The 69,189-nt window shown below is 52.3% G+C and overlaps 1 protein-coding gene across 1 annotated transcript; it reads right to left on the bottom strand.

The window, feature by feature from the left end:
• Positions 1-8,516: 8,516 nt before the first annotated feature.
• On the bottom strand, positions 8,517-41,035 carry tex261 (testis expressed 261). Its single transcript, XM_041198379.1, has 6 exons — positions 40,875-41,035; positions 31,426-31,505; positions 18,047-18,200; positions 11,597-11,664; positions 10,007-10,109; positions 8,517-9,032 (listed from the first exon to the last, which is right to left on the bottom strand). The coding sequence occupies exons 1-6, from the start codon at positions 40,942-40,944 to the stop codon at positions 8,917-8,919; spliced, it is 591 nt and encodes a 196-aa protein (XP_041054313.1). The 5' UTR covers positions 40,945-41,035; the 3' UTR covers positions 8,517-8,916.
• Positions 41,036-69,189: the final 28,154 nt, after the last annotated feature.

Below are 69,189 nucleotides of genomic sequence, written 5' to 3'. Positions count from 1 at the left end.
TTCCCACGTTAAATTCCATCAGCCAAATTTTTGCCCACTCACTTAATCCTGTCAATGTCCCTTTGCAGACTCTTTATATCCTCCTCACAACTCGCTTTGCTACCTACCTTTGTACCATCAGCAAACTTAGCTACAAAACAGTTGGTTCCTTCCTCTAAGTCATTGTGGATAGTAAATAGTTGACCTCCCAGCACCGATCCCTGTGGTACCACTGGGTACAGTTCGCCAACCCGTTCAAAGAGGAGATTCAAGGGGTACAGAGTAAACATGTTCCCACAAAGAAAACGGGTGGGATGGTCTAATCTAGAACCTTCTGGATGCCAGGGAGCTTACAGGGTAAGATAAGGCAGAGAAGGAATGCTTATGTCAGACACTGAGAACACAATACCACAGACAGCCAAGAGGAGTAAAGAGGGAGGAGAGGTGAAATCAAAAACTAAATCAGGAAAGCCAAAGGGCAGGCATGAAGCCAAGCGAAATCCAGGAGAACCCAAAGATGTTTTATCAATGAATTAAGGCCAGGATGTCACAGTCTCTCCCGCCGGCGGGATATTACGGTCCTGCCGAACTGAATGGAGATTTAAATGGCTCGCTGCATCCACCAGGGGGAGACACACACTGCAGCGGGACCATAAAATCCTGGCCTAAGAGTAAGAGGAAAACTAAGGAAAGAATAGGGCCCATAAAGATAAAAAGGTCACGTATGTGTGGAAGCGGAGGATGCGGGTATGGTTCTTAATGAATACTTTGCATCTGCCTTCACAAAAGATGGGGACAATGCAGGCGTTGGAGGAGGAGTGTGAAGTATTGGATGTGATAAGTACAGGGAGAGAGGAAGTATTAATGGGATTAGCTTCCTTGAAGTTGGATAAATCACCCTGGCTGGGCCCAGCATTTATTGCCCATCCCTAGTTGCCCTTGAGAAGGTGGTGGTGAGCTGCCTTCTTGAGCCGCTTCATTCCATGTGGTGTAGGTACACCCACCATGCTGTTAGGGAGGGAGTTCCAGGATTTTGACTCAGCGACAGTGAAGGAATGGTGATATATTTCCAAGTCAGGATGGTGAGTGGCTTGGAGGGGAACTTCCAGGTGGTGGTGTTCCCATCTATCTGCTGCCCTTGTCCTTCCAGATGGTAGTGGTTGTGGATTTGGAAGGTGCTGTCTAAGGAGTCTTGGTGAATTCCTGCAGTGCATCTTGTAGATGGTACACACACTGCTGTTACTGTGTGTCGGTGGTGGAGGGAGTGAATGTTTGTGGATGTGATGCCAATCAAACAGGCTGCCTTGTCCTGGATGGTCTCAAGCTTCTTCAATGTTATGGGAACTACACTGATCCGGCAAGTGGGGAGTATTCCATCACACTCCTGACTTGTGCCTTGTAGATGGTTGACAGGCTTTGGGGAGTCAGGAGGTGAGTTACTCACCGCAGGATTCCCAGCCTCTGACCTGCTCTTGTGGCCACAGTATTTATGTGGCTAGTCCAGTTCAGTTTCCGGTCAATGGTAACCCCCAGGATAGTGGGGGATTCAGTGATGGTAATGCCATTGAATGTCATGGAGCGATGGTTAGATTCTCTCTTGTTGGAAATGGTCATTAATTGGCAATAATGTGGCGTGAATGTTACTTGCTACTAGTCAGCCCAAGCCTGAATATTGTCTGGGTCTTGCTGCATTTGGACATGGACTGCTTCAGTATCTGAGGAGTAGTGAATGGTGCTGAACATTGTACAATCATCAGCGAACATCCCCACTTCTGACCTTATGATGGATGGAGAGTTATTGATGAAGCAGCTGAAGATGGTTGGGCTGAAGATACTACCCTGAGGAACTCCTGTAATAACTCCAACCAGCGGAGAGTTTTCCCCCTGATTCCCATTGACTCCAGTTTTGCTATTGCTCCTTGATGCCACACTCGGTCAAATGCTGCCTTGATGTCAAGGGCAGTCACTCTCACCTCACCTTGGGTGTTCAGCTCTTTTGTCCATGTTTGATCCAAGGCTGTAATGAGGTCAGGAGCTGAGTGACCCTGGCGGAACCCAAACTGAGTATCAGTGAGCAGGTTATTGCTAAGCAAGTGCCGCTTGATGACCGAGAGTAAACTGATGGGGCGGTAATTGGCCGGGTTGGATTTGTCCTGCTTTTTGTGTACAGGACATACCTGGGCAATTTTCCACACAGCAGGGTAGATGCCAGTGTTGTAGCTGTACTGGAACAGCTTGGCTAGGGATGCAGCAAGTTCTGGAGCACAAGTCTTCAGTACTATTGCTGGAATATTGTCAGGGCCCATAGCCTTTGCAGTATCCAGTGCTTTCAGCTGTTTCTCAATATCATGTAGAGTGATTCGAATTGGCTGAAGACTGGCATCTGTGATGCTGGGGACATCCGGAGGAGACCGAGATGGATCATCCAGTGGGCACTTCTAGCTGAAGATTGTAGCAAATGCTTCAGCCTTATCTTTTGCACTGATGTGCTGGGCTCCCCCATCATTGAGGATGGGGATATTTGTGGAGCCTCCTCCAGTGAGTTGTTTAATTACCCACCACCATTCACGACTGGATGTGGCAGGACTGCAGAGCTTAGATCTGATCTGTTGGTTGTGGGGTCACTTAGCTCTGTCTATCACTTGCTGCTTATGCTGTTTGGCACACAAGTAGTCCTGTGTTGTAGCTTCACCAGGTTGACACCTCATTTTTAGGTATGCCTGGTGCTGCTCCTGACATGCCCTCCTGCACTCTTCATTAAACCAGGGTTAACCCCTGGCTTGATGGTAATGGTAGAGTGGGGGATACGCCCCATGAAGCCCACAGCGCCTCATGGTTTCCTGTCTTGAGCTGCTAGATCAGTTCAAAATCTATCCCATTTAGCACGGTGGTAGTGCCACACAACACGATGGAGGGTATCTTCAATGTGAAGGTGGGACTTCATCTCCATAATGACTGCGCTGTGGTCACTCCTTCCGATGCTGTCATGGACAGATGCATCTGTGACAGACAGGTTGCTGGGGATGAGGTCAAGTGCATTTTTCTTTCTTGTTGGTTCCCTCACCACCTGCAGCAGACCCAGTCTAGCAGCTATTGTCCTGTAGGACTCAGCCAGCTCGGTCAGTTAGCAGAGCTGCTGAGCCACTCTTGGTGATGGACATCATCCCCCCACCCAGAGTATATTCTGCACCTTGCCACCCTCAGTGCTTCCTCCAGCTGGTGTTCAACAGCGCTGAGTTTGCTGCTGTTGTTTCCGGTCCCTGGGTCTATGATGGGTGGTCCGTCCAGTTTCATTCCTCACTGTCTTGTTTTTAGCTGTTTGATCCAACCGAGTGGTTGTTCGGTTCTATTTTAAGGGTCAGCCACATTGCTGTGGGTCTGGAGTCACATGTAGGCCAGACCAGGTAAGGACAGCAGATTTCCTTCCCTAAAGTGAACCAGATGGGTTTTTATGATAATCAACATCGCTATTGATGATTCAAATTCCACCATCTGCTGTGGTGGGATTCGAATCGGGATTCCCCAGATCATTACCCTGGGTCTCTGGATGACTAGTCCAGTGACAGTACCACTACACCACCGCCTCCCTTCAGCTCCATCAGTTTGCTTAGTACCACTTCTCTAGCGATTGTAGCTTCACCAGCACCTCTCTCCCTTCCAGCTCCTGGTTTATGGCTATTACTGGAATGTTTTTTGTATCCTCTATAATGGAGACAGAAGCAAACTATTTGTTCATTTTGTCCACCATTTCCTCATTATCTACAATTAACTCCCCGTTCTCACTCTCTCGAAGACCAACAGTGACACTACTTTCTCTTTCCCTTTTTAAATTCCTATAGCAACCCTTGCTATCCGCTTTTACATTTCTAGTTGGCTTCCTTTCATACTCTCACTTCTTTCTCCTAGATTAATAACTAAATTTATCACTTTAACCCACTGCCATAATTTGAAAAGAAAAGACAAAGGTAATACTCACTAACTCATCACTACTCACTGCCCTTGATGTCACTCTGTGACCTCCCTCTATGCTTTTGGATTCATTGATTACATGCTGCTGCCTCCATTCAGCTCGGAGGTGTCCTGGGCTGTCTCTTCCACCTCTTTACACTCCTGCTGCACCTGCTCAGGTCTGTGCTCTGTCCTGTGTCCTCTCTCCCGCTATTTCTGATTTCCTTATAGTTTACATCGACCAGTATGTCAGAGGTAGATTAAATATGTAACACAAACTTCTCTGTGTATTGAAGGCAGAAAAAAAAAGGACCAACTCCTGCTACCTCTGCACCACATTCCACTTACACCAAATTTCTGACTCTGTGCGTCAGTAGATAATGTTTATTTTGATTAAGGTTTAAAACGTATTAAAAGAGCTCTGATGGTTTGTGTTAACGTAGGAAGAGAAGGAATCCTTGGCCAACGAGTCCTTCATGCTGTGGCTAGAGAGGAAACACCTTCCCAACGTACTGAGGGCACCGAGCAGCTTTGTCAAGCCACACAGGACCGCAGCGGAACTGACAGCCCAGCAACTGAGAGACTCAGTGAGGGTCGAGGGCAGGACTGGGAGTGGGCAGACTTTCAAGCTGGTGCCATTCACAGAGCCTAGAGGTCCCTGCCAATCGAGGCAGCATCTGGGAAGCGAAAAGGCTGGGCCGGAGCAGGAGCAGGAGCAGGAGGAGGAGGAGGGAAGGGGCCGGGCAATCCCGGGCTCGAAAACCATGACCTGCACCACCTCTCGCAGGGGTGTCTGCCGGGCAAAGGCAAGCTGGAACGCCAGCACCAATCCCACCTCGCTGCCAATGGCTGACATCTTCAGGCGAATGGAAGCTGATCCGGACGTCAACCTGAACACCCTGGTCCAGCAGCACGATTTCGGAATCTTATATCAGCTAGTGCTGGACCGTGTCAGCCAGCCTGAGCTGAGGGCCAAGGTCAGAGAGAGAAGATGGCCCCTGCCAACCCTGCCTCTCAACATCATCAAGAAGGAACTGTTCCCGGATTCCATTTACCACAGAATAAAGATTCCCGATGAATTCAAGGCAGTTAACGTACTTGACCTTCCCAAGAAGCACTGCCTGGTCAAGCATAAGTCTGAGATAGGCATGCACCTGCGTGAGTGGCTGGAGCCAAACATGTCCTGCCTCGTGTCTTCCAGCTCATACTCCACAGGCAAAGTGGGGTCCACCAGTCCCAGTGCATGTACCAACAGGACATCTCAGCCTTTGCAAAGTGGAAAAAAGTGTCAAAGACTCGACCTTGCAGCAACGGTTAGCACTAACTTGACTGGGCTGGAAGGTTGTGCGTTTGAATCCAGAGACACGAGCTCAACAATTAAGACTCCCAATGCAGTACTGAGGGAGCGCTGCACCGCTGGAGGTGAGATGAGTTGTTAGAACAGACAAGAGCTGTGGCCTCTTAGGTGGATGTGAAAAAAATCCAACAGTGCAACTTTAAGGGCATGCGGTACTTCTACAGTGTACGCTCCCTGCCATCATGGACGCTATCGGCCCATCTAATCTCCTCCAACAGCCCATCTACACCACCCACTAACAGTCTCCACACGAGTGGGGATGCCCTTCAATCAGAGTCGAGGCGTCTCTGAAATGGAAACTGAGCCTCACTGATCTGCAGCCAGACAGCCCTCAAACGTGGTTGGATTTGAATCCAAGTGCAGCATCCAGCATCAGTCAGAACCCTGCCAGGGAGCCTTGCCTATAACTCTTCTGATTAATCAATTAAAATAAATTAACAAAATGAGGGGCCAAAAAGAAAAGCAAAATCTGACGGGAAACTTACAAACATCAAATTAAAATGTGATGGAAGGGGTCAGTGAAACAGCCCAGTCCCTTTTTTTTTGTGTGTGAACCAGGACCTCCACTGGTGAAAGGTTAGTTGCCATTGCTACACAATCTGATTATGCAAAGCAGCAGCTTATTCTCACCGGTTCGTATAAAATGCCGTTTGTGTCCATGACAGGAACAGCAAGTTGATTACGATGCACAGCTTAAAAAAAAACCCAACCTGAAAGAGGGTGTCTTTCCATCTAGCAATCTTTCAGATCAAAGGAGGGATCCGAGGACACTCGGACTAGTTACTGGGTTATCCGAGTTACTGGGCTAGTCATTCCAGAATCCTGCCTGGAGACAGTTCAAATCCCACCAGGACAGCTGGGATATTTACATTCAATGAAATCAATCCGGAATAAAAAGCTGGTTTCGCGGTGACCAGGAAACTATCAAGTTGTCTTATAACCCGTCTGACTCGCTTATGTCCTTGTGGAAGGACCTGGTCTGGTCGATATGTGACTCCAGACCCACCCCGCACCCCCCTCACCCACCAAACCGCCCCCCCACCGCACCACCCCCAAACCGCCCCCCCCACCCCCCCCCAAACCGCCCCCCCACCGCACCGCCCCCCCACCACACCCACCCCCCCAAACCGCCCCCCCACCCCCCCCAAACCGCCCCCCCCCACCGCACCCCCCCCCAAACCGCCCCCCACCGCACCCCCCCCCAAACCGCCCCCCCACCCCCCCCAAACCGCCCCACCACCGCACCCCCCCCCAAACCGCCCCACCACCCCCCCCCCCAAACCGCCCCCCCACCCCCCCCCAAACTGCCCCCCCAACCGCCCCCCCACCATACCCCCCCCCCAAACTGCCCCCCCACCGTACCCCGCCCCCCCCAAACCGCACCCCCACCGTACCCCCCCCCACCCCCAAACCGCACCCCCCCTTCCTCAGACAGCTTCACCAGTTACATCAAAACTGCTACGAAGCCTTCGCCTGCAGCAGTTGTAGGTGGCAGCTCATCACCAGCTCCTCGGGGGCACTTCGAGATGGGCAATAAATGCTGGCCTAGCCGGCAAGGCTCATATCACATGAGTGAGTTAAGAATATGCGCCATCGGCTGATTTCGGTAGAAAGGAGACAATGGTTAGCTGGGGGTTTTCGTTCCTGATTATTTCCCAATTACCACCCCCCTCCCCCCTCCCACACCTCTCAGTTTTCCGACTGCCTCTCAGGATGGAACAGTTTGCCAACGCACCCTTGCTAGGCTCTTAAATAAAGAATAGCCTCTTCGTTGAAAGTTTACAGCAGAGAGGCAGAGGCACCATTCGCTCCCTTGTGTCCATTCTGGCCCCAAAAAGAGCCTCCCAGCCTAATCCCGCTGTCCCAGCTTTTGGTTCCGAGCTCTGTGGGTTACGGCACTAAGAGCACATCCATGTATTTTTTTCTCAATGTGATGAGGTTTTCCACCTCCACCATCCTTTCAGGCAGTGAGGTGCAGGTACCAACCACCCTCTGGGTGAAAAATATTACTCAACTCCCCTTTGGATTTAAAGCAATTGATGGAAGGATTGATGTGCTCTGGTTATATGGAGCACTCTGCTCACACTGAAAAACACCCAAGTGAAGGTAGGACACTCTGGGGAGAAGGTTACCCAGTGAAGTTACAGAACACAAAACCAGCTTTTGGATACGATGTTAAACCAAGGCACTGTCTGCTGTCAGGTGATGTAGAGATCCCAGGGCACTACTTCGAAGAGGAACAGGGGGAGTTCTCCTGGAAGCTCTGTTCAATTCTTATCCCCCAAACAACATCACAAAAGAGAGATTATCTGGTCAATATCACATTGCTGTTTGTGGGATCTTGCTGTGTGCAAATTGGCCACCGCGTTTCCTACATTACAAAAGTGACTACACTTCAGCCACTGAAGTGCTTTTTGAGAAGGGTTTTGCATTGCAAAAGGTGCTATAGAAATGAAAGTCTTTATTTCTTTAGCAAAAGTATTTAAACAAGGACTCATCAGTACCTGGTGTTAGCTGTTTGAGCCTCAATCTATCAGAGTTTAAAAGCCGAGGTACAGTTAGTTTCAGTAACTGCCACCCTGTGCCAATCTCTACTGATGTTAATCCAGCTCCCTCACACCGTCACTCAGTAACCCCTCTCCCCCAAAACCCTGAGTTACTGACTGTATCTCTACTGATGTTAATCCAGCTCCTTCACACCGCCACTCAGTAACCCCTCTTCCCCAGCGCCGAGTTACTGACTGTATCTCTACTAATGTTAATCCAGCTCCCTCACACCGTCACTCAGTAACCCCTCTCCCCCAAAACCCTGAGTTACCGACTGTATTTCTACTGATGTTAATCCAGCTCCCTCACACTGTCACTCAGTAACCCCTCTCCCCAAAACCCTGAGTTACTGACTGTATCTCTACTGATGTTAATCCAGCTCCTTCACACCGTCACTCAGTAACCCCTCTTCCCCAGCGCCCTGAGTTACTGACTGTATCTCTCCTGATGTTAATCCAGCTGCCGCATCATGTCACTCAGTAACCCCTCTTCCCAGAGTCCTGTCACTGACTGTGTCTCGATAATGTTAACATTGCGTCCTTGGAGTGTCTGCCTCACCCAACAGAAGGCAAGCTCTGCCGATCGGAAAACACAAATTTAACAGAAAGCAGGTGCAGACAGCTTTTTATGCAAGGAGCCGAGGGAGAGAGACACTGACTTTTAAGTAGAACTGAAATGAAACGTGTTAAACTGAACAAAATTTACTGGAAGCATCAATGACCATATACAGCAATCATCCACTCCATTATAAAATGGCAACGATTACATTGAGTACACCGTGTGGGGGACTTCGATTGAGTCCTATCCAAATGGAACAAGATTTGTATTTTGTTGTTTGAAGTCCTTTTAAATTCCAAAATCTGTGCAAAAATAATGCATTTAAAATCATCTCCAAACGATATTCCTTCTGGGAGGAGGGACCATTTAAAGGACAAAAAAAAATCAAGAAGTAATTCCAAATTCAAGTCCAAGACAGGAGCTCGTCATCCTCCATGTTACTAAGTCTTTTGGGCTCTCTGCTCTACCCTCCTCCAACCTGTCCATCAGTTCTGTTAGTGCTTGTGAAGGTACACACTTGGTGCTTGTCAGTATATCTTCTGTCGACTGGGCAGGATTGCCTCTTTGATGAAGGTGAAGATCACCAAAATTCCCGATCTCTTACTCCTTTTACCCTTCGTGAAGTAATTCGACACAACATCGTCTGTGGAAAATCAGGAAAATCTTAAACCAACTATTCACCTCTCAAATCAACCCGCCAAGCTACCACTCAACCCAAACTAATCCACCAAGCTACCACTCAACCCAAACTAATCCACCAAGCTACCACTCAACCCAAACTAATCCACCAAGCTACCACTCAACCCAAACTAATCCATCAAACTACCATTCACCCCACAAACTAACCCACCAAGCTACCGTTCACCCTACAAACCAACCTGCCAAGCTACCATTCACTCCACAAAGCAACCCACCAAGCTACCGTTCACCCCACAAACCAACCCGCCAAGCTACCATTCACCCCACAAACCAATCCACCAAGCTACCATTCACCCCACAAACCAACCCGCCAAGCTACCATTCATTCCACAAAGCAACCCACCAAGCTACCGTTCACCCCACAAACCAACCCGCCAAGCTACCATTCACCCCACAAACCAATCCACCAAGCTACCATTCACCCCACAAACCAACCCGCCAAGCTACCATTCACTCCACAAAGCAACCCGCCAAGCTAACATTCACTCCACAAACCAACCCACCAAGTTACCCTTCACCCCACAAACCAACCCGCCAAGCTACCGTTCACCCCACAAACCAACCCGCCAAGCTACCCTTCACCCCACAAACCAACCCAAGCTAATGTTCACCCCACAAACCAACCTGCCAAGCTACCGTTCACCCCACAAACCAACCCACCAAGCTACCATTCACCCCACAAACCAACCCGCCAAGCTACCCTTCACCCCACAAACCATCCCGCCAAGCTACCGTTCACCCCACAAACCAACCCGCCAAGCTAACGCTCAATCCAAACCAACCCACCAAGCTACCATTCACTCCACAAACCAACCCGCCAAGCTACCGCTCACCCGCAAACCAACCATTCAACTCAAACTAATTCAACAAATCACCAACCCGCCGACAGTGTTGAATGAGGTGCTTGCCCACACTTACCTCCATGCTGAATTGTGGATGGAAGGACATTCTCGCTGGCGGACAGGGATACGAAGAAGGAGAAAGGGGTTATCCACAGGCAGAGTGTGAAGTAAGCCAGAACCTGATGTGAAGAATGAGATAACTGAATAACCAAATGATTAACCTTGGAACCAAACAGGTGAGTAAGTAACCAAGAGAGTTCCCCCTTCCATCCTGCTGGCAAACTGCTCCCCCCCCCACACCCCACTATCCAAGTGACTTGATAGTCTCCATTGTTAGAGGGGAATGATTGGCAAATCAACTCAGCCGCTTCATTCAATGTCACAATGCATTTCAGACAGACACTGCTGCCCACATAAGAATGTAAGAAAAGGAATAGTAGACCATTCGGCCCCTCGAGACTGCTCCGCCATTCAATATGATCATTTTCCCGCCCACTCCCCATATCCCTTAATTCTCCAAGAGACCATAATTCTGTCCACTCCAGCCTGAAATATATTCAGTGATGGAGCATCCACAACCCTCTGGGGCAGAGAATTCCAAAGATTTGCAACCCTTTGAGTGAAGTAATTTCTCCTCATCTCAGTCCTAAATGATCGGGCCCCTCACCCCTGAGGCTGTGACCCCCGTGTTTTAGATTCCCCGACCAGCGGAAACAATCTCTCAGTGTCCACCCTATGAAAACCCCCTCAGAATCTTATAGGTTTCAATGGGGTCACCTCCACAGAGTACAGGTCCAATTTACTCAGCCTCTCATCATAGGACAACCCCCTCATCCCAGGGACTAGTATAACAGACCTTCGCTGTAACACCTCCAGTGCCAGTATATCCTTCTTAAACGTGGAGACCAAAACTGCCCACAGTACTCCAGATGCGGTCTCACCAAAACCCTGTACTGCTGTAGCAAAACTTCTTTATTCCCGTACTCCAGTCCCCTTGGCAATAAAGGTCAACACACCGTTTGCCTTCCTAACTGCTGGGCCTGTACCGACACGCTAAGTTTCTGTGCTCCGTGTATGAGTGCACCCAAGTCTCTCTCAACATCCACACTTACAAGCTTACATCTTTTAAATAATAGTCTGCTTTTCTATTCTTATGACCAAAGCGAATAACCTCACACTTCCCTCGCCTTGTTGCCCACTCACTTAACCTGTCTATATCTCTCTTCAGCCTCTCCCTGTCCTCCTCACAGCTTCCATTCTCACCCAGCTTTGTATCATCAGCAAACTTAAGATAAATTACTCTCGACGTCTTTGACTAATTAATTGAATTGTAAGTAGCTGAGGCCCCAGCACTGATCCTTGTGGCACACCACTAGTCACAGCCTGCCAACTTAAATGTGCCCCGTTTATGCCCACTTTAGATTTCCTGTCCAATAACTAATCCTCTACACATGCTAATATATTACCCACAACTCCACGAACCCTTAGCTTGTGAGACAACTAATCGAATGGCTTTTGGAAATCCAAGTATGGCACATCTACTGGTTCCCCTTACTCCCCCCTAGGTTACACCCTCAAAAACCTAATAAATTTGTCGAACACATTATCCCTGTCGTAAAGCCGTGTTGATTTTATCTGATCACACGACAGTGACTGCTCCCCTTACCTCCGCGAAGGGATAGTATTCCTCAGCAAAGTGTTGAAATGCCAGGTAATGGTTACAGACCACCAGCACTGTGGGAAATAAGTAAAATCCCCATCAGCCTCCACACACAGACCACATTCAGTACATTAAAGATTATACACAATCACAAAGCCAGCAATTAAACACTGTGCAAACCTGGGGCACAGTAATGGTGGGGGAGCATCCGTTGTTGTGTATTATTAGAATGAGGCAACGAGGGAAGAGAAGGAGCAGAGCAAGGCATGGAGGCGGAGTGAAGGGGGGGGGGAGGGGAGGCAGACCGGGTGAGGGGTGAGGGGTGGTGGGGTGGGGGGAGCACAGGGCCAGACAGAGGGTCAGGAGAGAAGATGGGCTGGCCGAGTGGTGGGGCTGGGGGGTGAGGGGAGGGGTGGACTGAGTGATGAGGGGGTGGGGGAGGGGGGAGAGGGTCAGATCGAGCGGTGGCGAGGGTGTGAGGGGAGGGTCAGATCGAGCGGTGGGGAGGGTGTGAGGGGAGGGTCAGATCGAGCGGTGGGGAGGGTGTGAGGGGGTCAGATCGAGCGGTGGGGAGGGTGTGAGGGGAGGGTCAGATCGAGCGGTGGGGAGGGTGTGAGGGGGTCAGCTCGAGCGGTGGGGAGGGTGTGAGGGAGGGTCAGATCGAGCGGTGGGGAGGGTGTGAGGGGGTCAGATCGAGCGGTGGGGAGGGTGTGAGGGGAGGGTCAGATCGAGCGGTGGGGAGGGTGTGAGGGGGTCAGATCGAGCGGTGGGGAGGGTGTGAGGGGAGGGTCAGATCGAGCGGTGGGGAGGTGGTGAGGGGAGGGTCAGCTCGAGCGGTGGGGAGGGTGTGAGGGGGTCAGATCGAGCAGTGGGGAGGTGGTGAGGGGAGGGTCAGATCGAGCGGTGGGGAGGGTGTGAGGGGAGGGTCAGATCGAGCGGTGGGGAGGGTGTGAGGGGGTCAGATCGAGCGGTGGGGAGGTGGTGAGGGGAGGGTCAGATCGAGCGGTGGCGAGGGTGTGAGGGGAGGGTCAGATCGAGCGGTGGGGAGGGTGTGAGGGGAGGGTCAGATCGAGCGGTGGGGAGGGTGTGAGGGGAGGGTCAGATCGAGCGGTGGGGAGGGTGTGAGGGGAGGGTCAGATCGAGCGGTGGGGAGGGTCAGATCGAGCGGTGGGGAGGGTCAGATCGAGCGGTGGGGAGGATGTGAGGGGAGGGTCAGCTCGAGCGGTGGGGAGGGTCAGATCGAGCGGTGGGGAGGGTGTGAGGGGAGAGTCAGATCGAGCGGTGGGGAGGGTGTGAGGGGAGGGTCAGATCGAGCGGTGGGGAGGGTGTGAGGGGAGGGTCAGATCGAGCGGTGGGGAGGGTGTGAGGGGGTCAGATCGAGCGGTGGGGAGGGTGTGAGGGGGTCAGATCGAGCGGTGGGGAGGGTGTGAGGGGAGGGTCAGATCGAGCGGTGGGGAGGGTGTGAGGGGAGGGTCAGATCGAGCGGTGGCGAGGGTGTGAGGGGAGGGTCAGATCGAGCGGTGGGGAGGGTGTGAGGGGAGGGTCAGATCGAGCGGTGGGGAGGGTGTGAGGGGAGGGTCAGATCGAGCGGTGGCGAGGGTGTGAGGGGAGGGTCAGATCGAGCGGTGGGGAGGTGGTGAGGGGAGGGTCAGATCGAGCGGTGGGGAGGGTGTGAGGGGAGGGTCAGATCGAGCGGTGGGGAGGGTGTGAGGGGAGGGTCAGATCGAGCGGTGGGGAGGTGGTGAGGGGAGGGTCAGATCGAGCGGTGGGGAGGGTGTGAGGGGGTCAGATCGAGCGGTGGGGAGGGTGTGAGGGGAGGGTCAGATCGAGCGGTGGGGAGGGTGTGAGGGGGTCAGCTCGAGCGGTGGGGAGGGTGTGAGGGGAGGGTCAGATCGAGCGGTGGGGAGGGTGTGAGGGGGTCAGATCGAGCGGTGGGGAGGGTGTGAGGGGAGGGTCAGATCGAGCGGTGGGGAGGTGGTGAGGGGAGGGTCAGATCGAGCGGTGGGGAGGGTGTGAGGGGGTCAGATCGAGCGGTGGGGAGGGTGTGAGGGGAGGGTCAGATCGAGCGGTGGGGAGGGTGTGAGGGGGTCAGATCGAGCGGTGGGGAGGGTGTGAGGGGAGGGTCAGATCGAGCGGTGGGGAGGTGGTGAGGGGAGGGTCAGCTCGAGCGGTGGGGAGGTGGTGAGGGGAGGGTCAGATCGAGCGGTGGGGAGGGTGTGAGGGGGTCAGATCGAGCGGTGGGGAGGGTGTGAGGGGGTCAGATCGAGCAGTGGGGAGGGTGTGAGGGGGTCAGATCGAGCGGTGGCGAGGGTGTGAGGGGAGGGTCAGATCGAGCGGTGGGGAGGGTGTGAGGGGAGGGTCAGATCGAGCGGTGGGGAGGGTGTGAGGGGAGGGTCAGATCGAGCGGTGGGGAGGTGGTGAGGGGAGGGTCAGATCGAGCGGTGGGGAGGGTGTGAGGGGGTCAGATCGAGCGGTGGGGAGGGTCAGATCGAGCGGTGGGGAGGATGTGAGGGGAGGGTCAGATCGAGCGGTGGGGAGGGTGTGAGGGGAGGGTCAGATCGAGCGGTGGGGAGGGTGTGAGGGGAGGGTCAGATCGAGCGGTGGGGAGGGTGTGAGGGGAGGGTCAGCTCGAGCGGTGGGGAGGGTGTGAGGGGAGAGTCAGATCGAGCGGTGGGGAGGGTGTGAGGGGAGGGTCAGATCGAGCGGTGGGGAGGGTGTGAGGGGGTCAGATCGAGCGGTGGGGAGGGTGTGAGGGGAGGGTCAGATCGAGCGGTGGGGAGGTGGTGAGGGGAGGGTCAGATCGAGCGGTGGGGAGGGTGTGAGGGGGTCAGATCGAGCGGTGGGGAGGGTGTGAGGGGGTCAGATCGAGCGGTGGGGAGGGTGTGAGGGGAGGGTCAGATCGAGCGGTGGGGAGGTGGTGAGGGGAGGGTCAGATCGAGCGGTGGGGAGAGTGTGAGGGGGTCAGATCGAGCGGTGGGGAGGGTCAGATCGAGCGGTGGGGAGGATGTGAGGGGAGGGTCAGATCGAGCGGTGGGGAGGGTGTGAGGGGAGGGTCAGATCGAGCGGTGGGGAGGGTGTGAGGGGAGGGTCAGATCGAGCGGTGGGGAGGGTGTGAGGGGAGGGTCAGATCGAGCGGTGGGGAGGGTGTGAGGGGAGGGTCAGATCGAGCGGTGGGGAGGGTGTGAGGGGAGGGTCAGATCGAGCGGTGGGGAGGGTGTGAGGGGAGGGTCAGATCGAGCGGTGGGGAGGGTGTGAGGGGAGGGTCAGATCGAGCGGTGGGGAGGTGGTGAGGGGAGGGTCAGATCGAGCGGTGGGGAGGGTGTGAGGGGAGGGTCAGATCGAGCGGTGGGGAGGGTGTGAGGGGGTCAGATCGAGCAGTGGGGAGGGTGTGAGGGGGTCAGATCGAGCGGTGGGGAGGGTGTGAGGGGAGGGTCAGATCGAGCGGTGGGGAGGGTGTGAGGGGAGGGTCAGATCGAGCGGTGGCGAGGGTGTGAGGGGAGGGTCAGATCGAGCGGTGGGGAGGTGGTGAGGGGAGGGTCAGATCGAGCGGTGGGGAGGGTGTGAGGGGAGGGTCAGATCGAGCGGTGGGGAGGGTCAGATCGAGCGGTGGGGAGGGTGTGAGGGGGTCAGATCGAGCGGTGGGGAGGTGGTGAGGGGAGGGTCAGATCGAGCGGTGGGGAGGGTCAGATCGAGCGGTGGGGAGGGTGTGGGGAGGGTCAGATCGAGCAGTGGGGAGGGTGTGAGGGGGTCAGATCGAGCGGTGGGGAGGTGGTGAGGGGAGGGTCAGATCGAGCGGTGGGGAGGGTGTGAGGGGGTCAGATCGAGCGGTGGGGAGGTGGTGAGGGGAGGGTCAGATCGAGCGGTGGGGAGGGTGTGAGGGGGTCAGATCGAGCGGTGGGGAGGTGGTGAGGGGAGGGTCAGATCGAGCGGTGGGGAGGGTGTGAGGGGGTCAGATCGAGCGGTGGGGAGGGTGTGAGGGGAGTGTCAGATCGAGCGGTGGGGAGGTGGTGAGGGGAGGGTCAGATCGAGCGGTGGGGAGGGTGTGAGGGGGTCAGATCGAGCAGTGGGGAGGGTGTGAGGGGAGGGTCAGATCGAGCGGTGGGGAGGGTGTGAGGGGGTCAGATCGAGCGGTGGCGAGGGTGTGAGGGGAGGGTCAGATCGAGCGGTGGGGAGGTGGTGAGGGGAGGGTCAGATCGAGCGGTGGGGAGGGTGTGAGGGGAGGGTCAGATCGAGCGGTGGGGAGGGTGTGAGGGGGTCAGATCGAGCGGTGGGGAGGTGGTGAGGGGAGGGTCAGATCGAGCGGTGGGGAGGGTGTGAGGGGGTCAGATCGAGCGGTGGGGAGGGTGTGAGGGGGTCAGATCGAGCGGTGGGGAGGTGGTGAGGGGAGGGTCAGATCGAGCGGTGGGGAGGTGGTGAGGGGAGGGTCAGATCGAGCGGTGGGGAGGGTGTGAGGGGGTCAGATCGAGCAGTGGGGAGGTGGTGAGGGGAGGGTCAGATCGAGCGGTGGGGAGGGTCAGATCGAGCGGTGGGGAGGGTGTGAGGGGAGGGTCAGATCGAGCGGTGGGGAGGGTGAGAGGGGAGGGTCAGATCGAGCGGTGGGGAGGGTGTGAGGGGAGTGTCAGATCGAGCGGTGGGGAGGGTGTGAGGGGAGGGTCAGCTCGAGCGGTGGGGAGGGTGTGAGGGGAGGGTCAGCTCGAGCGGTGGGGAGGGTCAGATCGAGCGGTGGGGAGGGTGTGAGGGGAGGGTCAGATCGAGCGGTGGGGAGGGTGTGAGGGGAGGGTCAGATCGAGCGGTGGCGAGGGTGTGAGGGGAGGGTCAGATCGAGCGGTGGGGAGGGTCAGATCGAGCGGTGGGGAGGTGGTGAGGGGAGGGTCAGATCGAGCGGTGGCGAGGGTGTGAGGGGAGGGTCAGATCGAGTGGTGGGGAGGGTGTGAGGGGAGGGTCAGATCGAGCGGTGGGGAGGGTGTGAGGGGAGTGACAGATCAAGAGAGAGGTGGAGGGGGGTAACAGGGAAACACGAGAGAGGGGGAAGGGGTGATGGTGTGAAGGAAAGGCAGGGAGGAAGGAGAGTGTGAAGTGAGGGAATGGCTGAGCGAGGGTGTGGGGGAGGGTGTGAGGGGAGAGGCTGACCGATCAACAGAGGGGGCACTTAGTAGGTGTCTGGGACATCACTGCAGGAGTTCCTCAGGGCAGTGTCCTCGGCCCAACCATCTTCAGCTGCTTCATCAATGACCTTCCTTCCATTATAAAGTCAGAAATGTTCACTGATGATTGCACAATGTTCAGCACCATTCGCGACTCCTCAGATACTCTAGCTGTGGCCTAACCAGGGTTTTATACAGTTCCTGCATAACCTCCCTGCTCTTATATTCTATGCCTTGGCTAATAAAGGCAAGTACCCCATATGCCTTCTTAACCACCTTATCTACCTGTCCCACTACCTTAAGGGACTGGTGGACATGCACACCAAGGTCTCTCTGATCCTCGGTACTTCCCAGTGTCCTACCATTCATCGTGTATTCCTGTGCCTTGTTTGTCCTGCCCAAGTGCATCACCTCACACTTATCCAGATTAAATTCCATTTGCCACTGATCAGCCCATCTGACCAGCCCGTCTATATCCTCCTGTAATCTAAGAGAGAGTGTAACCATCCCCCCTTGATGTTCAATGGTATTACCATCGCTGAATCCCCCACTATTAACATCCTGGGGGTTACCATTGACCAGAAACTGAACTGGACCAGCTATATAAATACTGTGGCTACAAGAGCAGGTTACAGACTGGGAATCCTGTGATGAGTGACTCAGCTCCTGACTCGCTAAAGTCTTTCCACCATCTACAAGGTGTAAGTCAGGAATGTGATGGGATACTTTCCACTTGCCTGGATGAGTGCAGCTCCCACAACACTCAAGAAGCTTGACACCATCCAGGACAAATCCGCCCACTTGATTGGCACCACATCCACAAACATTCACTCCCTCCACCACCGACGCACAGTGGCAGCAGTGTGTGTACCATCTACAAGATGCACTGCAGAAATTCACCAAGGCTCCTTAGACAGCACCTTCCAAACCCACAACCATTACCATCTAGAAGGACAAGGGCAGCAGATAGATGGGAACAACACCACCTGGAAGTTCTCCTCCAAGTCACTCAACAGCCTGACTTGGAAATATATCACCGTTCCTTCACTGTCGCTGGGTCAAAATCCTGGAACTCCCTCCCTAACAGCACTGTGGGTGTACCTACACCACATGGACTACAGCGGTTCAAGAAGGCAGCTCACCACCACCTTCTCAAGGGCAACTAGGGATGGGCAATAAATGCTGGGCCCAGCCAGCGACATCCACATCCCATGAATGATTATTAAAAAATCCACGCCCTAGGCGCATCTTGAGGAGTGAACTGACAATGAAGTACACAGGGTCAGCCAGTAAGCAATGGGAAGTGACTTACCACAGGATAATATAAAATTGGGTGATGTGAGCAGGATGTATGGAAACGTTTGCAATAGGCCAAAGTAGACGAGGTTTGTGAAGAGTCCGACTCCAATCATTAACGCAGGAAAATTCTCAAAGAGGTAGAGACCGACCAGCACTCCGGTGGAGAACTGAGGAGTCAAGAAAGAGAATTGAAGACGGACAACAACTTTCATTTATATGTATCACCTTTAACGAGGAAACAGAATCACATCCTTGTCTACAGAACAGAAACAAAGCTTTTCAGTCAAAAGATCTGTGTCAGTCTTCATATTCCACAAGAGCTCCTCTCACCCTATCAACAAATCCTTTTCTTCCCTTCTCCCTCATGTCTGCTATTCACCTTAACTGTTACCTGTGATAGGGAGTTCCGCTCTCTAGGTAAAGAGCTTTCTCCTGAATTCCCGGTTGGATTTATCAGGGACGGTCTTACATTTATGACTCCTGATCCTGGTCCTCTCAAATGGAAATATCTTCTCTACGCCTACCCTCTCAAACTCTCTCCTAATTTTAGAGATCATGTTTACCTTGCTTGGGCCCGGCAGTAGCATTGACATAAATATAAAAGCAAACTACTGTGGATGCTGGAAATCTGAAACAAAAACAGAAAATGCTGGAAAAACTCAGCAGGTCTGGCAGCATCTGTGGAGAGAGGAACAGAATTAACGTTTCGAGTTCGTCTGACTCTTCTTCAGAGCAGAAGCATTGACATGTTTCCTGGCTGATAAGAGTCTGAGTTGGCGGGCGGGGGGGAGCCAGAGATCTTGAGAATCTGACCAGGCTTGGGTGGGCGGAGAGATAAGGGACATCTTTTACAATTGGGCCATTCAAATAATGGTGAGGTAATGACTGGGTTAAATCAGACTCCATTAGCTTCACTGCGTAAAGGAACAAGAGAAGATTCCCTGCATACAGAAATTGTAGAGGTTTTTAGGTGCCATATGGACAATGGTACCTGGGGAACAATCACAGGGTAGTTACTGAGATTGTGCTTCTACCTAGGACAACGCTTTTGCTGTTGTGGTTTTGATACTCCTTCATGTGTCAAGTCTTAACTGGATTGAATAAAATATAACCACTGTCGGCAATAAACCATTTCAGAACTTGAGAATAAGGGGTTAAAGGGTTAACTGACTCTTATTACCCCTGACCTTGCAGGGACTGAGGGTCAGTGCGGGTGTGGAGGTGGATGGTACATGGCTGAAAGCCCTGTTGTGGATTGAACCAGACACTGAGGTTGCGCAGCATCAACCTGGAGGACTGGCAGCATTGGTGCAATGGGCTTCTGGCTGCTGAAAGGTCAGGGGGCCACAAACAGGGATGGACCAGATCGGGGAGCTGGGCAGACAGATGGCCAATGTGGTTTAGTATGAATAAGTGTGAAGAAATACACCTTGTAAATGGAATGTCGTCATTTATATTGGATGCCCCTTGCAATAAAAGAGGGGGTGTTTTGCTACCGTTGTACAGGGTATTGGTGAGACCACATTTGGAGTGCTGTGTACAGTTTGGGTCCCCTTGTTTAAGAAAGGGCATCATTGCATTAGCAGTTCAAGGAGCTTCATGCGACCGGTTCCTGGGATGGGGGAGGGGTTTCTTACAAGGGAAGGTTGGACAGACTGGGCCTGTATCCATTGGCGTTTAGAAGAATGAGAGGTGATCTTATTGAAACATATAAAGATCCTGAAGAGACTTGACAGAGTGGATGCTGAAAGGATCTTTCCCCTGGTGGGCGAGACTAGAACTAGAGGAGCACAGCTTAAAAATAAGGGGTCTCCCATTTAAGATGGAGATGAGGAGAATTCTTTTCTGTCAGAGGGTCATTAGTCTGTGGAACTCTCTTCCCCAGAGAGCAGTGGAGGCCAGATCATTGCATTATTTACGGCCGAGTTAGATAGATTCTTGATTGACAAGGAGTCGAACATTATCAGGGGAAGGCAGGAATGAGGAGGCCACAATCAGGTCACCCATAATCTTACTGAATGGCAGAGCAGGCTTGAGGGGCTGAATGGCCTACTCCTGCTCCTATTACATATGTTCTGGGGAAATAACATGGATGAACTAAATGGCACCATTTTGAGGGGTGGTCCTTATTCATAAACCCTTGAAGGCGGCAGGACAAGTTGATCAGGCGGTTAAGAAAGTATATGGGATCTTGGTTATGTCAATAGAGGCACAGATTACAGAAGTAAAGAAGTGATGCTAAACTTCATAAACATTAGTTAGACCTGAGCTCAAGTATTACATAAAACTCCGGCACAACACTTTAGGAAGGAGGTCAAGGAGAAGGTACAGGGGTGGATTACCAGGAAAATAGTAGGGATAAAGAGACTTTAATTACCCTAATATAGACCAGGAAAATACAGTACTGACAGTGGGGAAGGAGTGGAATTTCAGATGTGAAGAGGAAAGCTTTCTCGATCTGTATGTCTCCGAGCCAATGAGGAAGGAAACATTCAGGGAAATGAAGCAGGATGAATGGAGCACAGGAGATTGTCTAGCCAATAGTCACCACAACACAATTTAATTTAAAATAAACATGGGAAGACTAGAAAACATCAAAGATAAAAATGTTCAATTGGAAAGAGCTAATTTCAGTGATTTAAGAAGGGATATAGCACAGGTAGACTGGCGATGGTGATGCAGGGTAAAGCAGTAAAAGAGCAATGGAAGGTATTCAGTGATGAGTCTTTTTCAACATATTCCTTTGAAGGGAAAGGGTACAGCATCCAAAGCTAATACACCCTGGAGGACAATATAAAACAGAAGGTGGCTTATGACAAATGTCAGGAACAAGTCGGTTAATAATCTGGAAGATTTACGGAACTTGAAAGTGTTAATACAGGAGGCAAAGAGAGGCTAGCTAGAAATCTAAAAGCAGATAGTAAGGATTTAAAAAGGTGAAGAGTAAGTCAAGTTAAATGTCGGCCCTCTAGAGAGTTAGTCTGGGGAATTAAAAATGGGAGATGAGGAAATGGCGGATAAATTGAAGAGATATTTTGTGTCTAACTTCACCATAGAAGGCACATATAACACGCCAGAAATAATTGTGAATCAGGAGTTGAAAGGGAGGGAGGAACTTAGAACAATTACAATCATTGGGGAAAGGGTACTAAGAAAATTATTAGAGTTAAAAGCTGACAAGTCCCCAGATCCTGATGGATTTCATCTTCAGGTCTTAAAAGAAGTGGCTGCTGGGATAGTTGAAGCGTGGGTTTTAATTTTCCAAGATCCCCTAAATTCTGGAAAGGTCCCATCAGATTGGTAAATAGCGAATGTAACTTTTCTATTTAACAAAGGAGGGAGACAGGAAGCAGGAAAGCACAGGCCATTAGACTAACAAACTGTCTTAGGGAAAATGCTCAAATCTATTATTGAGGTTATAATGGGGCACTTAGAAAATCTCAAGGCAACCAGGCAGAGCCAACATGGTTTTGTGAAAGGGAAATCGTGTTTGACAAATTTATTAAGAGTTCTTTGAGGACGTAACAAGCAACGTGGATAAAGGGGAACCTGTAGATGCGGTGCACTTAATTTTACAAAAGGCATTTGTTAAGGTGTCATGTCAAAGGTTACTACACAAAATAAAAGCTCATGGTGTAAGAGTAACATATTAGCATGGATAGAGGACTGGTTAGCTAACAGAAAGCAGAGAGTTGGGGTAAAGGAGTAGTTTTCAGGTTGGCAAGATATCCCTGTGGCACTCCACAAGTTACAAGCGCTAAGGCCTCTTCAGGCAGGTGGGGTATAACGTGAGAAAATGCAAACTTGTTCACTTTGGCAAGAGGAATAGAAAGGCAGCAAGCTGTTTAAATGGAGAATGACTGCAGAACTCTGCAGTACAGAGGGATCTGGGTGTCCTGGTACACAAATCACAAAAGGTTAGTATGCAGGTACATCAAGTGACTAGGAAGGCAAATGTTGTCATTTAATGCAAGGGGAATGGAATATAAAAAAGTAGGGATGTTTTGCTACAGATTACAGGGTGTTGGCGAGACCCTGGAATATTGTGTACTGTTTTGTCTCCTTATTTAAGGAAGGGTACAAATGCGTTAGCAGCTCAGAAAAGGTTCACTCGACTGATAGCTGGGATGGGGGAGGGTGGGGGGGTGAAGAATGGAGACTATTTTATGAAGCAAGGTTGGACAGGTTGGGCCTGTATCCATTGGAGTTCAGAAACATATAAGATCCTGAGGGGACTTGACAGAGTGGATGCTGAAAGGGTGTTTCTGCTTATGGGAGACTCTAGAACTGAGGAACACTTTAAAAGTAAAGGATCTCCCATTTAAGACGGAGTTGAGGAGATTTTTTTCCTCTCAGAGGGTCACGAGTCTGCGAAATTCTAATCCCCAAAGAGCAGTGGAGGTTGGGCCATTAAATATTTTTAAGGCTGAGTTACGCTAGATTCCTAATCGACAAGGGAGTCATAAGGTATAGGGAGTAGACAGGAAAGTAGAGTTGAGGCGATAATGGGATCAGCCATGATCATATCAAATGGCAGAGCAGAGTTGAGGGGCTGAAGGGCCTATTCCTGCTCTAATTTATATGGTCATATATATGCCTACACCAGGAAAGGTTAACGGGCAATGTTAAGTTGAAGCCTAATACTTTTATAAACATGTAAAGTGTACGAGGTTAACTAGGGGAAAAAGTTGGGTTCCCATCTTCATGTAGAGGCAGATGACATGGTTAAAGTATTAAATTAATATTTTGCATCCATCTTCACAAAGGCAGCAGAAGTAGTGAGAGTTACACCAAAAGAGGAGGAGGAAATTATGGATGAAATAGTAATAGTGAAGACACAATAAAAAGATGAACATTGCTGAAAGGTGGGAAGTCACCCAGTCCAGCTAGAACGCTTCCTTACTGAAAGAAGCAAAGGTAAAAATAACAGAGGCACTGGTCACAATCTTTCAGGGCTTGTGGATACAGGCATAGTGCTGGAGGACTGGAGGGTTGCTTCACATTGTAACACTAGTCAAGAAAGGGGAGAGGGTTAAACCAGAAAACTACAGACCAGTCAACCTAATATCAGTGGTGGGGAAGCTATTGAAAACAATCATTGGGCAAATTAACCTTTCATTTGGAAAGGCATTGGATGATTAAAGAGAGCCAGCATGGATTTGTTCAAGGAAAATCAAGTCTTAATTAACGTACATAGGAGCACAGAGATAAAAACAAAAAACTGCGGATGCTGGAAATCCAAAACAAAAACAGAATTACCTGGAAAAACTCAGCAGGTCTGGCAGCATCAGAACTGTTGCAGGGTCATGAGGACTCGAAACGTCAACTCTTTTCTTCTCCGCTGATGCTGCCAGACCTACTGTGTTTTTCCAGGTAATTCTGTTTTTGTTCTACATAGGAGCACATTGAATGTACAGCACAGAAACAGGCCATTTGGCCCAGCCAGTCTATGTTAATGCTCCACTTGAGCCTCCTCCCACCTTTTCTCAACTCAATCTACCATTGTAACTCTCTATTCCCTTCTCCCTAGCTTCACCTTATTGTCTAGCTTCACCTCAAATACATCTGTACTATTCATTCAACCACTCCCTGTGGTACCGAGTTCCACATTCTCATCAATCTCTGGGTAAAGAAGTTTCTTCTGAATTCCCGATTGGGTTTCTTGGTGACTATCTTATACTGACGGCCTCTAGTTATGCTCTTCCCCACAAAATGAAACATTCTCTCTGTAACCACTCTATCAAAAACTTTCATCATTTGAAAGACCTCTATTAAATCACTCCCTCAGCTCTCTTTTTTCAAGAGAAAAGAGACCCAGCCTGTCAATCCTTTCCTGATATGTGTACCCACACATTGCAGGTATTGTCCTTGCAAATCTTCTCTGCACCATCTATATCCTTTTTATGATACAGTGACCAGGACTGCAGGCAGTACCCCAAGTGTGGTCTAACCAAGATTCAATAGGAGTTTAGCGTAACTTCTCTGATTTTCAATTCTCTCTCTCTCTAGAGATAAAGCCTTGCGTTGCTTTGTTTCCTAAATAGTCTTGCTAACCTATGGCCCAACTTTTAGTGATTGGGGGTCTTGGCATTCCGAAAACCCTTAGTTCCTCTGCCCCACCTAGACTTGCACATTCCAAATAATAAGTGACCTCTGTACTATAATATAACCACACAGAGTGCTGGAAATACCCAGCAGGTCAGCAGGCATCTGTAGAGAGAGAAAGGAAGAGTGCCCTGCAGTCAGTTCTTGCTGAAAAATAACAAAAGTGACACCACGAGACAGCGCGAGAGAGCGGTGGAGAGATCAGAACCAGCGCGAGAGAGCAGCGGAGAGATCAGAACCAGCGCGAGAGAGCGGCGGAGAGATCAGAACCAGCGCCAGAGAGCGGCGGAGAGATCAGAACCAGCGCCAGAGAGCGGCGGAGAGATCAGAACCAGCGCCAGAGAGCGGCGGAGAGATCAGAACCAGCGCCAGAGAGCGGCGGAGAGATCAGAACCAGCGCCAGAGAGCGGCGGAGAGATCAGAACCAACGCGTGAGAGAGCGGCGGAGAGATCAGAACCAGCGCGAGAGAGCGGCGGAGAGATCAGAACCAGCGCGAGTGAGCGGAGGAGAGATCAGAACCAGCGCGAGTGAGCGGAGGAGAGATCAGAAACAGCGCGAAAGAGCGACGGAGAGATCAGAACTAGCGTGAGAGAGCGGCGGAGAGATCAGAACCAGCGCAAGAGTGGCGGAGAGATCAGAACCAGCGTGAGAGAGCGACGGAGAGATCAGAACCAGCGCCAGAGAGCGGCGGAGAGATCAGAACCAGCGCCAGAGAGCGGCGGAGAGATCAGAACCAGCGCCAGAGAGCGGCGGAGAGATCAGAACCAGTGCCAGAGAGCGGCGGAGAGATCAGAACCAGCGCCAGAGAGCGGCAGAGAGATCAGAACCAACGCGTGAGAGAGCGGCGGAGAGATCAGAACCAGCGCCAGAGAGCGGCGGAGAGATCAGAACCAGCGCGAGTGAGCGGAGGAGAGATCAGAACCAGCGCGAGTGAGCGGAGGAGAGATCAGAATCAGCGCAAAAGAGCGACGGAGAGATCAGAACCAGCGCGAGAGAGCGGCGGAGAGATCAGAACCAGCGCGAGAGAGCGGCAGAGAGATCAGAACCAGCGCGAGAGAGCAGCGGAGAGAACAGAACCAGCGCGAGAGAGCGGCGGAGAGATCAGAACCAGCGCGAGAGAGCGGCGGAGAGAACAGAACCAGCGCGAGAGAGCGACGGAGAGATCAGAACCAGCGCGAGAGAGCGACGGAGAGATCAGAACCAGCGCGAGAGAGCGGCGGAGAGAACAGAACCAGCGCGAGAGAGCGGCAGAGAGATCAGAACCAGCGCGAGAGAGCAGCGGAGAGAACAGAACCAGCGCGAGAGAGCGGCGGAGAGATCAGAACCAGCGCGAGAGAGCGGCGGAGAGAACAGAACCAGCGTGAGAGAGCGACGGAGAGATCAGAACCAGCGCGAGAGAGCGACGGAGAGATCAGAACCAGCGCGAGAGAGCGGCGGAGAGATCAGAACCAACGCGGGAGAGAGCGGCGGAGAGATCAGAACCAGCGCGAGAGAGCGGAGGAGAGATCAGAACCAGCGCGAGAGAGCGGCGGAGAGATCAGAACCAGCGCGAGAGAGCGGCGGAGAGAACAGAAACAGCACGAGAGAGCGGCGGAGAGATCAGAACCAGCGCGAGAGAGCGGCGGAGAGAACAGAACCGGCGCAAGAGTGGCGGAGAGATCAGAACCAGCGCGAGTGAGCGGCGGAGAGATCAGAACCAGCGCGAGAGAGCGGCGGAGAGATCAGAACCAGCGTGAGAGCGACGGAGAGATCAGAACCAGCGTGAGAGCGACGGAGAGATCAGAACCAGCACGAGTGAGCGGCGGAGAGATCAGAACCAGCGCCAGAGAGCGGCGGAGAGATCAGAACCAGCGTGAGTGAGTGGAAGCTTCAAAAAGTGACGTCAGCACAAAGGTGAGAGCTGATTGGTGAGTAATGGGTAAGTGTTTTTCTCCAGTTTAAAATAGGTTAAACTATGGAAAGGTAAGGGTTCTTGTTTTTATTTAAAGTGCATAAATAATTTAACTTTAATTTTTACTGTATTTAACTTAAAGTAAGGGTTTTTTTTCAACTTGAGGCACGGCAAGGCAGCTCAGCCCTCTGTGTTATGTACCGCCTGCAACATGTGGGAAGTCCTAGACGCTCCTTGCGCTCTGACCGACCACGTGCGCAGGAAGTGCCACCAGCTCTGAGTTTCGGAGCCTGAGCGGCAGCTGGAGGAACTGAGGCGCATCCGCAAGGCTGAGAGTTTTGAGGATAGCACGTTTTTAGACGTGGTCACCCCACAGTTTACGGAAGTACAGACAGAGACCATCAGTCAGAAGAAAGGCGTCAGGAAATCCCCAGGGTGCATCTCGCTCGAGAACTGTTTATCTGTGTTGGAAAACGGTGAGAGTGACGGTCCCTCTGGAGAGTGCAGCCACACTCATGGCACTGTGAGTTGCTCAGCTGCACAGGGTGGGAGGAGAAAGAGGGGAAGAGAAATAGTGGTAGGAGATTCGATAGTAAGGGGAACAGGCAGGCGTTTCTGCGGCCGTGGACGTGACTCCAGGATGGTATGTTGCCTCCTTGGTGCCAGGGTCAAGGATGTCACTGAACGGCTGTAGGGCATTCTAAAGGGGGAGGGCAAGCAGACAGAGATCGTGGAAAATATTGGTAGCAACGACATAGGTAGAAAGAGGGATGAGGTCCTGCAAGAAAATTTAGGGAGCTATCAAGCAGATTAAAAAACAGGACCTCAAAGGTAGTAAGTAATCTCTGGATTACTTCCAGTGCCACGCGCTAGTGAGAATACAAATAGGAGGTTAGTCCAGATGAATGCATGGCTGGAGAGATGGTGCAGGAGGGAGGGTTTTGAATTCTTGGACATAGGGACCGTTTCTGGGGGCGGTGGGGCCTGTACAAGGCAGACAGGTGCACCTGAACCAGAATGGGACCAACATTCTTGTGGGGAGGTTTGCTAGTGCTGTTAGGGAGGGTTTAAACTAACTTGGCAGGGGGATGGGATCCTGAGAAGAGGTTCAGCAGGGGGAGATGTACCGCCAAAATTAGGAGAGACAGCAAGTGAGTCTGGAAGGCAGAGAAATTATAGGCCAGTTAAGGCAAAGTTAGATGGTATTTATTTTAATGCAAGGAGTCTGACGAATAAGGCAGATGAGTTGAGGGCACAAATTAACACATGGAAGTATGATGTCATTGCTGTCACAGAGACATGGTTGAGAAAGGGGCAGGATTGGCAGCTCAATATTCCAGGGTATAGGGTCTTCAGGCGAGACAGGGAAGGAGGTAAAAGTGGAGGGGGTATTGCAATATTGATCAAGGACTCAATTACAGTGGTAAGGAGGGATGACATCTTAGAAGGCTCCTCAAATAAAGATATTTGGGTAGAACTTAAAAACAAAAAAAGAACAATCACATTGCTGGAAGTGTACTATAGGTCCCAAAACAGTCAGAGAGAAATAGAAGATCAGATATGTAGGCAAATTTCAGAGAAGTGTAAAAGTAATAGGGTAGTAATAGTGGGGGATTTCAACTTCACCAACATTAGCTGGGTTAGTCATAGTGTGATAGGTTTAGAGGGAGTGAAATCCTTAAAATGCAGCCAGGAGAACTTTTTAAGCCAGTATGTAGAAGGTCTTACAAGAGAGGAGGTGGTCCTGGACTTAATTTTAGGGAATGAAGCCAGGCAAGTGGTAGAGGTATCAGTGGGGGTGCATTTTGAAAATAGTGATCCTAACTCCATTAGATTCAAGGTTGTTATGGAAAAGGACAAGGATGGCCGTGAAATCAGAGGTCTAAGTCGGGGGAAGGCTGATTTTAATAAGATCAGATATGATTTGGCCGGAGTGGACGGGGAGCAGCTACATTTGGGTAAATCTGTGTCAGAGCAGTGGGACTCATTCAAGAAGAAAATAGGGAGAGTACAGGGCCAACATATTCCAGTAAAGACAAAGGGTGGGACCAACAAATCCAGGGAACCCTGGATGTCGAGGGATATACAGGATTGGATAAAGAGAAAAAGGGAGGCTTATGGCAGATACTGAGGGCTCAAAACAGCGGAAACCCGAGAGGAGTATCGAATGTGTAGGGAGGAACTTAAAAAGGAAATTAGGAGAGCAAAAAGGGGGCATGAAAACACATTGGCAGGTAAAATAAAGAAAAATCCATAGTTATTTTACAAGTACATTAAAAGTAAGAGGAATAACCAGGGAAAGAGTAGGGCCCAGTAAGGACCATAGTAGTAATTTGTGTGTGGAGCCAGAAGACATAGGTAAGGTTCTAATTGAACACTTTATGTCGGTGTTCACAAGTGAGAGGGACGACGTGGGTATGGAAATCAGGCAGAAGGACTGTGATATAATTAAATAAATTAGCATAGAAAGGGAGGAGGTTCTAAGAGGTCTTAAAAGTAGATAAATCTCCAGGCCCAGATGAAATGTGTCCCAGGCTGTTGCGTGAGGCAAGGGAGGAGATAGCAGGGGCACTGGCAATAATTTTCAATACCTGTCTGACCACAGGAGAGGTGCCGGCGGACTGGAGGACAGCTAATGTGGTACCATCATTTAAGAAGGGAGGAAGGCTTAAACCAGGGAACTACAGGCCAGTCAGTCTAGACTCAGTGGTGGGGAAACTATTGGAAGCAATTCTGAGGGACAGAATTAATCTACACTTGGAGAGGCAGGGGTTAAGCAAGGACAGTCAGCATGGGTTTGTTAAGGGGAGGTCATGTCTGACCAGTTTGATTGAATTTTTCGAAGAAGTCACCAGGTGTGTAGATGAGGGAAATGTATTTGACATACTCTACTTGGACGTCAGCAAGGCTTTTGATAAGGTCCCGCACGGGAGACTGATTAACGAAGGTAAGAGCCCATGGGATCCAAAGCAATTTGGATCCAGAATTGGCTTGAGTGGCAGGAAGCAGAGGGTGATGGTTGAGGGGTGTTTTTGTGACTGGATGCTTGTGTCCAGTGGGGTTCCACAGGGATCATTGTTGGGTCCCTTGCTGTTTGTGATATATATCAACGATTTAGACTTGAACGTAGGAGGATTAGTCAGTAAGTTTGCGGATGACACGAAAATTGGTGGGGTGGTAAATAGTGAGGAGGATAGCCTTAGATTATAGGAGGGTATAGACGGGCTGGTCAGATGGGCTGGTCAGTGGCAAATGGAATTTAATCTGGATAAGTGTGAGGTGATGCACTTGGGCAGGACAAACAAGGCACAGGAATACACGATGAACGGTAGGACACTGGGAAGTACTGAGGATCAGAGGGACCTTGGTGTGCATGTCCACCGGTCCCTTAAGGTAGTGGGATAGGTAGATAAGATGGTTAAGAAGGCATATTGGATACTTGCCTTTATTAGCCGAGGCATAGAATATAAGAGCTGGGAGGTTATGCTGGAACTGTATACAATGCTGATTAGGCCACAGCTAGAGTATTGCGTGCAGTTCTGGAATCCACATTATAGGAAGAATGTGATTGCACTAGAGAGAGTGCAGAGGAGATTTACCAGGATGTTGCCTGGGCTGGAGAGTTTTAGTTATGAGGAAAGATCGGATAGACTGAGGTTATTTTCCTTGGAGCAGAGGAGATTGAGGGGGGACATGATTGATGTGTATAAAATTATGAGGGGAATTGATACGGTAGACAGGAAGGAACTTTTCCCCTTGGTGGAGGGATCAGTCACCAGGGGGCATAGATATAAGGTAAGGGGCAGGAGGCTTAGAGGGGATGTGAGGAAGAATTTTTTCACCCAGAGGGTGGTGAGAATCTGGAACTCTGCCTGAAAGGGTGGTGGAGGCAGATACCCTCATAACATTTAAATAGTATTTGGATGTGCACTTGCAATGCTATAGCATACAAGGCTATGGGCCTGGTGCTGGAAAATGGGATTAGAATAATTAGGTATTTGTTTGACCAGCACAGACTTGATGGGCTGAAGGGCCTTTTTTTGTGCTGTAGACCTCTAAGACTCTATAAACAGAGATAACGTTGCAGGTCTTTCATTAGGACTCAGCATCCATAAATGATATATCAATAAGAGCTCTCTATTCATGACTGAATTCTGCGATGAGGTTAACCAATAAGGTTAATTAAGGTAATGCAGTCCATTTTGTATACACAGCACAGATGCCCGGAAGTCATCGGACAAGGTGTCACACAGGAGGCCTGTTCAGAAGCTGAAAGCCCCATGGAATCAAGAGGCAAATGGCAGTATCGAGACGGAATTGATTCAATTGGCAGGGAGCAGAGGATCGTGTTGAATGGGTTTTTTTCTCAGATGGGAGGTGGTCTGTAGTTGTGTTCAAGGGTCAGTTTTGGGTCCATTGCTCTTTGCGATCTTTATAAATCATCTGGACCTGTCTAAGGGTCAGCATTATAAAGCTTGCAGATGATATGAAACGTGGCAACTTGATGGATAGTGATGAGGATAGTTATGGGCTGCAGGATGACAGACAAGGTGGTGAAATGAGCAAAGAGAGTTCAATGTGGAGATGTGTGAAGCGATACACTTTGGGAGGTTTTGCTCTGGTTTGGGGTTTTACCAACAATCCCACAGCTTCATGGTCAGTTTAACAGAGAGCAACTTGTTAATTCCCACAATTTTTGATATGAATCCTAATTTTCAAACAGCAATGCTGAATTTCAACTCAAGTCTCTGGATTACTGGTCCAGCAACATAATTACCATACCCACTGTGCGTTGATTACTTCACGATCATCAGGCCACAGAACCCCAGTTACCCTGTCTGTTCAGCGGCCTACAATCCCAGTTTAAACAGAGCGCCTCCAGCACCCTCTCCCTGCTCACAGCCCCACTCCTGCTCACCCCCCACCCCCCGCAACTTCCGAGTCACATTCAACAAAGCAGCCCACCTGACTGGCACCCCATCCACAAGCATTCACTCCCTCCACCACCACCGACGCACAGTAGCAGCAGCGTGTACCATCTACAAGATGCACTGCAGGAATTCACCAAGGCTCCTTAGACAGCACCTTCCAAACCCACGACCACGACCATCCAGAAGGACAAGGACAGCAGATAGATGGGAACACCACCACCTGGAAGTTCCCCTCCAAGTCACTCACCCTCCTGACTTGGAAATATATCGCCGTTCCTTCACTGTCGCTGGGGCAAAATCCTGGAACTCCCACCCTAACAGCACTGTGGGTGTACCTACACCACAGGGACTGCAGCGGTTCAAGAAGGCAGCTCACCATCACCTTCTCAAGGGCAATTAGGGATGGGCAATAAATGCTGACCCAGCCAGCAAAGCCCACATCCCATGAATGAATAAAAACTCACCCATATCATGTACTTGATGATGCGGCTGGTAATGACTGTATATTCTTCAATTAATTCTGCAAGATAGTATAAGCCAGCAGCTGTTGATAAAGAGAGACACACAGATTACACACTGGCAACATAGTCCAGTAAAAGAAGCAGAGAAAGTAGAGGAGGTGGGCAGAGAGAAAAGGACAGAAATGTGACTAAAATGCGGCTGACATATAACTCAGACTGAAGGCCACTCTCTTAATAAAATACACTCTATCATCGATGGATATTACATACTTTACAGTCCAGAAAGAGGTGTAAACACTCCTAGTCGTCTTCATCTCACCCAACCAGCATATCCCTCTATTCCATTCTCGCTCTAATTGTTTATCTAGCCTCCACTGAAATGAATCTATATTAGTCACATCAACTACTCTTTGTGGTCCACTGCCCCACCCACTCCCCACATCCCTGTATCAATCCCAAACTAATCCCACTGCTCCGCTCTCTCCCCATATCTCTGTATCAATCCCAAACTAATCCCACTGCCCCACTCTCTCCCCATTGCCCTGTATCAATCCCAAACTAATCCAACTGCCCCACTCTCTCCCCATTGCCCTGTATCAATCCCAAACTAATCCCACTGCCCCACTCTCTCCCCATAGCCCTGTATCAATCCCAAACTAATCCCACTGCCTCACTCTCTCCCCATAGCCCTGTATCAATCCCAAACTAATCCCACTGCCTCACTCTCTCCCCATAGCCCTGTATCAATCCCAAACTAATCCCACTGCCTCACTCTCTCCCCATATTCCTGTATCAACCACTGACTAATCCGTACCCTCCGACAGTGCGACGCTCCCTCAGTACTGACCCTCCAAGAGTGCGGCGCTCCCTCAGCACCGACCCTCCCACAGTGCAGCACTCCCTCAGCACTGACCTTCCCACAGTGCGGCACTCCCTCAGCACTGACCCTCCCACAGTGCGGCACTCCCTCAGCACTGACCCTCCCACAGTGCGGCACTCCCTCAGCACCGACCCTCCCACAGTGCGGCACTCCCTCAGCACCGACCCTCCCACAGTGCGGCACTCCCTCAGCACCAACCCTCCCACAGTGCAGCACTCCCTCAGCACCGAAACTCCCACAGCGCGGCGCTCCCTCAGCACTGACCCTCCGACAGTGCGGCGCTCCCTCAGCACTGACCCTCCCACAGCGCGGCGCTCCCTCAGCACTGACCCTCCGACAGTGCGGCACTCCCTCAGCACCGACCCTCCGACAGTGTGGCACTCCCTCAGCACTGACCCTCCCACAGCGCGGCGCTCCCTCAGCACTGACCCTCCGACAGTGCGGCGCTCTCTCAGCACCGACCCTCCGACAGTGCGGCACTCCCTCAGCACCGACCCTCCCACAGTGCGGCACTCCCTCAGCACTGACCCTCCCACAGTGCGGCGCTCTCTCAGCACCCAACCTCCGACAGTGCGGCACTCCCTCAGCACCGACCCTCCCACAGCGCGGCGCTCCCTCAGCACTGACCCTCTGACAGTGCGGCACTCCCTCAGCACCGACCCTCCCACAGTGCAGCACTCCCTCAGCACCGACCATCCCACAGTGCAGCGCTCCCTCAGTACTGACCCTCTGACAGTGCGGCACTCCCTCAGTACTGACCCTCCCACAGTGCGGCGCCCCCTCAGTACTGACCCTCCGACAGTGCGGCACTCCCTCAGCACTGACCCTCCAACAGTGCGGCATTCCCTCAGTACTGACCCTCTGACTGTGCGGCGCTCCCTCAGCACTGACCCTCCGACAGTGCGGTGCTCCCTCAGCACTGACCCTCCCACAGTGCGGCACTCCCTCAGTACTGACCCTCCGACAGTGCGGCACTCGCTCAGTACTGACCCTCCGACAGTGCAGCACTCCCTCAGCACTGACCCTCCGACAGTGCGGCGCTCCCTCAGCACTGACCCTCCCACAGCACGGCGTTCCCTCAGTACTGACCCTCCCATAGTGCGGCACTCCCCCAGTACTTAACCTCTGACAGTACAGCGCTCCCTCAGTACTGACCATCCAACAGTGTGGCGTTCCCTCGGCACAGACCCTGCGACAGTGCGGTGCTCCCTCAGCATCGACCCTCCAACAGTGCGGCGCTCCCTCAGTACTGACCCTCCGACAGTGCGGCACTCCCTCGGTACTGACCCTCCGACAGTGCGGCGATCCCTCAGCACTGACCCTCCCACAGTGCGGCGCTCCCTCAGCACTGACCCTCCGACAGTGCGGCACTCCCTCAGTACTGACCCTCCGACAGTGCGGCACTCCCTCAGCACCGACCCTCCCACAGTGCAGCACTCCCTCAGCACCGACCATCCCACAGTGCGGCGCTCCCTCAGTACTGACCCTCCCACAGTGCGGCGCTCCCTCAGCACTGACCCTCCCACAGTGCGGCGCTCCCTCAGCACTGACCCTCCCACAGTGCGGCACTCCCTCAGTACTGACCCTCCCACAGTGCAGCACTCCCTCAGCACTGACCCTCCCACAGTGCGGCGCTCCCTCAGCACTGACCCTCCAACAGTGCGGCGCTCCCTCAGCACTGACCCTCCGACAGTGCGGCGCTCCCTCAGCACTGACCCTCCCACAGTGCGGCGCTCCCTCAGCATTGACCCTCCCACAGTGCGGCGCTCCCTCAGCATCGACCCTCCAACAGTGCGGCGCTCCCTCAGCACTGACCCTCCGACAGTGCGGCACTCCCTCGGTACTGACCCTCCGACAGTGCGGCGCTCCCTCAGCACTGACCCTCCCACAGTGCGGCACTCCCTCGGTACTGACCCTCCGACAGTGTGGCGCTCCCTCAGCACTGATCCTCCCACAGTGTGGCGCTCCCTCGGCACTGACCCTCGGTCTTGAATAAATGCAACGACCTAGCCTCCTCTGCTCTCAGGGGTAGAGAACTCCACAGATTAACAACCCTTCTGAGAGAAAAAAATTCTCATCTCTGTCTCAAATGGTAGACCTCTTATTCTTAAACTGTCCTGAACTCTAGTCTCTCCCACAAGAGGAAACATCCTCTGGGTACCCATCCTATCAAGTCCCCTCAGGATCTTACATGCTTCAATAAGATCACCTCTCATTCTTCTAAACTCCAATGGGTAGAGGCCTAACCTACTCAACCTTTCTTCATAAGTCAACCCCTTTATCCCAGGAATGAGTCCAGTGAACCTTCTCTGAACTGCTCCTGGCACAATTATTTTTCAGATAAGACGACCAAAACTGTCCACAGAACCCCAGATGTGGTCTCACCAAGACCCTGAACAATGACAGAAAAGCAAAACACTGCGGACACTGGAAATCTGACATAAAAACAGGAAACGCTGGGAAAACTCAGCTGGTCTGGCACCATCTGAGGAGAGAGAGAGACAGAGTTAACGTTTTGAGTCCGTGTGACTCTTCTTCAGAGCTAAAGAGAAGTAGAAAGTGATGGATTTTATACTGTTTAAGTGTGTGTGTGTGTGTGTGTGTGTGTGTGTGTGTGTGTGTGGGGGGAGGGGGGGAGTGTGGAGCAAAACAGAAGATGAGGAATAGGTGGAAATTCAGGAGAGACTGACAAAGGTGTCACGGATGCCAGACAAAGGGAGCGTTAATGATAGTGATAAGGGGCTAATGAAGGTGCTGATAGTGGCATTAAGGTAAGATAGCAGCATGTGTGAATAGCAGAACATGAGTCAGCGCTCTGTGAAAGAACAACATAAAAACAAGTGACAGATGGCCCAGGGAGGGGGTGGAATAATAATAGAAAAAAATTGTATTTAAAAGATGGATAAAAAAGGGGTAAAGATGAAGGAGAGAGTTCATGATCTGAAATTGTTGAACTCAATATTCAGTCCGGAAGGCTGTAAAGTGCCTACTCGGAAGATGAAGTGCTGTTCCTCCAGTTTGTGTTGAGCTTCACTGGAACAATGCAGCAGGCCAAGGATGGACATGTGGGCATGAGAGCAGGGTGGAGTGTTGAAATGGCAAGCGACAGGGAGGTCTGGGTCATGCCTGCGGACAGACCGCAGGTGTTCTGCAAAGCGGTCACCCAGTCTGCGTTTGGTCTCTCCAGTGTAGAGGAAACCGCATTGGGAGCAGCGAATGCAGCAGACTAAATTGAGGGAAGTGCATGAGAAATGCTGCTTCACTTGAAAGGAGTGTTTGGGCCCTTGGACGGTGAATAGGGGGTAGTTAAAGGGGCAGGTGTTGCATCTTCTGCGGGTACATGGGAAGGTGCCATGGGAGGGGGTTGAGGAGTAGGGGGTGATGGAGGAGTGGACCAGGGTGTCCCGGAGGGAACGATCCCTACGGAATGCCGATAGGTGGGGGTGAAGGGAAGATGTGTTTGGTGGCGGCATCATGCTGGAGTTGGCGGAAATGGCGGAGGATGATCCTTTGAATGCGGAGGCTGGTGGGGTGATAAGTGAGGACAAGGGGGACCCTATCATATTTCTGGGAGGGAGGAGAAGGCGTGAGGGCGGATGTGCGGGAGATGGGCCGGACACGGTTGAGGACCCTGACAACCACCGTGGGTGGAAAACCTCGGTTAAGGAAGAAGGAGGACATGTCAGAGGAGCTGTTCTTGAAAGTGGCATCATCAGAACAGATGCGACGGAGGCGAAGGAACTGAGAGAATGGGATGGAGTCCTTACAGGAAGCGGGGTGTGAGGAGCTGTAGTCAAGGTAGCTGTGGGAGTCAGTAGGTTTGTAATGGATATTGGTGGACAGTCTATCACCAGAGATTGAAACAGAGAGGTCAAGGAAGGGAAGGAACGTGTCAGAGATGGACCATGTGAAGGTGATGGAGGGGTGGAGAACGGAAGCAAAATTGATAAATTTTTCCAGGTCCAGACAAGAGCATGAAGCAACACCGAAGCAATCATCGATGTACTGAAAAAAGTGGTGGAAGGGGACCCGAGTAGGATGGGATCAAGGAATGTTCCCTGGCCCGAACCGTCTCATCTTCACCTTGAGTGACCAATCCCTCCACCCCTCACTGGAATGGTGTGAGGGCTCTCCACTTCTTCCTCGAACAGAGGCCCGAACAATCCCCATCCACCACTACTCTCCTCCGTCTGGCTGAACTTGTTCTCTCACTGAACAATTTCTCCTTCAACTCCTCTCACTTCCTCCAAATAAAAGGTGTGGCTATGGGTACGCGCATGGGCCCGTTATACCTGTCTTTTTGTGGGCTATGTGGAACTGAACTCCTCATGTGCTGCTTCCTGTGGGTGACAGGGGTCTCAGTGTATCCAACCTGTCTCCCACACCTGGGCCCTCACACCATCCTCTCCCTCCCAGAGCCATGATTGAGTCCCCCTTGTCCTCACTTTTCACCCCATCAGCCTCTGCATTCAAATAACGTCCCTCCCCTTTAACTCACTCCTGTTCACAATGAGACATGACTGAGCACAGGGACCTGTCCCTCTCACTCACTCCTGTTCACAGTGAGACATGAATGAGCACAGGGACCTGTCCCTGTCCCTCTCACTCACTCCTGTTCACAGTGAGACATGACCGAGCAGAAGGACCTGTCCCTGTCCCTCTCACTCACTCCTGTTCACAGTGAGACAGGACTGAGCACAGGGACCTGTCCCTCTCCCTCACTCCTGTTCACAGTGAGACTTGACTGAGCACAGGGACCTGTCCCTGTCCCTCGCGCTCACTCCTGTTCACAGTGAGACATGACTGAGCACAGGGACCTGTCACTCTCACTCACTCTTGTTCACAGTGAGACAGGACTGAGCACAGGGACCTGTCCCTGTCCCTCTCACACTCCTGTTCACAGTGAGACATGACTGAGCACAGAGACCTGTCCCTGTCCCTCTGACTCACTCCTGTTCACAGTGAGACATAACTGAGCACAGGGGCCTGTCACTCTCACTCATTCCTGTTCACAGTGAGACAGGACTGAGCACAGGGACCTGTCCCTCTCACACTCCTGTTCACAGTGAGACATGACTGAGCACAAGGACCTGTCCCTGTCCCTCTCACTCACTCCTGTTCACAGTGAGACATGACCGAGCACAGGGACCTGTCCCTGTCCCTCTCACTCACTCCTGTTCACAGTGAGACATGACTGAGCACAGAGACCTGTCCCTGTACCTCTGACTCACTCCTGTTCACAGTGAGACATAACTGAACACAGGGGCCTGTCACTCTCACTCACTCCTGTTCACAGTGAGACAGGACTGAGCACAGGGACCTGTCCCTGTCCCTCTCACACTCCTGTTCACAGTGAGACATGACTGAGCACAAGGACCTGTCCCTGTCCCTCTCACTCACTCCTGTTCACAGTGAGACATGACCGAGCACAGGGACCTGTCCCTGTCCCTCTCACTCACTCCTGTTCACAGTGAGACAGTACTGAGCACAGGGGCCTGTCACTCTCACTCACTCCTGTTCACAGTGAGACATGACTGAGCACAGAGACCTGTCCCTGTCCCTCTCACTCACTCCTGTTCACAGTGAGAGATGACTGAGCGCAGGGACCTGTCCCTGTCCCTCTCACTCACTCCTGTTCACAGTGAGACATGACCGAGCACAGGGACCTGTCCCTCTCCCTCACTCCTGTTCACAGTGAGACATGACCGAGCACAGGGACCTGTCCCTCTCACTCACTCCTGTTCACAGTGAGACATGACCGAGCACAGGGACCTGTCCCTCTCACTCACTCCTGTTCACAGTGAGACATGACCGAGCACAGGGACCTGTCCCTCTCACTCACTCCTGTTCACAGTGAGACATGACTGAGCACAGGGACCTGTCCCTGTCCCTCTCACTCACTCCTGTTCACAGTGAGACATGACTGAGCACAAGGACCTGTCCCTGTCCCTCTCACTCACTCCTGTTCACAGTGAGACATGACTGAGCACAAGGACCTGTCCCTGTCCCTCTCACTCACTCCTGTTCACAGTGAGACATGACTGAGCACAGAGACCTGTCCCTGTCCCTCTCACTCACTCCTGTTCACAGTGAGAGATGACTGAGCGCAGGGACCTGTCCCTGTCCCTCTCACTCACTCCTGTTCACAGTGAGACATGACTGAGCACAAGGACCCTGTTGTCCCTGGTCCCTCTCACTCACTCCTGTTCACAGTGAGACATGACCGAGCACAGGGACCTGTCCCTCTCACTCACTCCTGTTCACAGTGAGACATGACCGAGCACAGGGACCTGTCCCTCTCACTCACTCCTGTTCACAGTGAGACATGACTGAGCACAGGGACCTGTCCCTGTCCCTCTCACTCACTCCTGTTCACAGTGAGACATGACTGAGCACAAGGACCTGTCCCTGTCCCTCTCACTCACTCCTGTTCACAGTGAGACATGACTGAGCACAAGGACCTGTCCCTGTCCCTCTCACTCACTCCTGTTCACAGTGAGACAGGACTGAGCACAGGGACCTGTCCCTCTCACTCACTCCTGTTCACAGTGAGACATGACTGAGCACAGGGACCTGTCCCTGTCCCTCTCACTCACTCCTGTTCACAGTGAGACATGACTAAGCACAGGGACCTGTCCCTGTCCCTCTCACTCACTCCTGTTCACAGTGAGACATGACTGAGCACAAGGACCTGTCCCTGTCCCTCTCACTCACTCCTGTTCACAGTGAGACATGACTGAGCACAAGGACCTGTCCCTGTCCCTCTCACTCACTCCTGTTCACAGTGAGACATGACCGAGCACAGAGACCTGTCCCTCTCACTCACTCCTGTTCACAGTGAGACATGACTGAGCACAAGGACCTGTCCCTGTCCCTCTCACTCACTCCTGTTCACAGTGAGACAGGACTGAGCACAGGGACCTGTCCCTCTCACTCACTCCTGTTCACAGTGAGACATGACCGAGCACAGGGACCTGTCCCTCTCACTCACTCCTGTTCACAGTGAGACATGACTGAGCACAGGGACCTGTCCCTGTCCCTCTCACTCACTCCTGTTCACAGTGAGACATGACTGAGCACAGGGACCTGTCCCTGTCCCTCTCACTCACTCCTGTTCACAGTGAGACATGACTGAGCACAGGGACCTGTCCCTGTCCCTCTCACTCACTCCTGTTCACAGTGAGACATGACTGAGCACAGGGACCTGTCCCTCTCACTCACTCCTGTTCACAGTGAGACATGACTGAGCACAAGGACCTGTCCCTGTCCCTCTCACTCACTCCTGTTCACAGTGAGACATGACCGAGCACAGAGACCTGTCCCTCTCACTCACTCCTGTTCACAGTGAGACATGACTGAGCACAAGGACCTGTCCCTGTCCCTCTCACTCACTCCTGTTCACAGTGAGACAGGACTGAGCACAGGGACCTGTCCCTCTCACTCACTCCTGTTCACAGTGAGACATGACTGAGCACAGGGACCTGTCCCTCTCACTCACTCCTGTTCACAGTGAGAGATGACTGAGCACAAGGACCTGTCCCTCTCACTCACTCCTGTTCACAGTGAGACATGACCGAGCACAGGGACCTGTCACTCTCACTCACTCCTGTTCACAGTGAGACATGACTGAGCACAGGGACCTGTCCCTGTCCCTCTCACTCACTCCTGTTCACAGTGAGACATGACTGAGCACAAGGACCTGTCTCTGTCCCTCTCACTCACTCCTGTTCACAGTGAGACATGACTGAGCACAGGGACCTGTCCCTCTCACTCACTCCTGTTCACAGTGAGACATGACCGAGCACAGGGACCTGTCACTCTCACTCACTCCTGTTCACAGTGAGACATGACTGAGCACAGGGACCTGTCCCTGTCCCTCTCACTCACTCCTGTTCACAGTGAGACATGACCGAGCACAGAGACCTGTCCCTCTCACTCACTCCTGTTCACAGTGAGACATGACTGAGCACAGGGACCTGTCCCTGTCCCTCTCACTCACTCCTGTTGACTCTGACCAGTTCCCCCAGTGCATAGTTAGCGCCCTGACTGGAAACCGCTCTGATTGGATGAGTAGCGCCCACCGAGCTCTCTGATTGGTTCCACTCCCCCATTACCAAGACCAATGGGATGCCTGATTGGGCACCCTGCTTCCTGCCCGGCCTCCGGAGCGCGCCCCCCCTCCTCCTCCTCCTCCCATTGGCTCTGCGCCCACCGCCTCGTTGTAGGGGCGCTGGTGATTGGCTGGGGCCGCTCGCTCGCCGATGCACCGAGCTGTGTGATTGGCTGGCAGCTGCCCGGCTACGTTGGCCGATCCCCGATGAGCCTCCCCCCCCCCCCCCGCCGTTACCCCCAGTTGCAGGTAAAATGTCTTCCACCTCCACCGGGAGCCATGGTAACGGGCTCGCCGGCCTCAGGCCCACACCAGCATTGCCCAATAACCCCGGGGGTGGGTGGGGGCGCGCCTGGTCACTAGGCTCAGGCCTGGGAGAGGCCCCGGGGCATCGCCCGGGTGCAATGAGCCGCTGCCGGCGGCGGCGGGGGGGGAGCCCGGGGCCCGGGGCCGGTTACTCACCGATTCCCAGCGTGACGAAGGCGACCTGTAGCAGCAGCGAGAGCCAGCTGAGGAGGTAGAGGAACCACATCCTGCTGCCCGGGGCCCAGGGCCTGGCACTGGGACGGGAATAAACACAGACAGCCGCCCTGGGACAGCAGCGAGAGAGAGAGAGAGAGAGAGACTGGGGGGGGGGGGGGGCGGGGGCTGAGAGCCGGCGGCCCCAAGACCTCCACAGACAGCGCCGCCGCTGGCGGGGGAGGGGAGAGGCTAGAGACCTCCACAGACAGCGCCACCGCTGGCGAGCTGGGGTCATGGCCTAGACCTTCACTGACAGCTCCCCCGGCTGGCGGGTAGAGGAGACGACTGCGACATCCAGAGACACCGCTGCCGGCTGGCGCGAGAGGCCCGAGACCACCACCTACAGCGCCGCTGCTGGCGGGGAGGGGACAGGGCCCAGACCTCCACAGACAGTGCCCCCGGCTGGCGGCGAGAGGAGAGGGCTGGGCCATCCAGGGACCCTGCCGCCGGCAGGCAGGGAGAGGTCCGAGACTACTATAGGCAGGGGGGAGTGGAGGCTCGAGACCTCCATAAACAGCGCCGCCAATGGCGAGGAGGGCAGCGGCTCAATACCTCCATTGACAGCGCCACCGGCCGGACGGGAGTAAAAACAGGGATTTCCAGAGACAGCGCCACCCGCCGGAGGGGAGGAGAGGCGAGATGGCCGTTACATCCAGAGACAGCGCCACCGGCCGGTTAGGCTGAACATTAAATCCAGATACAATGCCCCCTGCAGTAGACTCGGGGAACGACAGCAGGACAGTGACCCACACAGGAGACTGGCGTCGGGACTGTGACTCACACAGGAGACTGGCGTCGGGACAGTGACTCACACAGGAGACTGGCGTCGGGACAGTGACTCACACAGGAGACTGGCGTCGGGACGGTGGCTCCCACGGGAGGCTGGCGTCGGGACTGTGACTCACACAGGAGACTGGCGTCGGGACAGTGACTCACACAGGAGACTGGCGTCGGGACAGTGACTCACACAGGAGACTGGCGTCGGGACAGTGACCCACACAGGAGACTGGCGTCGGGACGGTGACTCCCACGGGAGACTGGCGTCGGGACTGTGACTCACACAGGAGACTGGCGTCGGGACTGTGACTCACACAGGAGACTGGCGTCGGGACGGTGACTCCCACGGGAGACTGGCGTCGGGACGGTGACTCACACGGGAGACTGGCGTCGGGACTGTGACTCACACAGGAGACTGGCGTCGGGACAGTGACTCACACAGGAGACTGGCGTCGGGACAGTGACCCACACAGGAGACTGGCGTCGGGACGGTGACTCCCACGGGAGACTGGCGTCGGGACTGTGACTCACACAGGAGACTGGCGTCGGGACTGTGACTCACACAGGAGACTGGCGTCGGGACGGTGACTCCCACGGGAGACTGGCGTCGGGACGGTGGCTCACACGGGAGACTGGCGTCGGGACTGTGACTCACACAGGAGACTGGCGTCGGGACGGTGGCTCACACGGGAGACTGGCGTCGGGACTGTGACTCACACAGGAGACTGGCGTCGGGACTGTGACTCACACAGGAGACTGGCGTCGGGACAGTGACTCACACAGGAGACTGGCGTCGGGACGGTGACTCACACAGGAGACTGGCGTCGGGACTGTGACCCACACAGGAGACTGGCGTCGGGACTGTGACTCACACGGGAGACTGGCGTCGGGACAGTGACCCACACAGGAGACTGGCGTCGGGACGGTGACTCACACGGGAGACTGGCGTCGGGACAGTGACTCACACGGGAGACTGGCGTCGGGACGGTGACTCCCACGGGAGACTGGCGTCGGGACGGTGACTCCCACGGGAGACTGGCGTCGAGACGGTGACTCACACGGGAGACTGGCGTCGGGACGGTGACTCCCACGGGAGACTGGCGTCGGGACGGTGACTCCCACGGGAGACTGGCGTCGGGACGGTGACTCCCACGGGAGACTGGCGTCGGGACGGTGACTCACACAGGAGACTGGCGTCGGGACTGTGACCCACACAGGAGACTGGCATCGGGACTGTGACCCACACGGGAGACTGGCGTCGGGACGGTGACTCACACGGGAGACTGGCGTCGGGACGGTGACTCACACGGGAGACTGGCGTCGGGACGGTGACTCCCACGGGAGACTGGCGTCGGGACGGTGACTCCCACGGGAGACTGGCGTCGGGACGGTGACTCACACTGGAGACTGGCGTCGGGACGGTGACTCACACGGGAGACTGGCGTCGGGACGGTGACTCCCACGGGAGACTGGCGTCGGGACGGTGACTCCCACGGGAGACTGGCGTCGGGACGGTGACTCACACGGGAGACTGGCGTCGGGACGGTGACTCCCACGGGAGACTGGCGTCGGGACGGTGACTCCCACGGGAGACTGGCGTCGGGACGGTGACTCCCACGGGAGACTGGCGTCGGGACGGTGACTCACACTGGAGACTGGCGTCGGGACGGTGACTCACACGGGAGACTGGCGTCGGGACGGTGACTCCCACGGGAGACTGGCGTCGGGACGGTGACTCCCACGGGAGACTGGCGTCGGGACGGTGACTCCCACGGGAGACTGGCGTCGGGACGGTGACTCCCACGGGAGACTGGCGTCGGGACTGTGACCCACACAGGAGTACTTTGCAGCTATAACAGGGAGCTCTGAAGGCTGTGTTTCCTGCCTGGATTAAGGACATCTCTTCATGGCCGGTGAGGAACTTGGAGTGGAAAGGGAAGGTTCCTGTTGTCACAGTCCACCTGGGAATCAGTGACATAGGTAGAAGCAGGAATAATGTTCTGCTTAGAGAATTTGAAGAGTTATGGTCCAAATTGGAACACAGAACATTAAAGGATTCTCTGGATTGTTATCTGTGCAATACACCAATTGGAATCGGGTTAAACAGATTGGAGAATTAAATGCATGATTCAAAGAGTGGCGTGGGAAGAAGGGGTTTTGATTCATGGGTCGCTGACATCAGTACTCAGAGAAGAGTGAGCTATTCAGTTAGGATGGGAGCCACTTGAATGGGGTAGGGACCAGTGTCCTGACCAATCGTATAAAGTGGCTCTAACAAAAGAGCAGGGAGGGGGAAAGTTCAGGTGAAGGGGGATTTAGCAATCCAAAGAGAAAGGTTGAGGTATTGGAACAGTATGGTGATATGGGTAAAAGCAAACAGAGTGGGACAGGAAGGGGCAGAGAGTTTAACAAAAAAATGTATATCAGTGAATAAGGTCATTGTATGAAATAGAAGTAAAACATTCAAATTAAAGACTCTTTATCTGAGTTGCTTGAAGCATTAGCAGTTAGACAGATGAACTAATGGCATAAATAGAGATAATGATTTAGATCCAATCGACATTACACAGAATTGGTTACAAAGTGATCAAGGTTGGGAAATAAATATTCCAGGGTACACAATATTTCAGAAGGGCAAACTGAGTGAAACCAGTGGAGGGACAGAAAAAAATTGATACAAAGGGAAAAAATAGAATGAGAGTAAACTAGATGGAAGTATAAAACCAGATTAGAAGAGCTTTTATAAATATATGAAAAGGAAGAGAGTAGCTAAAGTAAATTTTGCCCCTTCGAATCAGAGACAGGAGAACTAAACCTGATGAATGAGGCATTGAGCAAATATTTTGTGTCTGTCTTCACAGTAGAAGACAGAGGTTCCATACCAGAAATTGATGACGATCCAGGGGCTAAAAAGAGCGAGGGAATTAATATCAGCAGATATAAAGTCTTGGAGAAACTTAAGGGACTAAAACCTGACAAATCCCCAGGTCTTGATGGTCTACACCCTGGGGCTCTAAAAGAGGGAGCTGCAGAGATAGTAGATGTGCTGCCTGTGATTTTCCAAAATGCCTTAGATTCAGAAACAGTCCCATTAGATCGGAAGTTGGCAACTGTTACACCACTTTTCTAGAGAGGAAGTAGAAAACAGTGAACTACAGACCAGTTAGCATAATATCAACTGTTAGGAAAATGGCGGAATCTATTCTTAAGGAATTCTTAACAACACACATAGAAAAAGCATCGTATGATTAGAACAAATCAACATGGTTTTATTTTTTTTAATTCATTCATGGGATGTGGGCTTCGCTGGCTGGGCCAGCATTTATTGCCCATCCTAGTTGCCCTTGAGAAGGTGGTGGTGAGCTGCCTTCTTGAACCGCTGCAGTCCATGTGGTGTAGGTACACCCACAGTGCTGTTAGGGTGGGAGTTCCAAGATTTTGACCCAGCGACAGTGAAGGAACAGCGATATATTTCCAAGTCAGGATGGTGAGTGACTTGGAGGGGAACTTCCAGGTGGTGGTGTTCCCATCTATCTGCTGCCCTTGTCCTTCGAGATGGTAGTGGTCATGGGTTTGGAAGGTGGTGTCTAAGGAGCCTTGGTGAATTCCTGCAGTGCATCTTGTAGATGGTACACACTGCTGCTACTGTGTGTCGGTGGTGGAGGGAGTGAATGTTTGTGGATGGGGTGCCAATCAAGCGGGGCTGCTTTGTCCTGGACGGTGTCAAGCTTCTTGGGTGTTGTGGGAGCTGCACTCATCCAGGCAAGTGGAGAGTATTCCATCACACTCCTGACTTGTGCCTTGTAGATGGTGCACAGGCTTTGGGGAGTCAGGAGGTGGATAACTCATCACAGGATTCCTAGCCTCTGACCTGCTCTTGTAGCCACAGTATTTATATGGCTAGTCCAGTTCAGTTTCTGGTCAATGGTAGCCCCCAGGATTTTGACAGTGGGGGATTCAGTGATGGTAATGCCATTGAATGTCAAGGGGTGATGGTTAGATTCTCTCTTGTTGGAGATGGTCATTGCCTGACACTTGTGTGGCGTGAATGTTACTTGTCACTTGTCAGCCCAAGCCTGGATATTGTCCAGGTCTTGCTGCATTTGGACATGGACTGCTTCAGTATCTGAGGAGTCGTGAATGGTGCTGAACATTGTGCAATCATCAGTGAACATCCCCACTTCTGACCTTATGATGGAAGGAAGGTCATTGATGAAGCAGCTGAAGATGGTTGGGCCGAGGACACTGCCCTGAGGAACTCCTGCAGTGATGTCCTGGAACTGAGATGACTGACCTCCAACAACCACAACCATCTTCCTTTGTGCTGGGTATGACTCCAACCAGTAGAGAGTTTTCCCCCTGATTCCCAGTGACTCCAGTTTTGCTGGGGCTCCTTGATGTCACACTCGGTCAAATGCTGCCTTGATGTCAAGGGCAGTCACTCTCACCCCACCTCGAGAGTGACTCTTTTGTCCATGTTTGAACCAAGGCTGTAATGAGGTCAGGAGCTGAGTGACCCTGGCGGAATCCAAACTGGGCATCAGTGAGCAGGTTATTGCTAAGCAAGTGCTGCTTGATAGCACTGTTGATGACCCCTTCCATTACTTTACTGATGATGGAGAGTAGACTGATGGGGCGGTAATTGGTCGCGTTGTATTTGTCCTGCTTTTTGTGTACAGGACGTACCTGGGCAATTTTCCACATAGCCGGGTAGATGCCAGTGTTGTAGCTGTACTGGAACAGCTTGGCTAGGGGCACGGCAAGTTCTGGAGCACAAGTCTTCAGTACTATTGCCGGAATATTGTCAGGGCCCATAGTCTTTGCAGTGTCCAGTGCCTTCAGCTGTTTTTTGATATCACGTGGAGTGAATCGAATTGGCTGAAGACTGGCATCTGTGATGCTGGGGACCTCCAGAGGAGGCTGAGATGGATCATCCACTTGGCACTTCTGGCTGAAGATTGTAGCAAATGCTTCAGCCTTATCTTTTGCACTGATGTGCTGGGCTCCTCCATCATTGAGGATGGGGATATTGGTGGAGCCTCCTCCTCCAGTGAGTTGTTTAATTGTCCACCACCATTCACAACTGGATGTGGCAGGACCGCAGAGCTTAGATCTGATCCGTTGTTTGTGGAATCACTTAGCTCTGTCTATCACTTGCTGCTTATGCTGTTTGGCACACAAGTATTCCTGTGTTGTAGCTTCACCAGATTGACACCTCATTTTTAGGTATGCCTGGTGCTGCTCCTGACATGCCCTCCTGCACTCTTCATTGAACCCGGGTTGATCCCCTGGCTTGATGGTAATGGTAGAGTGGGGGATACGCTGGGCCATGAGGTTACAGATTGTGTTCGAGTACAATTCTGCTGCTGCTGATGGCCCACAGATGCCCAGTCGTGAGTTGCTAGATCTGTTTGAAATCTATCCCATTTAGCACGGTGGTAGTGCTACACAGCACGATGGAGTGTACCCTCAATGTGAAGGTGGGACTTCGTCTCCATAACGTCTGTGCTGTGGTCACTCCTATCAATACTGTCATGGACAGATGCATCTGTGGCAGGCAGGTTGGTGAGGATGAGGTCAAGTTTCTTTTTCCCTCACCACTTGCCACAGACCCAGTCTAGCAGCTATGTCATTTAGGACTCGGCCAGCTCGGTCAGTAGTGGTGCTACTGAGCCACTCTTGGTGATGGACATTAAAGTCCCCCATCCGGAGTACATTCTGAGCCCTTGCTGCCCTCAGTGCTTCCTCCAATTGATGTTCAACATGGAGGAGCAAAGATTCAGCAGCTGAGGGAGGGCGGTACGTGGTAATCAGCAGGAGGTTTCCTTCCCCATGTTTGACCTGATGTTATGAGACTTCATGGGGTCCAGAGTCGATGTTGAGGACTCCCAGGGCAACTCCCTCCTGACTGTATATCACTGTGCCTCCACCTCTGCTGGGTCTATCCTGCCAATGGGACAGGACATACCCAGGGATGGTGATGGTGGTGTCTGGGACATTATCTGTAAGGTATGATTCTGTGTGGATGACTATGTCAGGCTGTTGCTTGACTAGTCTGTGAGACAGCTCTCCCAATTTTGGGACTTGCTGTGAGATGATACTCAGGAGGACTTTGCAGGATTGTTGTCATTTCCAATGTGCAGGTCAATGCCAGGTGATCCGTCCAGTTTCATTCCTTTTTTGAGGCTTGCTAGGCTATTGCAGAGAACATTTAAGAGTCAAACACATTGCTGTAGCTTTGGAATCACATGTAGGCCAGACCAGGATAACAGATTTCCTTCCCTAAGGGCATTAGTGAACCAGGTGGGTTCATCACAGTTTCCTGGTCGTTATTAGACTTTTAATTCCAGATTTTTATTAAATTCACCGGCTGTGGCAAGATTCAAAACCATGTCCCAGAACATTATCCTGGGTCTCTGGATTACTAGTCCAGTGATGATACTACAATGCCATTGCTTCCCTTAAAGAGAGATCCTGTTTGACAAATTGGTTAGAGTTTTTTTTGAGAATGTAACTAGTAGGGTAGATAGGGGAACCAGTATATGTCGTCTACCCCAATTTCCATCAGGTATTTGATAAAGTGCCACACAAAAAGTTAATATGCAAGGTAAGTGCTCATGGAGATGGGGGTAATATCCTAACATGGATAGAGGATTGGTTATCAGATAGAATAAAAGAGAGAGTGGCATAAATTGGGCATTTTCAAGTTGACAGGCAGTGAATAATGGAGTGCAGCAAGGGTCAGTGCTGGGGCTTCAGCCAATTACAATCTATATTAAAAAAGCAGAATATTTTTTAAGAGGTGAGAAATTTGTAAGTTGATGTTCAAAGAAATTTGGGTGTGTTTGTACAAGGAACATACTAGTCAGCATGTAGGTGCAGCAAGCAACTAGGAAGGCAAATGGCATGTTGGCCTTTATTGCAAGGGGTATGGAGTGCAAGAATAAACGTCTTGCTACAGTTGTGCAGGGTTTTGGTGAGACCACATCTAGAGTACCGTGTGTAGTTTTGACCTCCCTATTTAAGAAAGGATAAACTTGCATTGGAAGCATTACAGCAAAGGTTCACTAGATTAGTCTATGGGATGAGAAGGTTGTCCCATGACGAGAGGCTGAGTGAATTAGGCCTATATTCTCTGGAGTTTAGAAGAATGAGAGGCAAGATTCTGAACGGGCGAGATAGGGTGTAAGCTGAGAGATTTGTTTCCATTGATTGGGAAATGTAAAACATGGGGCCACAGTCTCAGGATAAGGGGCTGACCATTTAGGACTGAGATGAGGTGAAGTTGCTTCACTTAAAGGGTTGTGATTCTTCGGAATTCTCTACCCCAGAGGGTTGTGGATACACCATCTTTGAATATATTTAAGGCTGGGATAGACAGATTTTTGGTGTCTCAGGGAATTAAGGGACAGCTTTATACTGAACGAGAAGAGAGTGCCAATTGGTTGGCAAGTGGACTCTGATTGGTAGAGACGTTGCTATGGAGAATGCACCATTTTATGGTGACTGACAGTTAACTGCCAAGCATTGTTTGACCTTTAACCCGGGCAGCTTGATTCTGATTGGTCAAGGCATCGCCCTGAGGAATGAACCAGCGAATGTCGATCACTTATTTTGTTTATATGGTATCAAGCTGTTGTTTCCTCTGACACTGGTATTCTTGCGATTGTTCTGATGAGTGCAGATGAAAGCTTCGACAAAATGTCTTTTTTCAGCCATACTCAACACTTGGATTTGCACTTGATTTGCGATAACCTAGAGGGCTGTGAACCAAGAGCTGGAAGCTGGGATTAGACTGGGTAGCTCTTTGTGGTTGGCAGGGCAATAATGGGCTGCATGGCGTCCTTGTCTTCCATTCTGTTTCTATGTGCCTCCTCCCACCTAAAGCAGGACGGTACCAGTCTGGGATCTGAATTACATGCCAGTGACATTTCACCCACATGTGAGCCCTGGGTAATGACCACCTCCACCTCAGGAAAGTCCAGTCACTCCTCTTGAACTCTCAATGGCATTACAATCACTCAATCCCCCACAATCAACAACCTGGGGGTTACCATTGACCAGAAACTGAACTGGACTAGCCATATAAACACTGTGGCTACAAGAGCAGGTCAGAGGCTAGGAATCCTGCGACGAGTACCTCACCTCCTGACTCCCCAAAGCCTGTCCACCATCTACAAGGCACAAGTCAGGAGCGTGATGGAATTGTCATCACCAGCTGTCCCTCGATTCGGGGATGATATCTGCTCAGGTTTCTCCCGTGGGTCTTCATGTGACTGATAGGCCGACTCTTGACCTACAGATCTTTGAGCACATGAGACAGGATGTCCCATGAGGCAGTGGGATCCGGAGCGCAGGATCTGCTTCCTTTTCTTTCTTTCTCTGCCACCGCTCTGCCTCCTCACTGAGACATTGGGACTCAAAGCGCGATGTAGCTTGATGGACACGCTGTCGCCATTTTGAACGATTGGTAAGCGAGCCCCTTCGCAGTCAGTAACGTCAATGCTGCCGGGCTCCAAGGAGAGTTTCAGAGTGTCTTTGAGGCGTTTTGTTTGTCCTCCCCTGGAACACTGGCCATTGGAGAGTTGAGGAAACAGGACAAGGCCAGGGAGTCCATTTTTGACCACCTGGACACAGTGTCCAGTCCATCGTGGTTGATTTGGCAGGAGTTTTGCCTGAATGTTTGTGGAGTTGGCTTCAAGAAGGATAGGAGCATTTGTTTGACAGTCCTCCCGTTGAATCCAGAGAATGAGGCAGAGGCATTGCTGATGGAAATGCTCCACACTTTTATGTGTTGCTGATAAACAGCCCAGGTCTCACTGCAGTACAGGAGTGTGGTGACAACAACTGCACCGTACGCGAGGATCTGTTTGACCTGCGGTGGCCTTTGTGGTTAATCACTCGCTGCAGTTTGTAGGGAGCTGAGCTGTCACAGCTGATCCAGTGTTGGATTCCCCCTCGTCAATGCTGGCCTTTGAGAGAGGTGGTAGCTGAGGTTTGGGAAATGCTCAGCATATTCAGAGTGTCTCCTACATATTTGGGAAGCCGCTGACCAGGTGTGGGTCGATGAGTTTTTCTTGGCAACGTTAAGGACTGTCCGAGTTTCTTGCATACAGAACTGAAGAGATCGAGAGTGGTTTACAAACCTGGTCTGGTGCAGAGTGGACAATGGCACTGCAATCATCCTCAAACTGCAGATCCCGCCTGTCTGTGATGGTCAGTTTAGTTTTGGCACAGGAGCAACTGAGGTAAAAAAGTTTTCCATCTAGGCAATATTTAATACCGACAGCAAAGGGCAGGGGATCTTTGAGGTGATTAGCCACTGTCAGGTAGACCCTGGTCCAGGTTTGGAAGGTGTCTGTTTTGGACATCCCACTCAAGACAGTTGTAATTAGACCATCATGAAGCAGTTGCAGGATTGTGATAGAGCTTCTTGGAGATTCTGTTCTTTGGAGCACAGTCCACAGAGCCTCGCAGTTCACTGAGTCAGGCTGATGAATGCAATGAAGACTATAAGACATAGGAGCAGAAATTAGGCCATTCGGCCCATCGAGTCTGCTCCGCCATTCAATCATGGCTGACAAGTTTCTCAACCCCATTCTCCCGCCTTCTCCCCGTAACCTTTGAGAGTTCCTGGTGTTACTCTCACCATTTGCCTTGGATTTGTCTGGCAACAAAGACCATTTTGGAGGTTCCTCACCAAGGTTTAAAACCACACGGTGTCTCTGGGAGGATTTTGTCAGCCACAGGCAGTAGGCAATTCAGGAGAACGTGTGTCAGGATTTTCCCTGCTACAGATAAGAGGGAAGACCTTGATAGCTTCCATGATGGTCATGTCTGTGTGGATTGCCGCTTTTAACATGGCGGAGAAGCTTGCTGTGCTCCGGCAAAACCTCTTGAGCACAAGGTCAGGGGGAGGTGCCAGACCAAGTGGGGCCCAAAACATCCTGGACAGCGGAACAGGCGAGGGAAGACTGTGCGTCTCACCGGCTGTGAAGGTGGAAGAAGGCTGCAGCGGCAAAGGTGGTCTCGGTCATCATGGTTCAACACATCACCGTAATCAGGATTGTGTGGACAGTGACAACGTCTCAGTATTCCTGTACTGCAGTGAGACCTGGAATGTGTATCAGTGACATGTAAGAGCACTAGAGAAATCCCATCAGCGGCCTAAAGGGACTGAATGGCCTACTCCTGCACCTATTATCTTATGATCATATAATCTGATAAAGTGAAGAGGGAATGTTTCCTTGCGAGTTTCTGCCTGTGGATTGAGCAGTGAACAGTGTTGGTTATTTAGAGGGTGACTCTAGGCTGTCAAACCCCACAGGGTGTAACTGAAGAGTAGGCTGGCAGCGAGGGTCTCTGGCTGTTTGTGTGGGCATCTGATAACCTCTGGCAGCACTCGCTGGAGCTGATTGAAATCTGAGACTAAACACACACACACACACACACACACACACACTAGGTCAGTGCATGACCTGCCAAGACGACTGACAGCTCGATGAATCACACTGCCTCTTCTTAACTAATGGGAAGTGACCGGCCATATAAATACAGGGGCTACAAGAAGGGGTCAGAGGTTGTGGAAAGTAACTTACCTCCTGACTCCACAAAGCCTATCCCACATTTCTCATTTTTATTCATGGGGGTATCGCTGGAAAGGCCAGCTTTTGCTGCCCATCCCTAATTGCCCTTGAACTGAGTCACTTGCTAGGCCATTTCAGAGGGGGCAGTTAAAAGTCAACCCCATTGCTGTGGGTCTGGAGTCACATGTAGGCCAGACCGGGTAAGGACAGCAGATTTCCTTCCCTAAAGGACATTAGTGACCCAGGTGGGTTTTTACAGCAATCGATGAAAGTTTCATGGTCACCATTACCCAGACTTGCTTTCAGTTCCAGATTTATTAATATCTGAATTTAAATTCCGCCAGTTGCTATGGTGGGATTTGAATCTTAGTTCCTTCAGAGCATTAGTCTGAGCCTCTGTTTACTAGTCTAGTGGCGTTACCACTTTATCACCATGTCTCCCTGGCGATACAGCAGCTGTCGGTGCTCAGGGGTTCCCATTGGGTAACACCCTCTCCTCTGTTTCAGAAGGTCACGGTTTCCGTGTCCACACCAGAGTCTGGGGATACCAAATCCAGGCTGACACTCCAGTGCCATACTGAGGGTGTGCTGCACTGTCAAGAGGTGCCGTCCTTCAGATTAGATGTTAAACTGAGGCCCTATCCGCTCTCAGGTGGTTGTAAAAGATCCCATGGCACTATTTCGTAGAAGAGCAGGGACTAACTCCATCCATCCCACTGCCCCCATCCTCCCAGTGTCACCGCCAGTGTCTCCCTCATTCAACATCACAGAAGGACAGATTATCTGGCCATTATCATGTTGCTATTTGTAGGATCTTGCTGTGCACAAACTGGCTGTCATTTTTCCTACATTAAAACAGTGATGGAACTTCGAAAGCACTTGATTGATTGAATTTTTTGAAGAGGTGACCAGGTGTGTAGATGAGGGCAATGCTTTGACATAGTATACTTGGACTTCAGCAAGGCTTTTGATAAGGTCCCGCATGGGAGACTGATAACGAAGGTAAGAGCCCATGGGATCCAAGGCAATTTGGCAAAATTGGATCCAGAATTGGCTGATTGGCAGGAAGCAGAGGGTGATGGTCGAGGGGGGTTTTTGTGACTGGGTGCCTGTGTCCAGTGGGGTTCCACAGGGATCGGTGTTGGGTCCCTTGCTGTTTGTGATATCTATAAACGATTTTTACTTGAATGTAGGAGGGTTGATCAGTAATTTCATGGATGACATGAAAATTGGGGTGGTAAATAATGAGGAGGATAGCCTTAGGTTACAGGAGGATATAGACGGGCTGGTCAATGGCAAATGGAATTTAATCCGGATAAGTGTGAGATGATGGTTTTGGGCAGGACAAACAAGGCACGGAAATACATGATGAAATGTAGGACCCTGGGAAGTAACGAGGATCAGAGAGACCTTGGTGTGCATGTCCACCAGTCCTTTAAAGTAGCAGGACAGGTAGATAAGATGGTTAAGAAGGCATTTGGGATACTTGCCTTTATTAACCGAGGCAGAGACTGTAAGAGCAGGGAGGTTATGCAGAAACTGTATAAAACACTGGTTAGGCCACAGCTAGAGTATTGCGTGCAGTTCTGGAATCCACATTATAGGAAGGATGTGATAGAGAGAGTGCAGAGGAGATTTACCAGGATGTTGCCTAGGCTGGAGAGTTTTAGTTATGAGGAGAGATTGGATAGACTGGGGTTATTTTCCCTGGAGCAGAGGAGATTGAGGGGGGACATGATTGAGGTGTATAAAATTATGAGGGGCATTGATGGGGTAGACAGGAAAGAGCTTTTCCCCTTGGTGGAGGGGTCAATAACCAGGGGGCATAGATTGAAGGTAAGGGGCAGGAGGTTTAGAGGGGATGTGAGGGAGAGGGTGAAAATCTGGAACTCACTGCCTGAAAGGGTGGTGGAGGCAGAAACCCTCATAACATTTAAGAAGTATTTGGATGTGCACTTGCAATGCTATAGCATACAAGGCTATGGGCCTAGTGCTGGAAAATGGGATTAGAATAGTTAGGTACTTGTTTGACCGGCACAGACTCGATGGGCCGAAGGGCCTTTTTCTGCGCTGTAGACCTCTAAGACTCGTCTTTACCCAGTCTGGGTCTATTTGTGAGTCCCTGTCCCACACTAACGTGACTGACCTTTTAACTGCTCCCCAGGCTGACCACACAGCATCTGTCAAAACCGTTACCAGCGGCTGAAGAAGATAGCTCAGCACCACCTTTCCCAGGCATTTCGGGATGGATAATAAACACTGGCTGTACCCGTGCTGCTCACACCTCAAGAATGAATAATAAATAAAGCTGTTTCCCGGATAAAATCAAATCTGTGCAGGTTGAGTTGGCTTACTCGTGGTGGGCCAGGGAGTGACACGTGCTGTGAGAGTATTCGAATAAAGCCTGCAGGGATTCATTTGAGAAATTTGCACCTGTGTCTCCAGTGATGGAAACGCACATTCACTGCTCAAGCAATTCGGCAAAAACTCAAAACTGCTCAGCCTGCTGACCTTCCCGATCAACAGCAATTAAATCAGCCCTAGGCCTGGGGCCTGCAACCTGGGACTGGATTTCTACAAGACCCTGAAAGTTTCCACTCGCTCTGAGTGTGCTTTTGTAAGATCCTAGGCCACTCGGCCCTTCGAGCCTGCTCCGCCATTCAATAAGATCAAGGCTGACCCGATTGTGGCCTTAGTTCCGCTTTCCTGTAACCCTTGACACTCCTGTCGATCAAAAAATCTGTCTAACTCAGCCTTGAATAAACTCAGTGACCCAGCCTCCATTGGTCTCTGGGGAAGAGAACCCCACAGACTAGCAACCCTCTGAAGGAAGAACTTCCCCCTCATTATCCATCCGAAATGTCCCAGTAAGGGTGAGTTTGTTGCTTCAAATTATTTTTGGCAGCCCCAACCCAGAGTTACCTGCCCTGTTCCAGCCTTCCCTTTGCCTGGCTACTTTTAGCCTGTTCTCACTCTCTCAACCCCTCCCCTCATCTCCTATCTGGCCCTCTCACCCCCCTCCATCACTCCTTTCTCATTTCCCCTAGCCCTCTCACAGCACCCCCCTCCATCACTCCTTTCTCATTTCCCCTAGCCCTCTCACAGCACCCCCCTCCATCACTCCTTTCTCATTTCCCCTTGCCCTCTCACGCCCCTCCATCACTCCTTTCTCATTTCCCCTAGCCCTCTCACAGCACCCCCCTCCATCACTCCTTTCTCATTTCCCCTAGCCCTCTCACAGCACCCCCCTCCATCACTCCTTTCTCATTTCCCCTTGCCCTCTCACAGCACCCCCCTCCATCACTCCTTTCTCATTTCCCCTAGCCCTCTCACCCCCCTCCATCACTCCTTTCTCATTTCCCCTTGCCCTCTCACAGCACCCCCCTCCATCACTCCTTTCTCATTTCCCCTTGCCCTCTCACCCCCCTCCATCACTCCTTTCTCATTTCCCCTAGCCCTCTCACCCCCCTCCATCACTCCTTTCTCATTTCCCCTAGCCCTCTCACCCCCCTCCATCACTCCTTTCTCATTTCCCCTAGCCCTCTCACAGCACCCCCCTCCATCACTCCTTTCTCATTTCCCCTTGCCCTCTCACCCCCCTCCATCACTCCTTTCTCATTTCCCCTTGCCCTCTCACAGCACCCCCCTCCATCACTCCTTTCTCATTTCCCCTTGCCCTCTCACAGCACCCCCCTCCATCACTCCTTTCTCATTTCCCCTTGCCCTCTCACCCCCCTCCATCACTCCTTTTTCATTTCCCCTTGCCCTCTCACCCCCCTCCATCACTCCTTTCTCATTTCCCCTAGCCCTCTCACAGCAGACCCCTCCATCACTCCTTTCTCATTTCCCCTAGCCCTCTCACCCCCCTCCATCACTCCTTTCTCATTTCCCCTTGCCCTCTCACCCCCCTCCATCACTCCTTTCTCATTTCCCCTTGCACTCTCACCCCCCTCCATCACTCCTTTCTCATTTCCCCTTGCCCTCTCACCCCCCTCCATCACTCCTTTCTCATTTCCCCTTGCCCTCTCACAGCACCCCCCTCCATCACTCCTTTCTCATTTCCCCTAGCCCTCTCACAGCACCCCCCTCCATCACTCCTTTCTCATTTCCCCTTGCCCTCTCACAGCAGCCCCCTCCATCACTCCTTTCTCATTTCCCCTAGCCCTCTCACAGCAGCCCCCTCCATCACTCCTTTCTCATTTCCCCTTGCCATCTCACCCCCCTCCATCACTCCTTTCTCATTTCCCCTTGCCCTCTCACCCCCCTCCATCACTCCTTTCTCATTTCCCCTTGCCCTCTCACCCCCCTCCATCACTCCTTTCTCATTTCCCCTTGCCCTCTCACCCCCCTCCATCACTCCTTTCTCATTTCCCCTTGCCCTCTCACCCCCCTCCATCACTCCTTTCTCATTTCCCCTTGCCCTCTCACCCCCCTCCATCACTCCTTTCTCATTTCCCCTTGCCCTCTCACCCCCCTCCATCACTCCTTTCTCATTTCCCCTTGCCCTCTCACCCCCCTCCATCACTCCTTTCTCATTTCCCCTAGCCCTCTCACCCCCCTCCATCACTCCTTTCTCATTTCCCCTAGCCCTCTCACAGCACCCCCCTCCATCACTCCTTTCTCATTTCCCCTAGCCCTCTCACCCCCCTCCATCACTCCTTTCTCATTTCCCCTTGCCCTCTCACCCCCCTCCATCACTCCTTTCTCATTTCCCCTAGCCCTCTCACAGCAGCCCCCTCCATCACTCCTTTCTCATTTCCCCTAGCCCTCTCACAGCAGCCCCCTCCATCACTCCTTTCTCATTTCCCCTTGCCCTCTCCCAGCACCCCCCTCCATCACTCCTTTCTCATTTCCCCTTGCCCTCTCACCCCCCTCCATCACTCCTTTCTCATTTCCCCTAGCCCTCTCACCCCCCTCCATCACTCCTTTCTCATTTCCCCTTGCCCTCTCACCCCCCTCCATCACTCCTTTCTCATTTCCCCTAGCCCTCTCACAGCACCCCCCTCCATCACTCCTTTCTCATTTCCCCTAGCCCTCTCACCCCCCTCCATCACTCCTTTCTCATTTCCCCTTGCCCTCTCACAGCACCCCCCTCCATCACTCCTTTCTCATTTCCCCTTGCCCTCTCACCCCCCTCCATCACTCCTTTCTCATTTCCCCTTGCCCTCTCACCCCCCTCCATCACTCCTTTCTCATTTCCCCTAGCCCTCTCACAGCACCCCCCTCCATCACTCCTTTCTCATTTCCCCTAGCCCTCTCACCCCTCTCCATCACTCCTTTCTCATTTCCCCTTGCCCTCTCACCCCCCTCCATCACTCCTTTCTCATTTCCCCTAGCCCTCTCACAGCACCCCCCTCCATCACTCCTTTCTCATTTCCCCTAGCCCTCTCACCCCCCTCCATCACTCCTTTCTCATTTCCCCTTGCCCTCTCACAGCACCCCCCTCCATCACTCCTTTCTCATTTCCCCTTGCCCTCTCACCCCCCTCCATCACTCCTTTCTCATTTCCCCTTGCCCTCTCACCCCCCTCCATCACTCCTTTCTCATTTCCCCTTGCCCTCTCACCCCCCTCCATCACTCCTTTCTCATTTCCCCTTGCCCTCTCACCCCCCTCCATCACTCCTTTCTCATTTCCCCTAGCCCTCTCACCCCCCTCCATCACTCCTTTCTCATTTCCCCTAGCCCTCTCACAGCACCCCCCTCCATCACTCCTTTCTCATTTCCCCTAGCCCTCTCACAGCACCCCCCTCCATCACTCCTTTCTCATTTCCCCTAGCCCTCTCACAGCACCCCCCTCCATCACTCCTTTCTCATTTCCCCTTGCCCTCTCACCCCCCTCCATCACTCCTTTCTCATTTCCCCTTGCCCTCTCACAGCACCCCCCTCCATCACTCCTTTCTCATTTCCCCTTGCCCTCTCACCCCCCTCCATCACTCCTTTCTCATTTCCCCTTGCCCTCTCACAGCACCCCCCTCCATCACTCCTTTCTCATTTCCCCTTGCCCTCTCACCCCCCTCCATCACTCCTTTTTCATTTCCCCTAGCCCTCTCACAGCAGCCCCCTCCATCACTCCTTTCTCATTTCCCCTTGCCCTCTCACCCCCCTCCATCACTCCTTTCTCATTTCCCCTTGCCCTCTCACAGCACCCCCCTCCATCACTCCTTTCTCATTTCCCCTTGCCCTCTCACAGCACCCCCCTCCATCACTCCTTTCTCATTTCCCCTAGCCCTCTCACAGCACCCCCCTCCATCACTCCTTTCTCATTTCCCCTTGCCCTCTCACAGCAGCCCCCTCCATCACTCCTTTCTCATTTCCCCTTGCCCTCTCACAGCAGCCCCCTCCATCACTCCTTTCTCATTTCCCCTAGCCCTCTCACAGCAGCCCCCTCCATCACTCCTTTCTCATTTCCCCTTGCCCTCTCACAGCAGCCCCCTCCATCACTCCTTTCTCATTTCCCCTTGCCATCTCACCCCCCTCCATCACTCCTTTCTCATTTCCCCTTGCCCTCTCACCCCCCTCCATCACTCCTTTCTCATTTCCCCTTGCCCTCTCACCCCCCTCCATCACTCCTTTCTCATTTCCCCTTGCCCTCTCACCCCCCTCCATCACTCCTTTCTCATTTCCCCTAGCCCTCTCACAGCACCCCCCTCCATCACTCCTTTCTCATTTCCCCTTGCCCTCTCACCCCCCTCCATCACTCCTTTCTCATTTCCCCTAGCCCTCTCACCCCCCTCCATCACTCCTTTCTCATTTCCCCTTGCCCTCTCACCCCCCTCCATCACTCCTTTCTCATTTCCCCTAGCCCTCTCACAGCTCCCCCCTCCATCACTCCTTTCTCATTTCCCCTTGCCCTCTCACCCCACTCCATCACTCCTTTCTCATTTCCCCTTGCCCTCTCACCCCCCTCCATCACTCCTTTCTCATTTCCCCTTGCCCTCTCACCCCCCTCCATCACTCCTTTCTCATTTCCCCTAGCCCTCTCACAGCACCCCCCTCCATCACTCCTTTCTCATTTCCCCTTGCCCTCTCACAGCAGCCCCCTCCATCACTCCTTTCTCATTTCCCCTAGCCCTCTCACAGCACCCCCCTCCATCACTCCTTTCTCATTTCCCCTTGCCCTCTCACAGCAGCCCCCTCCATCACTCCTTTCTCATTTCCCCTTGCCCTCTCACAGCAGCCCCCTCCATCACTCCTTTCTCATTTCCCCTTGCCCTCTCACCCCCCTCCATCACTCCTTTCTCATTTCCCCTTGCCCTCTCACCCCCCTCCATCACTCCTTTCTCATTTCCCCTTGCCCTCTCACAGCACCCCCCTCCATCACTCCTTTCTCATTTCCCCTTGCCCTCTCACAGCAGCCCCCTCCATCACTCCTTTCTCATTTCCCCTTGCCCTCTCACCCCCCTCCATCACTCCTTTCTCATTTCCCCTTGCCCTCTCACCCCCCTCCATCACTCCTTTCTCATTTCCCCTTGCCCTCTCACCCCCCTCCATCACTCCTTTCTCATTTCCCCTTGCCCTCTCACAGCAGCCCCCTCCATCACTCCTTTCTCATTTCCCCTTGCCCTCTCACAGCAGCCCCCTCCATCACTCCTTTCTCATTTCCCCTAGCCCTCTCACCCCCCTCCATCACTCCTTTCTCATTTCCCCTTGCCCTCTCACCCCCCTCCATCACTCCTTTCTCATTTCCCCTTGCCCTCTCACCCCCCTCCATCACTCCTTTCTCATTTCCCCTTGCCCTCTCACCCCCCTCCATCACTCCTTTCTCATTTCCCCTTGCCCTCTCACCCCCCTCCATCACTCCTTTCTCATTTCCCCTTGCCCTCTCACCCCCCTCCATCACTCCTTTCTCATTTCCCCTTGCCCTCTCACCCCCCTCCATCACTCCTTTCTCATTTCCCCTTGCCCTCTCACCCCCCTCCATCACTCCTTTCTCATTTCCCCTAGCCCTCTCACCCCCCTCCATCACTCCTTTCTCATTTCCCCTTGCCCTCTCACCCCCCTCCATCACTCCTTTCTCATTTCCCCTAGCCCTCTCACAGCACCCCCCTCCATCACTCCTTTCTCATTTCCCCTTGCCCTCTCACAGCAGCCCCCTCCATCACTCCTTTCTCATTTCCCCTAGCCCTCTCACAGCACCCCCCTCCATCACTCCTTTCTCATTTCCCCTTGCCCTCTCACAGCAGCCCCCTCCATCACTCCTTTCTCATTTCCCCTTGCCCTCTCACAGCAGCCCCCTCCATCACTCCTTTCTCATTTCCCCTTGCCCTCTCACCCCCCTCCATCACTCCTTTCTCATTTCCCCTTGCCCTCTCACAGCAGCCCCCTCCATCACTCCTTTCTCATTTCCCCTTGCCCTCTCACAGCAGCCCCCTCCATCACTCCTTTCTCATTTCCCCTAGCCCTCTCACCCCCCTCCATCACTCCTTTCTCATTTCCCCTTGCCCTCTCACCCCCCTCCATCACTCCTTTCTCATTTCCCCTTGCCCTCTCACCCCCCTCCATCACTCCTTTCTCATTTCCCCTTGCCCTCTCACCCCCCTCCATCACTCCTTTCTCATTTCCCCTTGCCCTCTCACCCCCCTCCATCACTCCTTTCTCATTTCCCCTTGCCCTCTCACCCCCCTCCATCACTCCTTTCTCATTTCCCCTTGCCCTCTCACCCCCCTCCATCACTCCTTTCTCATTTCCCCTTGCCCTCTCACCCCCCTCCATCACTCCTTTCTCATTTCCCCTAGCCCTCTCACCCCCCTCCATCACTCCTTTCTCATTTCCCCTTGCCCTCTCACAGCACCCCCCTCCATCACTCCTTTCTCATTTCCCCTAGCCCTCTCACAGCACCCCCCTCCATCACTCCTTTCTCATTTCCCCTAGCCCTCTCACCCCCCTCCATCACTCCTTTCTCATTTCCCCTTGCCCTCTCACCCCCCTCCATCACTCCTTTCTCATTTCCCCTTGCCCTCTCACCCCCCTCCATCACTCCTTTCTCATTTCCCCTTGCCCTCTCACCCCCCTCCATCACTCCTTTCTCATTTCCCCTTGCCCTCTCACCCCCCTCCATCACTCCTTTCTCATTTCCCCTTGCCCTCTCACCCCCCTCCATCACTCCTTTCTCATTTCCCCTAGCCCTCTCACAGCAGCCCCCTCCATCACTCCTTTCTCATTTCCCCTTGCCCTCTCACAGCACCCCCCTCCATCACTCCTTTCTCATTTCCCCTTGCCCTCTCACCCCCCTCCATCACTCCTTTCTCATTTCCCCTTGCCCTCTCACAGCACCCCCCTCCATCACTCCTTTCTCATTTCCCCTTGCCCTCTCACCCCCCTCCATCACTCCTTTCTCATTTCCCCTTGCCCTCTCACAGCACCCCCCTCCATCACTCCTTTCTCATTTCCCCTTGCCCTCTCACCCCCCTCCATCACTCCTTTCTCATTTCCCCTTGCCCTCTCACAGCAGCCCCCTCCATCACTCCTTTCTCATTTCCCCTAGCCCTCTCACAGCACCCCCCTCCATCACTCCTTTCTCATTTCCCCTTGCCCTCTCACCCCCCTCCATCACTCCTTTCTCATTTCCCCTTGCCCTCTCAACCCCTCCATCACTCCTTTCTCATTTCCCCTTGCCCTCTCACCCCCCTCCATCACTCCTTTCTCATTTCCCCTTGCCCTCTCACCCCCCTCCATCACTCCTTTCTCATTTCCCCTTGCCCTCTCACCCCCCTCCATCACTCCTTTCTCATTTCCCCTTGCCCTCTCACCCCCCTCCATCACTCCTTTCTCATTTCCCCTAGCCCTCTCACAGCAGCCCCCTCCATCACTCCTTTCTCATTTCCCCTTGCCCTCTCACCCCCCTCCATCACTCCTTTCTCATTTCCCCTAGCCCTCTCACAGCACCCCCCTCCATCACTCCTTTCTCATTTCCCCTTGCCCTCTCACCCCCCTCCATCACTCCTTTCTCATTTCCCCTAGCCCTCTCACAGCACCCCCCTCCATCACTCCTTTCTCATTTCCCCTTGCCCTCTCACCCCCCTCCATCACTCCTTTCTCATTTCCCCTTGCCCTCTCACCCCCCTCCATCACTCCTTTCTCATTTCCCCTAGCCCTCTCACAGCACCCCCCTCCATCACTCCTTTCTCATTTCCCCTTGCCCTCTCACCCCCCTCCATCACTCCTTTCTCATTTCCCCTAGCCCTCTCACAGCACCCCCCTCCATCACTCCTTTCTCATTTCCCCTAGCCCTCTCACCCCCCTCCATCACTCCTTTCTCATTTCCCCTTGCCCTCTCACAGCAGCCCCCTCCATCACTCCTTTCTCATTTCCCCTAGCCCTCTCACCCCCCTCCATCACTCCTTTCTCATTTCCCCTAGCCCTCTCACTCCCCTCCATCACTCCTTTCTCATTTCCCCTAGCCCTCTCACAGCACCCCCCTCCATCACTCCTTTCTCATTTCCCCTTGCCCTCTCACCCCCCTCCATCACTCCTTTCTCATTTCCCCTAGCCCTCTCACAGCAGCCCCCTCCATCACTCCTTTCTCATTTCCCCTAGCCCTCTCACAGCACCCCCCTCCATCACTCCTTTCTCATTTCCCCTTGCCCTCTCACCCCCCTCCATCACTCCTTTCTCATTTCCCCTTGCCCTCTCACCCCCCTCCATCACTCCTTTCTCATTTCCCCTTGCCCTCTCACCCCCCTCCATCACTCCTTTCTCATTTCCCCTTGCCCTCTCACACCCCTCCATCACTCCTTTCTCATTTCCCCTTGCCCTCTCACCCCCCTCCATCATTCCTTTCTCATTTCCCCTTGCCCTCTCACAGCACCCCCCTCCATCACTCCTTTCTCATTTCCCCTAGCCCTCTCACAGCACCCCCCTCCATCACTCCTTTCTCATTTCCCCTTGCCCTCTCACCCCCCTCCATCACTCCTTTCTCATTTCCCCTTGCCCTCTCACCCCCCTCCATCACTCCTTTCTCATTTCCCCTTGCCCTCTCACCCCCCTCCATCACTCCTTTCTCATTTCCCCTTGCCCTCTCACCCCCCTCCATCACTCCTTTCTCATTTCCCCTAGCCCTCTCACAGCACCCCCCTCCATCACTCCTTTCTCATTTCCCCTTGCCCTCTCACCCCCCTCCATCACTCCTTTCTCATTTCCCCTTGCCCTCTCACCCCCCTCCATCACTCCTTTCTCATTTCCCCTTGCCCTCTCACCCCCCTCCATCACTCCTTTCTCATTTCCCCTAGCCCTCTCACAGCACCCCCCTCCATCACTCCTTTCTCATTTCCCCTAGCCCTCTCACCCCCCTCCATCACTCCTTTCTCATTTCCCCTTGCCCTCTCACCCCCCTCCATCACTCCTTTCTCATTTCCCCTTGCCCTCTCACCCCCCTCCATCACTCCTTTCTCATTTCCCCTTGCCCTCTCACCCCCCTCCATCACTCCTTTCTCATTTCCCCTAGCCCTCTCACAGCACCCCCCTCCATCACTCCTTTCTCATTTCCCCTTGCCCTCTCACCCCCCTCCATCACTCCTTTCTCATTTCCCCTAGCCCTCTCACAGCACCCCCCTCCATCACTCCTTTCTCATTTCCCCTTGCCCTCTCACCCCCCTCCATCACTCCTTTCTCATTTCCCCTTGCCCTCTCACCCCCCTCCATCACTCCTTTCTCATTTCCCCTAGCCCTCTCACAGCACCCCCCTCCATCACTCCTTTCTCATTTCCCCTTGCCCTCTCACCCCCCTCCATCACTCCTTTCTCATTTCCCCTAGCCCTCTCACAGCACCCCCCTCCATCACTCCTTTCTCATTTCCCCTTGCCCTCTCACAGCACCCCCCTCCATCACTCCTTTCTCATTTCCCCTTGCCCTCTCACAGCACCCCCCTCCATCACTCCTTTCTCATTTCCCCTTGCCCTCTCACAGCACCCCCCTCCATCACTCCTTTCTCATTTCCCCTTGCCCTCTCACCCCCCTCCATCACTCCTTTCTCATTTCCCCTTGCCCTCTCACCCCCCTCCATCACTCCTTTCTCATTTCCCCTTGCCCTCTCACCCCCCTCCATCACTCCTTTCTCATTTCCCCTTGCCCTCTCACAGCACCCCCCTCCATCACTCCTTTCTCATTTCCCCTTGCCCTCTCACCCCCCTCCATCACTCCTTTCTCATTTCCCCTTGCCCTCTCACCCCCCTCCATCACTCCTTTCTCATTTCCCCTTGCCCTCTCACCCCCCTCCATCACTCCTTTCTCATTTCCCCTAGCCCTCTCACCCCCCTCCATCACTCCTTTCTCATTTCCCCTTGCCCTCTCACCCCCCTCCATCACTCCTTTCTCATTTCCCCTTGCCCTCTCACCCCCCTCCATCACTCCTTTCTCATTTCCCCTAGCCCTCTCACAGCACCCCCCTCCATCACTCCTTTCTCATTTCCCCTTGCCCTCTCACCCCCCTCCATCACTCCTTTCTCATTTCCCCTTGCCCTCTCACAGCACCCCCCTCCATCACTCCTTTCTCATTTCCCCTTGCCCTCTCCCAGCACCCCCCTCCATCACTCCTTTCTCATTTCCCCTAGCCCTCTCACCCCCCTCCATCACTCCTTTCTCATTTCCCCTTGCCCTCTCACAGCACCCCCCTCCATCACTCCTTTCTCATTTCCCCTTGCCCTCTCACCCCCCTCCATCACTCCTTTCTCATTTCCCCTTGCCCTCTCACCCCCCTCCATCACTCCTTTCTCATTTCCCCTTGCCCTCTCACCCCCCTCCATCACTCCTTTCTCATTTCCCCTTGCCCTCTCACCCCCCTCCATCACTCCTTTCTCATTTCCCCTTGCCCTCTCACCCCCCTCCATCACTCCTTTCTCATTTCCCCTTGCCCTCTCACCACCCTCCATCACTCCTTTCTCATTTCCCCTTGCCCTCTCACCACCCTCCATCACTCCTTTCTCATTTCCCCTTGCCCTCTCACCCCCCTCCATCACTCCTTTCTCATTTCCCCTTGCCCTCTCACCCCCCTCCATCACTCCTTTCTCATTTCCCCTTGCCCTCTCACCCCCCTCCATCACTCCTTTCTCATTTCCCCTTGCCCTCTCACCACCACCACCACCCCCCCCCCACCCATTCACACTCTACTTACCCAATATCAGGTACAGGATGGGCAGAAACCCCTCCCAATCAGATGCGGGGAGGACCAAAGCCATTGTTTTCGATCCCCGCACCCAAACTCTGTTCCCTCGCTCCTGACTCCATCCCGTTCCCTGGCAACACTCGGAGGCCGAACCAGACTGTTCACAGCCTCAGTGTTATATCTGATCCCAAGGTGAGTTTCTGACCTCCATATCTCCTCCATCACTACAGCCTGTCATGACTCTGCTGTAATATTGTCCAACTGTCCTCCTGCCTCAGCTCATCTGTTGCTGAAACCCTCAATTTCTGCCTTCGTTACCTCCAGACTCGACTGTTCCAATGCACTCCCGGCTGGCCCCACACTTTCCACCCTCCGTAAATGTGAGCTCATCGAAAACTCTGTTGCTCGTGTCTTGCGAGGACTCCCCTTCCCCGTCAGCCCCTGACCTACATCGGCTCCCGGTCGAGCAAGTTTCAGGTTTCAAATCTCTCCATGTCCACCCACCCCCCTCTCCCTATCTCTGTAATCTCCTCCAGCCCTACAATTCTCTGAGCTACCTCTGCTCTTCTGCTTCTGGCCTCTTGAGCATCCCTGATTTTAATTGTTCCATCATTGGCGGCTAAGCTCCAGCTGCCTGAGGCCTAAGCTCTGGAACTCCCTCATTCCCTCCCCCTCACCAGCTCTCTTTCCATCTTTAAGATATTCCTTAAACCTACCTCTTTGATCAAGGTTTTGATCATCTGACCTAATATCCCCTTCTGTACTCGGTGTCACAGAATTGATGTGGTGCAGAAGGAGGCCATTCAGCCCATTGTGTCTGCACCAGCTCTCTGAGCGTTTTAACTCAGTGCCAATCTCCTGCCTTTTCCCTGTGACCCTGCACATTGATTCTATTTAAATAATCATCTAATGCCCTCTTGAATGCCTCGATTGAACCTGCCTCCACCACACTTCCAGGCCATGCATTCCAGATCCAAACCACTCGCTGTGTGGAAAAGTTTTTTCTCATCTTGTATTTGCCTATTTTGCAAAACATTTTAAATCTGTGCCCTGTGGTTCTCAATCCATTTATGAGCGGGAACAGCTTTTCCCTATCTACTCTGTCCAGACCCCTCGTGATTTTGAAAACTTCTATCAAGTCTCCTCTTAGCCTTCTCCTCTCCAAGGAAAACAGTCCCAACTTCTCCAATCTTTCCTCATAACTGAAGTGTCTCATTCCTGGAACCATTCTCGTAAACCTCTTCTGCACTCCCATGCGTTCACATCCTTCCTATAGTGTGGCGCCCAGAACTGTACACAATACTCCAGCTGAGGTCTAACCAGTGTCTTATATAAGTTCATCATAACCTCCCTGCTCTTGTACTCTACGCCCCTATTAATGAAGCCTAGAAAACTGTGTGCTTTAGAAACAGCTCTCTCTCTGTCCTGGTACTTTTAATGACTTATGTATATATACACCCAGGTCTCTCTGCTCCTGCACACCCTTTAGAATAGTACTCTTTATTTTATACTGTCTCCCCATGTTCTTTGTACCAATGTGCATCACCTCACACTTCTCCGCATTGAACTTCATCTGCCACCTATCTGCCCACTCCACCAATGTGTCAATGTCCTTCTGAAGGTCTACACTGTCCTCCTCACAGTTTACAATTCTCCCCATTTTTGTCTCATCCGCAAACTTTGAAATTGTCCCCTGCACACCAATATCTAGATCGTTTATATATATCAGGAAAAGCAAGGGTCCCAATATCAACCCCTGGGGAACTCCACTACAAACCTTCTTCCAGCCTGAAAAGTACTCATTAACCATTACCCTCAGTTTCCTATCCCTCAGCCAACTTTGTATCCACGTTGCTACTGTCCCTTTTATTCCATGAACTATAACTTTCCTCACTGTGTTTGATAATCATTCCTTTGAAGGGCCTTGAATTTTGTACTATCCTAAAGGTGCCATATAAATGCAGGCTGTTATTGTTGATCACGCCCCATCAATGCGATCTTTGAATCTCTCCCTCATTATCTGTTCTACATCTTTAATTAACATAATTATTCCTTGTCTCTTATCAGTGTGAAAATCCCCTCTTCCTTTACTCAGTGTACAGTCTGCATCAACATGCAGAGGAACAGATGGGTGAGAATTATTGAATTGTTCCCCTTTAACCCAAGTGCGTACTCTAAATGTACAGGACCTGGCACTGAGACACACATGGACTGTATATTACTGTATGTAACACTGAGACAAACATGGATTATACAGTACTGTATGTGACACTGAGACTCACACAGACTGTACATTACTGTATGTGACACTGACACACACGGACTGTACATTACTGTATGTAACACTGAGACAAATATGGACAGTACTGTACTGTATGTGACACTGAGACTCACACAGACTGTACATTACTGTATGTGACACTGCGACAAACATGGACCGTACATTACTGTATGTGACACTGACGCACACGGACCTTACATTGTGTGTGACACTGACACACACACGGACTGTACAGTGTGTGTGACACTGACACACACACGGACTGTACCATTACTGTATGTGACACTGAGACACACACGGACGGTACATTACTGTATGTGACACTGAGACACACACGGACTGTACATTACTGTATGTGACACTGAGACACACACAGACTGTACATTATTGTATGTAACACTGAACACACACGGACGGTACATTACTGTATGTGACACTGAGACACACACGGACTGTACATTACTGTATGTGACACTGAGACACACACGGAATGTACATTATTGTATGTAACACTGAGACACACACAGACCGTACATTACTGTATGTGACACTGAGACACACACGGACTGTGCATTACTGTATGTGACACTGAGACACACACGGACTGTACATTACTGTGTGTGACACTGACACACACGGACTGTACATTACTGTATGTGACACTGAGACACACACGGACTGTACATTACTGTATGTGACACTGACATACACACGGACTGTACATTACTGTGTGTGACACTGACACACACACGGACTGTACAGTGTGTGTGACACTGACACACCCACGGACTGTACCATTACTGTATGTGACACTGAGACACACACGGACGGTACATTACTGTATGTGACACTGAGACACACACGGACTGTACATTACTGTATGTGACACTGAGACACACACGGACTGTACATTACTGTATGTGACACTGAGACACACACGGACTGTGCATTACTGTATGTGACACTGAGACACACACGGACTGTGCATTACTGTATGTGACACTGAGACACACACGGACTGTACATTACTGTGTGTGACACTGACACACACGGACTGTACATTACTGTGTGTGACACTGAGACACACACGGACTGTGCATTACTGTATGTAACACTGAGACACACACGGACGGTACATTACTGTATGTGACACTGAGACACACACGGACTGTGCATTACTGTATGTGACACTGAGACACACACGGACTGTGCATTACTGTATGTGACACTGAGACACACACGGACTGTGCATTACTGTATGTGACACTGAGACACACACGGACTGTGCATTACTGTATGTGACACTGACACACACACGGACTGTGCATTACTGTGTGTGACACTGACACACACGGACTGTACATTACTGTATGTGACACTGAGACACACACGGACTGTGCATTACTGTATGTGACACTGAGACACACACGGACTGTGCATTACTGTATGTGACACTGACACACACACGGACTGTGCATTACTGTGTGTGACACTGACACACACGGACTGTAC

The sequence above is a fragment of the Carcharodon carcharias genome, chromosome 1 (genome assembly GCF_017639515.1).
Source record: "Carcharodon carcharias isolate sCarCar2 chromosome 1, sCarCar2.pri, whole genome shotgun sequence".
Classification (NCBI taxonomy): Eukaryota; Metazoa; Chordata; class Chondrichthyes; order Lamniformes; family Lamnidae; genus Carcharodon; species Carcharodon carcharias.
This window is presented reverse-complemented; position numbering and strand designations above follow the sequence as displayed.

Bases quoted from the DNA above. Each gene is read 5' to 3' on its own strand.
- tex261 (XM_041198379.1), bottom strand. From the start codon at position 40,944: ATGTGGTTCCTCTACCTCCTCAGCTGGCTCTCGCTGCTGCTACAGGTC. The intron at 31,506-40,874 runs GTGAGTAACCGG...CTTTATCAACAG, and splicing joins CTTCGTCACGCTGGGAATCG to CTGCTGGCTTATACTATCTT. The intron at 11,665-18,046 runs GTAAGTCACTTC...TATTTCCCACAG, and splicing joins CAATTTTATATTATCCTGTG to TGCTGGTGGTCTGTAACCAT.